The sequence below is a fragment of the Brachyhypopomus gauderio genome, chromosome 16, assembly GCF_052324685.1.
Source record: "Brachyhypopomus gauderio isolate BG-103 chromosome 16, BGAUD_0.2, whole genome shotgun sequence".
NCBI lineage: Eukaryota > Metazoa > Chordata > Actinopteri > Gymnotiformes > Hypopomidae > Brachyhypopomus > Brachyhypopomus gauderio.
This window is the reverse complement of record NC_135226.1, coordinates 16,374,154-16,446,242: the sequence shown is the minus strand read 5'-3', so window position 1 is coordinate 16,446,242 and position 72,089 is coordinate 16,374,154. Positions and strand designations below refer to the sequence as shown.

General features: G+C 38.6%; 9 protein-coding genes across 9 annotated transcripts; 1 reads left to right on the top strand and 8 right to left on the bottom strand.

The window, feature by feature from the left end:
* Positions 1-1,896: 1,896 nt before the first annotated feature.
* LOC143478030 (olfactory receptor 52D1-like) lies at positions 1,897-2,832 on the bottom strand. Its single transcript, XM_076976949.1, has one exon. It carries the CDS (start codon positions 2,824-2,826, stop codon positions 1,897-1,899), a length of 930 nt encoding a protein of 309 aa, XP_076833064.1. The 5' UTR covers positions 2,827-2,832.
* A 5,685-nt stretch (positions 2,833-8,517) lies between these two features.
* Positions 8,518-9,447, bottom strand: LOC143477374 (olfactory receptor 10J4-like). The gene has a single exon (XM_076975956.1). The coding sequence runs from the start codon at positions 9,445-9,447 to the stop codon at positions 8,518-8,520; it is 930 nt and encodes a 309-aa protein (XP_076832071.1).
* A 9,227-nt stretch (positions 9,448-18,674) lies between these two features.
* LOC143477373 (olfactory receptor 4B13-like) lies at positions 18,675-19,601 on the top strand. The gene has a single exon (XM_076975955.1). It carries the CDS (start codon positions 18,675-18,677, stop codon positions 19,599-19,601), a length of 927 nt encoding a protein of 308 aa, XP_076832070.1.
* A 2,982-nt stretch (positions 19,602-22,583) lies between these two features.
* or60a1 (odorant receptor, family 60, subfamily A, member 1) lies at positions 22,584-23,715 on the bottom strand. Its single transcript, XM_076975954.1, has 2 exons — positions 23,709-23,715; positions 22,584-23,581 (listed from the first exon to the last, which is right to left on the bottom strand). The coding sequence occupies exons 1-2, from the start codon at positions 23,713-23,715 to the stop codon at positions 22,584-22,586; spliced, it is 1,005 nt and encodes a 334-aa protein (XP_076832069.1).
* Positions 23,716-27,023: 3,308 nt separating this feature from the next.
* On the bottom strand, positions 27,024-28,007 carry or55e1 (odorant receptor, family 55, subfamily E, member 1). Its single transcript, XM_076975953.1, has one exon. It carries the CDS (start codon positions 28,005-28,007, stop codon positions 27,024-27,026), a length of 984 nt encoding a protein of 327 aa, XP_076832068.1.
* Positions 28,008-32,325: 4,318 nt separating this feature from the next.
* LOC143477369 (olfactory receptor 52K1-like) lies at positions 32,326-34,100 on the bottom strand. Its single transcript, XM_076975952.1, has 2 exons — positions 34,043-34,100; positions 32,326-32,981 (listed from the first exon to the last, which is right to left on the bottom strand). Exons 1-2 carry the CDS (start codon positions 34,098-34,100, stop codon positions 32,326-32,328), a joined length of 714 nt encoding a protein of 237 aa, XP_076832067.1.
* A 5,394-nt stretch (positions 34,101-39,494) lies between these two features.
* Positions 39,495-40,436, bottom strand: LOC143477368 (olfactory receptor 52K1). The gene has a single exon (XM_076975951.1). The coding sequence runs from the start codon at positions 40,434-40,436 to the stop codon at positions 39,495-39,497; it is 942 nt and encodes a 313-aa protein (XP_076832066.1).
* Positions 40,437-61,452: 21,016 nt separating this feature from the next.
* On the bottom strand, positions 61,453-62,397 carry LOC143477367 (olfactory receptor 52K1-like). The gene has a single exon (XM_076975950.1). It carries the CDS (start codon positions 62,395-62,397, stop codon positions 61,453-61,455), a length of 945 nt encoding a protein of 314 aa, XP_076832065.1.
* A 7,803-nt stretch (positions 62,398-70,200) lies between these two features.
* Positions 70,201-71,148, bottom strand: LOC143478028 (olfactory receptor 52K1-like). Its single transcript, XM_076976947.1, has one exon. It carries the CDS (start codon positions 71,146-71,148, stop codon positions 70,201-70,203), a length of 948 nt encoding a protein of 315 aa, XP_076833062.1.
* Positions 71,149-72,089: the final 941 nt, after the last annotated feature.

Below are 72,089 nucleotides of genomic sequence, written 5' to 3'. Positions count from 1 at the left end.
GCCCCTCCCCTTGGGTGTGTGTGTATCCGTAGTCTATGTCTGGCTATATCCATGTATGTATTTTCTTTTGGTTGTGGTCCAATGTGTGTGTGTTCATCCGACTCACCTGTGGCTCGTCTCGTCAAAACTTCTCATTTATTTCAAGGTATATGACGTCAAAGTTATGTTCCGTGCTCGTATTTGTCAGAGTCTATCTATCTGTTTTGTTGAACTACTGCAGTTTGTCAGCACTCTATGGCCTACCTTGCTTTGCATGTGTGTGATTGTTATGTTTCTAATGAATCTTAATCTTACTCGTTTTGCCTATTAGAGTCTACTGTATATGTGCCATGCCTTGTAGATGTCTCTGATCTATAAGTGTGTTGTCTGTCTCTGTCCTCCTCTCCTGAGGAGATGACCCCTGATCTCTCTAATAAAAACTTGTCCTCTCTGCATTTGTGTCCGTCCAGTACTTGATGTGAGGCGAGAACGTTACATGTGCTCATCTAGGATGTTCATATATAGTGTTTTTATGTGTGTTTTATGTTCTAATATACAGTGACACCACAAAATTGTTAAATGATGTACTGTTCCTACAGTTATAAATATGTGCCACGGAACAGCTCTGGACCCCTCCCTTTGGGCGTGTGTTCATGTTGTCTGCGTTGGGTTAGAACCATGTTTGTATTTCCGTAGGTGTGGTTGTGTGTGTGCGTGTGTCGTCGGTCTCACCTGTGGCTTGTCTCATGATCACTGGGGATTGTGTAGTTCATCTATTTAATGTGCGTTCGTGCAATGTCTCATGCTCGTCTTTGTCATAAGTCCTTGGCAGTTCTGTGTCTGACGCTTAGTAGTGTTTGTTTATCGCTGTACGCTATTTGTGCTGATCGTTAAGCGTTTCAATAATTGTGTGTATGTGCAACACACTTGCCTCGTCGTGCCTGCCTCCCCATCGTTACAATATGATTGGGATTGTGGTACAAATTAATTTAAGCTATTAAATATTTTCAGTATTCAGAGGCAGCAAGATGCACATTTCCTTTTTGAAAGTAGGACACTCACAGTATGTCCTTTGCTGTTCCTTTGGGAAAAAGTAGCAAACTACTTGTGCTCAAATGTGATATGACTTTTATTCTAAAGAAAACATAAAATGCAGAAAGTCATGTTTGAGTAGCCTGTGTGTTTTCTGTTTTCTAAAAGCACATGCAGTAAGTTTTGAAGGCTTATACCACTGCCCAAATGGACTGCGGTCATGATCCATGAGAATCTGCCAGGAGCATGAGGTTCTCAGTACTAAAGCTATTGGTAAGGTTATGTTATGCACATTATTGAAGGACATTAAAAGGTTCAAAGGTGGGGAGCCGGGAGACAAAAAGGTTTCAAACAGGCCTGACAACATTAACAGAATAACTATGTCATGGAAGGGTGTTTTTACTTAACCAATGACATCTGTTTTTTAAAATGGTTTGTTTGGAGATTCCTTCAAAATGGAGTATCTTCACAATTTAATAGAGACCTGTTAATAGGTGCTACTACAAGGTCTTTTGCACAGTATAGCACACAGTACTCAAGCTACTTCCGGAGAGCCAGCTCAAGGTATACTCGAATACATGGCTGCATAAGGTCCCCGCACCACCACTGGTGCCCCCAAGAGCACCAAAATATCATGATGTGCCTATTTGTCAATATAAGAATTTGGTGCCGAGATGGTCAGAGGTGTCAATTCCAGGTTCAGAAAGTAAAAGTCCTCACCAGGATTTTGCTCAAGCTTGCTAGATTTTCTAATTAGTGCAATCCAGGTAAAATTTGTGTAATCAAAACAATCCAGGAAGCCTGAGCAAAATCCTGGTGAGGAGTTCTACTTTCTGAACCTGGAATTGACACCTCTGGAGAGGGTAGTGTGGGGATATGTCCATGTTATGCAACAGCATTGTTACTGGAGATTAATCCAATTACTTTCTTTCGGATTTTGGTCAGTTTTAGTCCATATATAATGGGATTTAAAATTGGAGGTATATAAAGAAATTCTAGGGCCAAAAAATTGCGCACACGTTGAGGGAAAGATGCTGAACCATATCTGCTGTAAAGCGCATCAAACAACGATGCAACTATCATATTGAACAGTACAAGCAGGTGTGGCATGCATGTTTGCATAAATTTGTACCTACCTTCTATTGATTTTCTGCATTTTTCAATCAACTGAATATATGAAACCGAGATAAATACTGCATGCCCCAAATATATGATAATAACTACATATCCAATCACATTATTGACTGTTATAGAGTAACAAGCCAGTTTAACCACTGCCCAGTTTTCACAATATGGCTTGCCAATATTTGATCCACACAGAGTGAGTCTTGATGTTAACAACACTAGAATACCCATGGAAGACAATGGCGCAAGCCAGCAAAAAATAATACATTTTACAATTTTGATATTTGTCATTTCTGAGTAGTACTCCAGAGGCCTACATATTGCCACATACCTGTCATATGCCATAACTGTTAAAATTGAACAGTCACATAAAACAGATGAATAAATAACAAATATTTGAAACATACATCCTGAATATGAAATTGATGGAATTTGGGACAGTAAGTCATACATGAATTTAGGATAGAAGCCAGCAGTGCCATACAGCGAATTTACACACAAGTTACATAAAAATATATACATGGGTTCATGAAGCCCCTTATCTGAGGCAATGCAAACAATTATAGTGATATTACACAGCAAAATAAAATGATAACACAAGGCAGTCAAAGACAAAAGCATATATCTGCTTTCCATTGTTTCATCTAATTGTGCTAGAGTAAACATTAATATGCTGGAAACATTCTCCATTGAGGATAGTATCTGTAATGGAAAACAGGTAATAAAGGTTAATTACGAGTAGTCTCATTTAATTTAAGCCGGTGCTTCACATCTGGTTTTAAGACAGGATCTGTCTATGAGCTTGTAGCTATGATTTGGTTTCAGAACAATCTGTTCCTTTACATAAACATATATGTGTTTACGTCTCTGAAATGCACACTGTAAATCAACGTAAAAATAATTACGTTTTTACATTGTATAATAGAAAGGTTTGGCAATCACATTTTATCTAAATTATGTCTAGTTTTATTTTCTGCAGCACAATCAGAAATGTCTTAACAATAAAAAGCAGCTGGTATACAGAATTGTTTTAAATAGGGAATAAAGGATTCTGAGCATGCTGTTTTTCTCTGATGCACAGACAGAGCTCTGACTGCAACTACAAACAGAGGACACCAGCCCCATTAGGAATGATGATTCCTAACCGTAATGATGTTGAATAAATCTTTAGAGAGAAAGTTATTACATATTGCCTTAACAAGATGTCAGTCTGATTAACAAACTCAAGAATTTCAAACTAACAATTACTAGTACATAATGTATAAATAAAAAAATATCACATATTTAAGAAAAATAAGAAAATGTATTATACCATCTTCTCATATCACCTTCACATGTGTGTGTACAGTGAAACTATGTTTGCAGTGTTTATTTATATACCATTGGAATCATGCTAATTACTAGGAGAAAGCTCATTTGGATTACTGTACTCCCAGAAGAAAACTAGGTGATATTTTTATAAATAGATAAATATAGAAAATAGAGATAATCTAGCTTGTTTTTTTTACAAAATGTAAGTAAAGAGTAAAAATAATTTCATTTTCCATCATGTATTTTTGGGTTTGAGCAAGTTTTGTGTCATGAATTTCGATCAATATATCATAAAAACTATAGGGCATACTGTCCATAGTTAACTTGTTCAGGGACAAATTCCTGTAGGAATGTCTGTAACACAAATATTCAATCTTGATGCATGAATTGAAAAAAATAAAAATACATTTTTTGCAAAGTTTTTATATCACGTTATTGAGTTGTAACTACAACATGTTTAGTCATAGGCTAACCTCCAACACTCTGCAGTGTCACATGCTTTTGAAATTATCATCACAAACTTGACATGTTTTGTCTGCTGTTTGACTTGAATTTACTCTTACAGTATATATTTTTTTCAATTATCATTCAATTCTAGACTTGGTTAAAAACAATCATGTAATTCTTTATAAACTACTTTTTGTTATTCAGCCTACTAAATGTTAGTATTAGGAAACATGAATGATGTTGCTGCTGGTCAAGTTTGTTCCAACAGTTGTGACCTCCTTTATGGGGGTCACCCATACCATGGGCTTGTGTGGTCTGTCACCCAGGGTTCTCTGTCTGTTCATGTCCATTGTCCAGCATGAAAAGCACTACCCTGTTTTTTGTATATGCTGTGTAAGACACTTGTAGAATATACCTCTGGATCAAAGCGTTTTGCTAGGTTTCAGGCACCTTGCTTAAGGGTTCACGTGTTAGGATGTGAACATGTGTGTCCCATGTAAGTCTCCGCTGACCTTTCCTGGCCTAAAGAGAACATGGCTACACTCAACCACCTGCTGCGATATGAGCCCTTGGATCCACCTGCCACCTTTGCACATGCTCAAGTCTCCTTCTGTGAGGCTCTGTGTGTCATTTTGTCTGTGTCTCTCAATCTCTCAATTGGCCTCTTTTTGCATCCCTGTACCAGGTTATGAACCTACAGTGTCTAGGGAGAAAGCCAGAGCCATGAAAAATGTGTAATCAGAAAAAATGGGAAGAACAAAGCAGGAGATGGGAGTACAAGGCAGACTACACAAAATTGGCTCACCATCATTTAATGTGTTGTTGTATGTGGTAGTCCAGAGATGCATCTCTGATTATGCACAGTCTCAGAGTATACAGCTGCTTACAAAGGGGGTGGTTCATTAATAAATAAAACAAAAATCATTCTCACCCTACCTAGCTCCTAAATATAAATAAAATATCAGCTAACATAGTTTGCCCTATCAAAAGAAAAATAAAGTGTTTGTCACATGCCCCTTACCTGCTATGTCTAAGCACTGTGAAATGTATGAGCAGGTCCAAAATATGAAAGAAGAACAAACATATGTCTGGGCATAAGATTCTACTTGAATGTCTGTAACAAAACTTTGATCACAATTATTTTAATAACATTTTCTTTCAAGATTGTTCTGTCAAATGTTACTTTTATTGACTAACTAAATGCTGTTTGTCACACAAAAAAAATTGTTCTTTATAAAACACGTTATTTAATGCCCTTAACACATTGGATGGAGTTTTTTAAACTGTATTTCCAGTTATATATATTGTCACGCCCGGAGCGTGGCGAAGGACGAGACAGAACTCTTTGCTTTGACGGACGCAACATTTAATGAATTCACAAATAGCGCAGATAGCACACGTAAAACAGGTCAACACACACAGGCTCTGTTTGAAATAGCCTACTACATACTGGATACTGCATACTGGACTCTGTATATACTGGATACTGCTTACTGGTCCTCGTAGTAGTATGCAGTACAGTTTCCAGTATGCAACAAAAGCAAAGCATACTACGGGGTCACGTGAACGTAGCGTTGCATGATGGGATGCAGTACACCACGAAGATAGCTCTGTTCGCGTACTGGAATATTTTGCGGAAGTAGTAGGTCATCCAGGTATGTTTCGCATACTGGAAAATTTCATTTTGGTCACATACTGCATACTGATTTGGGGCTCGATCAGTACGCCAGTAGTATGTAGTAGGCTATTTCGAACAGAGCCATAGACACGTATGACTCAGACAACGATGAGCACAGGACACTGCGCGAACGCACATTAAGTAGACAAACCACATAAACCCCACATGATGACGAGACGAGCCACAGGTGAGACGAATCAGCACAAGACGTTACCGCACCCATGGAGATCCACTGACGCAGACGAGTAGACGCAGACGACGTAAACACATGCCCAAAAGGAGGGGTCGGGGACCTCAACGTGACATATATATATATATATATATACACTGCTCAAAAAAATAAAGGGAACCCTCAAATAACACATCCTAGATCTGAATGAATGAAATATTCTCATTGAATACTTTGTTCTGTACAAAGTTGAATGTGCTGACAACAAAATCACACAAAAATCATCAATGGAAATCAAATTTATTAACCAATGGAGGCCTGGATTTGGAGCCACACACAAAATTAAAGTGGAAAAACACACTACAGGCTGATCCAACTTTGATGTAATGTCCTTAAAACAAGTCAAAATGAGGCTCAGTATTGTGTGTGGCCTCCGCGGCATGTTCCTGATGAGGTGGCGGATGGTCTCCTGAGGGATCTCCTCCCAGACCTGGACTAAAGCATCCGCCAACTCCTGGACAGTCTGTGGTGCAACGTGACGTTGGTGGATGGAGCGAGACATGATGTCCCAGATGTGCTCAATCGGATTCAGGACTGGGGAACGGGTGGGCCAGTCCAAAGCTTCAATGCCTTCATCTTGCAGGAACTGCTGACACACTCCAGCCACATGAGGTCTAGCATTGTCCTGCATTAGGAGGAACCCAGGGCCAACCGCACCAGCATATGGTCTCACAAGGGCTCTGAGGATCTCATCTCGGTACCTAATGGCAGTCAGGCTACCTCTGGTAAGCACATGGAGGGCTGTGCGGCCCTCCAAAGAAATGCCACCCCACACCATTACTGACCCACTGCCAAACCGGTCATGCTGAAGGATGTTGCAGGCAGCAGATCGCTCTCCATGGCGTCTCCAGACCCTGTCACGTCTGTCATATGTGCTCAGTGTGAACCTGCTTTCATCTGTGAAGAGCACAAGGCGCCAGTGGCGAATTTGCCAATCCTGGTGTTCTCTGGCAAATGCCAAGCGTCCTGCACGGTGTTGGGCTGTGAGCACAACCCCCATCTGTGGATGTCGGGCCCTCATACCCTCCTCATGGAGTCGGTTTCTAACAGTTTGTGCAGACACATGCACATTTGTGGCCTGCTGGAGGTCATTTTGCAGGGCTCTGGCAGTGCTCCTGTTCCTTCTTGCACCAAGGCGGAGGTAGCAGTCCTGCTGCTGGGTTGTTGCCCTCCTACGGCTTCCTCCACATCTCCTGGTGTACTGGCCTGTCTCCTGGTAGCGCTTCCAGCCACTGGACACTATGCTGACAGACACAGCAAACCTTCTTGTAACCGCTCGTATTGATGTGCCATCCTGGATGAGCTGCACTACCTGAGCCACTTGTGTGGGTTGTAGAGTCCGTCTCATGCTACCATGAGTGTGAAAGGACCACCAAGATTCAAAAGTGACCAAAACATCAGCCAGAAAGCATAGGTACTGAGAAGTGGTTTGTGGTCCCCACCTGAAGAACCACTCCTTTATAGGGGAGGTCTTGCTAATTGCCTCTCATTTCTACCTGTTGTCTACTCCATTTGCACAACAGCAGGTGAAATTGATTCACAATCAGTGTTGCTTCCTAACTGAACAGGGGTGAGTTTCCCAAAACGTTCGTAGCGCTAAGTACTTCTTAACCTCATACGTTTCATACGAGGTTACGAAGTACTTAGCGCTAAGAATGTTTCGGGAAACCCACCCCAGGTTGGTTTCACAGAAGTGTGGTTGACTTGGAGTTATATTGTGTTGTTTAAGTGTTCCCTTTATTTTTTTGAGCAGTATATATATATATATATATATATATATATATATATATATATATATATATATATATATATATGATGAGAGAGATATTAAAAATTATTGTGCATTCCAGAGAAACAGGATGTTTCGTATGTATATATGACAATAAAAGGCAGACGATACACAGTGGATACACAGTGGAACCTCGGTTAACGACCACAATCCATTCCGAAAAGTTGGTCGCTACCCGAAATGTTCACTATCCCAAACAATTTTCCTTATAAGAAATACAGGAAATAATTGGTTCCCAGCTTGTTTACTTGCTAATATAGAAAAGTTACAGGCTATATAGGTTTTTTATTGATTTTTTATGAGAACAGTTATACAGTACAAATGGAGTTAAATAAACATAAAATATTAAAGAAAGCATTTAATTTAGTAAACATAAATATCTTTCCATCAGATACAAGTTCATGCAGATATATCTAACTGTTTAGATTATTTTAAAGGATTTTGTATTGTGAAAAATGTAAAAATGTAAATGTAAATGCTTGGGACTGGAAATGCTTCAGGAAACATTTAACCTATGGAACACTTACCCATAGGAATTATATTACTTTCATTTTCTTTAGCCATTTTGTTAAGCCTGAGTTGCATCTATTCAAGCAATGTTTATATTTCATTTTGTACATTTCAAACCCAGTATTTTACAACATTAAACAGAGCATTGTTTAGGTAAGATATTTCACTTATATCCAACAGGTGAAATCCACATTTTACATTCATAGAAAGATAAGGTACTATTTTTCCACATAAATTGCTATAATAAATGAAATATACAATGCTTTACAATTTAGAGTAACTGCAGTTTTTTAGAACAAAAAAAGTTTTATGTTTTTGTGCCTTGTTCATGAATTCAAATACCTGGATAAGAGCATGTTCCTGATGTTACATCTGTGCTAATATGGAGATTTGGTTTTTATTCCATCAGATACAAGTTCATGCAGATATATCTAACTCTTTAGATGATTTCAAATGATTTTGTATTTTTCTGCGAATGTCTGGAAAATTAAGTCCATAAACTAGGGGGTTTAAAAGAGGTGGTATAATCAGAAACTCTAGTGACAGAATAACATCCACTGCTGGATGTAAATTTTCAAAACGGGTAAAAGTCATTTCACAGAAAATGGTAATTGAGTAGTTAACAAGAGTCACCAAGTGAGGAAGGCAAGTGTGATAAGCTTTGCTCTTCAACTCTTTTGAGCATTTCTGACAAATTATAAGAATCTTAATATAGGAATACATAATGAAACTCAGGGGGATCAAAACTGTTGTTAATAGCACTACAAAGCCATAAATGTTGTCAAGAGTAGCAGTTTCACAAGAGAGTTTAGCAATAATCCAGTTATTACAGTACAGTTTTTTTAAGTTACCGCCACACAGTCTTAACCTTGCAGTAAAAATTATACCAGTCCCAATTGAAATCACTGGATATATCCAGGATAAAGTTATCATAACTAGAAGTAATTTGGGTGTCATAATGCTGTGGTATTGTAAAGGTTTACTTATTGCGACAAATCTGTCATAAGCCATTAATGTTAAGATTGTAAATTCATACGATGCATAAGTGTAAATAACAAAGGTCTGTATGTGACATTCAGGACGAGAGATTGTATGTGAATATGACAATAAATCAGTTAATAGTCTTGGAAAGAAGCCAGCAGTGCCATAAAGAGAATTGATTGACAAACATGAAATCAAAAGGTACATAGGCTGGTGCAAAGAACGTTCCAGAAATATGACCAGAATGACAATGAAGTTGAACAGTAAGATTGAACAATATAAAATCAAACCCAGAAGAAAGTAAATATATCGAAAAAACCCCAGATTTTCAAACATGGAGAAATTAAGGATGGTTACATTTTCCATTGTACTTTAGATGATGAATAAACATAAACACTGATATCATTGTCCTGTACAGAAAAGAATAAAGTTCACAAAATGTATTGGTTAGAGTTCATTATCAGATTAAACCTTTGTAACAATAGGCATATTGTGTACATTATCATTATCCTTATTCTCATCAGTATTAAAAATGCAGCAAAAACCTTTTATAATATTCAAACACAATCTTTGTAACACACCTCCCTCCAAATTATATGTAGAACCATTAGCATACCTACTGTTCTTTTCTAGAATAGCTGTAGCAAGGTGACCTGCAAGGAAAAATGGGAATACTGAGTACTTTATATAGCACTTCTTTACACTGAGGATTTCTGTCCCCTTTGACTGTAGTTTTGAGCAATTATGACAGCCCTGATAATTAGCCATTTGCTGCCTATGTATTTGTAGACAGTTCTAGATTTCAATAATTTATGTTTTAGGTGTTAGAACTGACAAGAAAAAAGATAAGCTTAAGTAAACAGAAACCGTAAAATTCACAATAAAATTTCCCTATGGATAAAAGCATATGTATATATACATATATATACACACACACACAACCCGGATTCCAAAAAAGTTGGGACACTAAACAAATTGTGAATAAAAACTGAATGCAATGATGTGGAGGTGCCAACATCTAATATTTTATTCAGAATAGAACACAAATCACAGATCAAAAGTTTAATGAAAAAAATACTATGGCAGAAAGTTGTAAAGTTTCTTATCAAGGAGCTTACATTTGGTGCAACTCTTAAACAATGTAAATATTACAGTGGCTTAGTAATAGCTACTCAACTTCATCACTATGGAAATAAGACAACTTGTGTTCCAGATCCATTCAGGATTTTTATTTTTTCCATACATTATTATACACTATATAGCCCTGGATTTTCAGGCCGCAGCCCAATTGCGTTCTTGAGGCTTGTCAGTAAGCAGTAGTCATGGTGCCCTGGCTGGACTTTCAATTACTTTCAATTCTGCAGTGACTTATGGAGGGTAACTGACACCTACTCTATGCCTACTCCAGAGGTAGGAACACGTTACATTTACTCCGTTACATTTACTCAAGTAGCTTTGTACTTGTGAGAGTAGTTTTAATATGAAAGATTTCTACTTTTACTTGAGTAAATATGTGGTGAGAAATGAAGCCGGTCAGTCACGTGAACGCATATGCAAACTTTCTCCACCAGTAGCAAGAAAGTATGGTGACAGAAAAACCTACCGAGCATCCCCAACCTCACATACTGCCAATGTTTACATTACAAATGTGTAAAAAGGACAGTCATATAATGCAATGTCAGTTGTGTCTGCCAAAACGTGTGGACATTTCAGCCTACAAGAACTCGACGTCAAATTTGAGGAAGCACGTTGCGATAAGTTTGCTATATATATAATATTGACTTCTTTGTGTAATGCTATATCTCTGTATATCAACTTTTGTATGATGTAATTATTAAATGTATTGCAGTGCAATACTAAAACCAGTTTGAACTCTGTGAGTGTAAACACTAGCAATATATGATGATTAAGTTGAACCAAAGTTTGCTACAAATTGATTCAGTGGGCGTCAAGTTGTAGCTACACGTATTGGCTGACAGTCTCCTCAGTTAGTGCCTTTGTGCAACACAAAGTTACACAGGACTAATAATTAGTAACAAACAAAAATACATATTATTTATAATAAACAGTACAGTACTCTGTACGAGACAGTACTCTGCATTTACTCACTACTTGAGTAGTTTATAATCAAAGTACTTTTTACTTTTACTCAAATACATTTTTGGATGCATACTTTTACTTGAGCGAAATCTAGTTCAAGAAAACAGTACTTTTACTTGAGTAAAATTGTTGAATACTCTACCCACCTCTGGCCTATTCTATGAAGGTACTTTTACGGGTAGGCCTCACCACTAACCCCAATAAATACCACCTGGAGCTAGCAGTAGCACAATAGCTTACTAGTCCACCTGAGATGTGAAGAAAAGAAAATGTGAGGTGTATCATGTCCTCAGGAAGGAGCTGAGTAGAACACCATGATTTGTCATAAATCCTGCCAAGCAACAATATGCAACGGTGAGGCAGTAGCCACTCACCATGAAGATCTCCACTACTACCTCACCAAATGCCTCTTTGCCTTCATCACTGAAAATGACCCTCACCAATATATGGCACAGGCCAAAGACACTAAACCATGGGTCTGGCTGAGATGAGATGGCTGGCTCTTGGCACCAGGATAACAGTAGTGTCCTCTGAATGCACTGTCTGTGGGCAAGAACCCCTGGCATACAAGGTTCAGGTCAAAGTGTAACATGGTGGGTACGCAAACGTACACATAAGGTGAAAACAGAGAGAGAGGTGGACCTTGAGCTGATAAAATGACTGGAGTCACCAATCAGCAAGAGAGGGGGAGAGACAGACACCAGCAGTGACAAACACCAAACACAAAATAATCAACACGGAAGAAAAATGAGCTTGACCGTAAAAGCACGGGAGATAAAGAATAAAGCAAACACAAAATGAAAACTCAACACGTAGCAAAATAAAACTCGACCATAAAAACACAGGAGATAATACCAAAGATGAACTAAACAACTAAACAACTAAAGATGCTAGGGGAAGTAACTGGCTGGCTGGCAAACGCCACAAACAACAACAAACCCTTCCCAAAACAATAGTGTAACGGATAGGAATGTAACAGGGGGAGGAAAACTTGAGAAGGACTAGGGAGAGATGCAGGAGATAGTGACTCGCATAAGTGACAGAGGTACAAAAGAGAAAGAGAGAGGGAGGTGGTGAGACACCCCGCAACACAACAAAATGACATAGAGCGAGAGAAGGGCTGAAAGCGCAACGGCATGAGACCAAAATTATTCAGCAGTGATCTGTCACAGCTCACGTCCTTAAGTAGGAGGGAGAACATGTGTGACAGATCACTGCTGATTGCGCTGACTCTGCCTAGTTCCGACTCGTGAGCCCACTCCTGTGGTGACCAGAGGAGCCGCATCCGAGCCAGCCCTGACACACAAAGAGGGATTGAGTGTGAGGGAGAGGCTCATAAATCTTACCCTAAACCGTAGAGGATGATTCACACCGCCGAAACACCATACAGGAAGACCAAAACAAATGTCTTGGTACTAGTGGCAGTGCCAATAATAATTATGTTCAAATCAGCTACATGAGTAGCAATAGCATTTGGTGTTACTGACTTTAGGATAATGATGGACACTGCTCATAGAAATGGATTAAAGATAAAACATTCTGATACTTTTGCAGTTATACACAATTTATGCTAGAGGGACAACATGAACAAATGAGAACTTATTGGTATAAAAAAGGCCACCAGCGGAAGTATTGTAATAATTCAAAACGTTCTTCAAAATTCACCAAGGCTATCTGAACAGACACAAACTGAAGCTTTTGAAATGGCCCTCACAGTCCTGTGGCCTTCATACCATTGACAGTTTGTGAATAGACAAACTGTGTAAGCAAGACAACATGAAAATATCTCAGAATTCTATTCTTTCTGCAAAGAAAGATATCCAAATACAAGAAATGAAAGACATTTAGCTAGAAACATTTCTGGCAAAGAGGTTTTTACTGAATACTATTGCTGTAACGTCCGTTTTTCCACAGGCTACATGATTTTTACTTATTTACTTTGTATGACAGGGCAACTGTGTGTTAGAATCTCAAACATGTTGGGATGTATCAGCTATCAACATATCGTATATGTCAGATGTAGAGAGTAACGGTTATATATGTGAACTATTTCAGAACCACTTTGAGTCATTACTCCTCACAATACCTCACATATACCATGGGTCATGTTGTATTAAAACTGATTCTGCAGACATTAGGGCTTTGAACAATCATGAATGATAGGTGAAAGTTCCTTTTTTAGATGCTGCATTCAACTTCATCCTGAAAGTATTCTGTGATTAATATCAAAGCTTCAAAACAGAGTTACCTCATAGTGTTCACTATGTCCCAAAATGATGTAATTCAGTCTTGATAAACATGTTTGCGCCAGGTCATTGTGTTCCTCTCTGGTCTCTGGTTATATCTTTTTTGCTCCCAGACGGGTAGTTTGTCCACCGTAGCTCTCCGTGGACGGAATTGTACAGACCCTTAGATAATAATGGATTACAACAATAAAAAAAATAATTAGTCCCAATGGTGAACCACTTCAGCATTTAAATATATTTGAGTTTTTCTAACTTTAATTGTTTAATCTTTTTAATATTAATACAGCAAACAGGTTCAATGCCACATAATACAACAATACAACAAATCAAATAATGTCAAAATAACAACAAGTAAAATAATAACATTATCTAATAAATTGTTGGGCATGGTTTTGGCCTTGTGCTGTCATTTTGAGTCTAAAGTCACTATAAGAAATTTTCTGGATTTAAGGAACAATTTGTGAATAGAAAGATCAAGTATAATTTGTCCTTTCCAATATTGCCAAAATCTTTCATATTCAGGATGAAGTTCCAGCCATTAGATATAGGCATACTCCACTATGCACACACTAGAGTGAGCATTGCTGGCAAGGGTTTTCAAAATAAAATTTTTGTGATGAGTCATTTTAAATAAAACCTTTTCAGCTAGTCACTGTTGGGGATTGATTGGATTTTAGCTAAGCACATATCTACAACATAATTTAGGGATTGGCATGTTGGAACTCTCATTGCTGGCACCTTAACTGTAGGTCTAAGTGTAGAGTTTTAAAGGTATCATTTTCCTGGTTCAGACTGTGTAATCGGTTAGTAAATGCCACACATCTGAATGAAGACCATGGCTGAAACGCACAACACAGCACAATACTTTCTAGACAAGTGGATCTACTAAATGCTAAAATGTTTAAGGAATCTGCTTGTATTATAAAATTTTCAGCAATCAAAGCTTTTAATTTATATGCAGGCCCTGTCACTTTTTATACATAAATAATTTGATCAATATTATTTAAGTATAAAAAAATATTGTAATAATCCAATATTAAAATGTTTCTCTTGAGATTAGGTGTAGGGCTAGGTTTAGGTTTACTGTTACAATTATGGTTAGATTTTAGGAATAAGGTTTAGAATTAAAATTTAAAACCTTTTTGTGCACTGGCACGCTGGTTACCCAGAGAATTTTTCCCTGTCACTGAATTTGCCAAATATTGTGCCTGCATGTATGTCCAAATGAGTGATTGTATGTATGTGTGTCTGTGTGTGTGTAAATTTGCAGACTCAAGTTGGAAACTACTTGGGATAAGGGATAAGTCAAAGTAAAAGGTCTAAGATTAGGAATGGAAATTGGTGTTCGGTTTAATGACCGGGTGTCAGTTAATCTGCATTTGGAAACGGACAGTGGTTAGGTTTTCAGATTAAGGAGAGAAGTGGTTAGATTTTAAGGCCACAGACAAAATATGATTGGGTTTAGGCCTCAGGAGACATGGTAGGTTCCCATCAAGGAAAGAGAAATGGATGGAGGTTTAGGGCTAAAGGAGGAGGATACAAAATAGTGTCCAAGTGGGAAGGCCTTGGACTGCAATGGACTGTACAGAAGGCCTTAGGATTTGACCTGCCTATGGTAAAGGGAATGAGATTTGCTCACTGAGAAACTGTCCAGTGTATTCTCTTGTGATGTTTCACAGCACTGATAAACATGTTTGTTACATATCTCAGGTCTAGATTGAACACCTTAAGCCAATTGTCCTTGGAGAAAACTGTCCCTGTGTCCCTATAGAGGGTCAGGTATCAGTCCTTCAGCAAGTTTGGGGATTGCTCATAATTAGGTCCCACTGGTCACAATAGCCACTTTAACCTAAACTGTTCCCTATATTGTTACTTTGGACTTCAAATGTATATGATATATAAAAAGGATTGAACAGAAATGACCCTATAACACTGTTCTGTAATAACACCACAATGTTCATTCATTCAATCTTTCATTCATTCATAGTGCATAGAAGAACACTAAGGACTATTAGTTGCTCAATATTAACTATTGCTCATTGCAGTCAACTATTAGAGACCTGCTATGGCAACAGACCATTCAAATCAACAGGAGACTTAACATAAACATGTCTATAATTGCTGTCATTAGTCCACTATCCGTTATTATTTCCCTGAGTCCGGTTGCTCATTAACTTTGAAGCACCTTAAAAACAATGGGAATCCTCTGTGGCCAAAGCGCAAGAAGGATAGAGTGGTTAGCTTGATAAAACCTTAGGGAAGTGGTTCTAATACAAACTGCCCATTAGTTTATAATAATTATTCTCATGAGAAATACTGCCTGAGTCAAATTCAAAATGTGGTTTCATAGGCCTGAAACATAACACTGAAGCATCTGCTAACAGTAAATTGTGATGTAATTACATATAATTGTTACTTTCTAAAATTATATTAAAAACAGAAAAATAAGATTATAATTTTCAGTCAATATTTGAGATAATTTCAAATCAATATATAATGTTTTGGCTTTTATTTTTGCACTTGTCACTAACAAGCAATATTAAGAGTCTGTTTCATTACACACTATTACTTTAATTACACAGTTTAACTGTCTCTATGTTTTATCCTCCATTTAAAGTGCTCATCATATGTTGGCCATGTGTTGGACACAAAAAAGAGGTAGAATTTGTTTTAGGAGTTACATATAAATTGTCCATCAATCCAGTAGTTCAATTAAATTGAGCTGGTTTCAAATTTATCTCATGAATCTACATTCACTACGGTGGAATTAATAGGCAAATGATTTCTTAATTTAATTTAAATTAAAATAATTTATTAGTAATTTCAATAAAAAGAAAGCAAATATATATATATATCACCTCAATTTTAGAGTTAGACATGTCATCACCAGTATACTTCAAGTAATTTTTTGTAACAGGTTAAAAATGGATTAATATCATGCTGTAGGCCTTATTACATATAAATCTATGTACAACAACAACTCAAATCCAACCTAAATTTAGTATAAATGGTTTGATGAATTTGTTTTATGGTCATCAGAATTTGTTGTTCTAAAAATGCTTTGGTTTTGGATATATAATACCCAATTCACTGTAATTCACAATCACTGTGTTAGACTGACACGTAGGCCTACAATATATTTTATGCCACATAGAACACAGCTAACATAACCATGCTGGAAGCTTATAAATGTGCCTATGTACTTGTTGTGACTGTTATTAGAAAAAAGTAAAACTAAAACATTTCAGACATAACGTTTATTTATTATCTTTTATTCTTGACATTATCTAAACTAGCCTTGTTTTTACACCAACACAAGAGGGTAAGAAATATTAAATAATATTTGAGGAAGCAAATTAAGGTGAGGTGTTTTCTGTGATGTGTTAAAAATATAAAAAGAGGACATAACAGTGCTGGATGAAGAATGGGACCTGGGCCATGGCAGCAAAGAACAGGGGTGATTTATCATCAACCACATAGCATGCGCTACCCGGCACCAAAGTAGGGTCAAAAGCTGCCTCACAATTCAATTAGGTCAATGTCTGTAGCAAGGACTGTGACAGGCCACTTAAACAGGGAGCGGGGAGAGATTGGGTGCTGCAGTTAGAGCTAGACCAGAGTCCTCCAGCAAGTGTAACGTAATGTATAGCGCCACCATAACTGAAGACCTGGTATGGAACATAGAACAAAACAGAGGCAGAAAGGAGAAACATGGCCACACATATACAATTGGGTATTTTGTGTTATTTTGAAACATTTTGATTAGTTCTTTTTAAACAGTTTTATCTACTTATGTTTTGTTTGTTTCACTTATTTATTTGGAAACTTTGTATTTTATTGTTAATTTGTGACAAAATAGTTGGTTTATATAAAAAGAACAGTCTATTTTTACAATGTAGAGGTCTGGTGGTGTGCCTGGGGTTGCAATTGGGAAAGGGATGATGGTGGAACCCCAAAAAAAATCCTGCTTAGTGCCACCAAATGAGTGTAGAAGCACTCTGTCCAGGAACACTGACCACAGGACTCACAACAATGACTAGAGGAAAATATTGTAGGTCACTAATATGCTTCTAAAATCCTGACACTTACGTGAATGAGATTTTCAGATTTTCAAGATTTTCAGATTGATTAAGATTAATTTAAGATATATTTATTTTTTATAAAGGACCTCAGAAGCAATAAAGAGGAAACAAATATATACAATTCTTAGACTTATCCAAGTCGTACTAGATATGATGATTTCAATACAATTGGAGATTCATCACTATATTAGAGAACATCATAGTTCTTTCTCTTTTAATGGCTGTGATGTGAGGGGAAGGCAGGATGACCAATCAGTACAACTCAAATTCTTGCTGACAGTTGAACTCATAGTTTTTTCCCCTCATAGGAGCCTTAGTGACAATGTTAAGTAATGGCAAAATGGTAAATGAAATCTCTGGACACAATGCTAAGCAACACCTGCCACTGATGATTCCCGTCTCTTTCCCACCCCATAAATTCAGGTGATTCCCAGTTGCTGCAAGGCAACAGAACAACCTAATGCCAAATATAGGATCTGTTGAGCTATATGATTTTTTACTTTCATTTGAATCATGTGAATTGTTTTTGCTGATTTGTTATTGATTTTTGAAGGCCATATTGAACTGTTTTAATTGCCTTTCAGTTGTTCTTAGTCTTTAATTCATATTCTTCAATGATAATTTGATTGTTAATGTGTCATTTCCAAGTTTCCAAGTTTTAAAATACTTTTTTCTCATGGATTGTCTTATTATCTATCATTGTAGATTTTCAGTTTTAGCAGAAAGTTTCAGGAATAAGCTTCAGTTGTCTTTCTTTGATAATTACTACCATTACTTCTATGTCTGATCAAGAGATTACTAATTTCATGATAAAAAATATATATATATATACCTGTAGGAATGCAATTGCTATCTTTCAAGAACACACATTACATTAAAAAAATATAATCAATGTTTGATATTTAGCTGTGGATGTATTTGCTTAAAATACATAATATTAGTTATTATCATGTTATTTTATAGTCCAGAACTTCTACTATTCATAAACTTTATTTAAAAAAATTACAAAGGGCGTCTGTTTGAAAGAAGGTATACATAAGAGCAGCAAATGGACTATTCTCTAATTGAAACTCTCGAGTATCTTCTTCGACTAGCAGTTATTGCACAGCGTTTCACAAAGTATCTTACTGTGTCAGCACATTCATTCTCTTCTTTAAAAGAGTTCATGGGTAACTCCACACATTTTACTACTATTATACTTGCTGGCTACATTGATGTCGGATACTTTAACTATCTTTATTTCACAATTCTACTACTACTGTATATAACAGTCATATTAGCAAATTCATTATTGATTGGAGTCATTTGTGTGGAGAGGTCACTGCATGAACCCATGTATATTTTTCTTTGTAGTTTGTCTATAAATGAATTATATGGAAGTGCTGCATTTTTCCCTTCTATTTTGACCAATATGCTTTCCAAGACTCATGAAGTTAAAATAATTTATTGTTATGTACAAATATTTTCTCTGTACACATATGCTTCTGTGGAATTTGGCAATTTAGCAATTATGTCTTATGACAGGTATACAGCTATATGTTATCCTTTACTGTATAGGAGCAAAATGAGTCACAATAGGGTGTTTATGTTGATTGCTCTAGTATGGCTGATATCTTTTGTCAAGTTCTCTGGCAATCTCTTATTGAATTTGCGGTCCGAGTTGTGTGGAAATGTCATAGAGAAAGTATGGTGTGACAACTATATGCTTGTAAAGCTTGCATGCTCAGACACCACAGTGAATAACATTTATGGTATCACCGGTTCTATCATAACTATTATAATTCCCGTAATGCTAATTTCATATTCTTATTTAAAAATTATGAAAGCCTGTTTAGAGTCCTCTGCAGGTGCTACTCAAAAGGTCATGGCTACCTGTACACCACACCTTGTTTCACTGCTGAATTTCTCTCTTGGCTGTTCATTCGAGATCTTCTCGAGTAGGTTTGATAAGTTATACATGCCTCCTGTGCTACGTGTGATTATTTCAGTCTACTTTATAATTTGTCCACCACTACTAAACCCTATTATGTATGGCATAAGGCTGTCTAAGATTAATGCTGTATGTAAGAAAAAAATATTTTCTATAAAGTAAAAGCATCTGAATCAGTCTTCTAGATTTTTTTCTAGAATTGCTTCATGATCCATTGCATTTTTTTTTCTAACTGATTAAGAAAGTATGTTAAAATAACTTCTTGTGCTTGTGCCCTTTATGAAATCTTTAAGAAGAATGTTTGTTGTACTAAATCATTTGCTGTTATTAAAACTCATACATTTCAGATGTCTGTTCTGCTTTTTCTCTGTGTACAATAAAACTTTTTAAAGGTCAGCAATGTACTAAACTGATTAATGTTTTCAATAGACTATTACTTTAGATATTATTTTCAAGTGATATAATGTAATAAACATTTTATACTGTTTTAGGACTTCTTGTGGTGCATCACTGTGTGCAAAACATGTTTGGAAAACAATAAAAATATATTTAAAAATAAATAAATAAACATTTTATACATTTTTGCTTTAAAGAAACCTCAATGAACATGAGGAACTGGGTTATGTGTTTAATAATAGACTTTATTAATAATAATAATTTTTGCAACAGAAAATCCATATCCTACATATCCTGTAAATGAATTAGTAAATGTTTATTTTTATGTTACAGGCATAGAATATACTGTAGATTAGCTCTTTATATAAAAGATTGCCATGAAATATATACATGCAAATTAAATATATGCATTCAAATTTGCTTCAATCTCATCTATACATTTTGGAATTTTCCCTAGTTTTAACATACCTGCTAAAATATCAAAGAGGCCCCAACTACAGTCTAGAACTCTCAGTATAGACAGAATGGATGACTGAAATGTTACTACAGACATAAAACATCTAGTTATTGTTTATTTCAGTATATTAAATACTAACTCCGTATGTTGATGCAGACACTGTGGGTAGTTCTGCCACTGCTCTTCCCAAGCAACATATCTAATATTTCAAATAGAAATGATAATACCTCAACCAATGTACTTATACAGGTTGTGCAGAGTAAAATGTAAGTGTAAAAAAGTGTAAGCTTCATATGTGTTACCATGTTGTCTACTGCAAAAAATAGAAGCATGATACAAATTCAGCCTGAAGTCCTAGTACTGAAATTCGAATTAGGTTTCTTAGCAGATAGCAGTCTTTTCATACTGGAAATGCTTGTTCAAGCAGAGCATCAATAAGACAATAGGAATGTGTAAAGTATATTTTTTAATGTATTTGTCTTACTCTAAATGGTACTTTATTGCAAAAATGTATTGATTACATTGAGGCCCAGCTCCCTTAAGCCCACCTGAGCCACTAGAGGGAGGCAGAGAATCACTAATCCTTTTTGGCCTTAGTGATAACTGGTAATGTCTGTGCCTGGATTCATCTATGCATTGATGGGGATTTCTTAAGATTGTTCTATGTTCAGAATTCTCCTTTTAAAGTGCAAAGTCATCAATTCAGCAAAAACAATTCAGCTTCTCTCTTACATTAGAGTTTCTCTCTTGCATTCTCTGTAGAACTACTAGCCCAGATTGCAGTTAATTTCTTAGTTTAAGGACGTTGTGCCACTGGTAAGATTCTGCACACCCAGGCAAGCTTTTCATTTTCATAAGTTTTAATTTTATACATTCAAAGCTAATGGTTTAGGTGACTGCTTATGTTCCCAAGTAGCATCTTGGGAACTGCATACTGAAACCACATACTAGCCTCAATCTTTACTAGTAGTAAAATAACATTGGCAAAAACTGTTGCAAGGTAAGTCACAAAAGTGACAAAGAAGACTCCATATTGAATGGCCCAGGAGGTCAATAAGCCATCTAAATGAGAGTTGAAATGCAGCATATTTATTGACCCTGAAAGACATACAGTATACCATATAAAATTTCCATCATTGTGAGTATTATAATTACATCAGTAGAATTTATAATACAGTTGATTTAAAAAAACAAATTTTATACATTCTAAGCTAATTGTTTAGGTGACTGCATGCTTAGGTGCACCAAATAGTATCTTGGGAACTGCAATCTGTGTCAAATAATTTCAAATAATTTAGTTTTTTGAATCATTAAATTCATAAATGACTGTAAAAGAAATTGAATATCAAATAACTATATTATACTAAAAGACCATTCAACACATACCAATATATGAAATTAAACAAGCAATTCTGTATTCCTTTTCTGGTGAAAAAAGCTTAAATAGTATGTTTCATAAACATTTTATTTTTGATTTTGACAGACACTTTGCGCAGTTTGGGTTTAGGGTTCAAATCAATTGTAATTTTAATATTGGACTGCATATATTGGACTGCATATGATTCCAAAGAAAACACGTTGATGCTTAAACATTTTTAGACTATCCAGAAAATCCAGAATCCATAAAAGAAAGCAGTGTACATGGCATAACAGACATGGTTATGGTTTAATATTGCGGAAGGAAGAGAACCTTTTACACATTCTCTGGCCTTAGGGTGTTTTAGTTTTATTTTTCAGATTATTAGAGGATGAATGTTCATAAATCAATTATATTAAATAGTGACTTTAGTGACTTTCATGGCATCTAGTGAAAAACTTTGTTTCAGAAGGAAACTACTTAGTACGTAAATAAACTGCATTTATTTAATAAGTTTGCATCCATTTAATGCCCATTATAAGTGTATATTTTAATGTACAAGTATATACAGAACATTTATGTACTCACATCAGAATGAACATGTATTGATATATTTGAATTACTAAGATCATGTTTATACTGAGCTTTGCTGAATATGCCATAAAAAGAAGGTGAAGACTGCTTCCTTCATCTGTTTCCTTGTACGTTTCTAGACATTTTAAAAATGTTGTAGAAAAATAATATCAACAGTAACAATATAACATTTCTGGATTCTTGCGCACAGACAGAACAAGAGATATAACAGAGAGTGAAAGTAGAAATACACACGTCTAAGCGTAATACTGTCAACCCAACACCCAAGAACTGTAAAGTTATATAATCCATCCCTGATTATGAAAACCAGTATGAAAGGACAATCTCAAAATAGATGTTCCTAACAAATAAAAGCTGTTTTGTTAATGTTGTCTTTTGTTTTCCGACGGAATTCAGTAAATTCAAATGCAAAAACCTTGCTTTGTAAAATTTTTCTGAGACTTTTGCTAATCCTCTCAGTTCTTATCCCATATATAACTGGATGCAAGAGAGGTGGAATCAGAATAAAATGTATGGACATGAAAACATTTAGCTCTTTTGACATATAATTATTAAATCGATTGTATATTACAGAGAAAAGGCTGGCTGTTGAAAAATTTATAAATGTGATTAAGTGGGGGGCGCATGTTCTTAAAGCCTTTTGCTTGGCATTTGCTGATGCTTTTAAACTAACAAGTAATATTCTTACATAAGACAGAATTACCAGTAACAATGGAACACCAAGGAATATAACTACTCCAGCCAAACCATACAGGTCTCCAGGTACACTCCTAACACAAGAGAGATTAACTATCGCTAAATTATCACAAAACAGCTTGTTTATAGTATATCTACAAAGAGGCAGTGTTGAAGTTAGGTGAAGCTGCACAGCTAAAAAGCAAAACGGAAAAATATACGCTATGCCCAGAAGCATCCTAATTGTAGCTGGTGTCATAATGTTGTGATATTGCAGTGGTTTACAAATAGAGACATATCTGTCATATGCCATGACCATTAAAATTGCATATGCACAGATTGCATAAAAATTGATAAAGAACACTTGTAGCAGACAGTTGTAATAGGAGATGTATTGGATTTCATTAAGAAGGTTGACCATGATGTTAGGCAGAACAGCTGAGGTTCCAATCAGTCCATTAATTGCTAGGTTGAATAAAAATATGTACATAGGCTTATGGAGACTTGTGTCAAAGTAGATTACTAGTAGTAAAATAACATTGGCAAAAACTGTTGCAAGGTAAGTCACAAAAGTGACAAAGAAGACTCCATAATTGAATGGCCCTGGAGGTCCATAAGCCATAAAAATGAGAGTAACGTTGAAATGCAGCATATTTATTGACCCTGAAAGACATACAGTATACCATATAAAATTTCCATCATTGTGAGTATAATTACATCAGTAGAATTTACTACTTACTATAATAAAATAGATGGAAAAAAACTGACCAAATGAGAAAAATTACATTACCAATCATACCTGTTTGACCATGTTATCACAATGCCTCGGTTTTTGGAGCTATTGACTAGGTGGACTTTTATATAGCTCATCTTAAACTGTGAAACATTTCTCCATGGAAGACCAAGCAAGAGTTTCCTCTCTGGAATTAATTAATTTTTTTTTTAAGGTTATACTCAAAGATCTAGAGGTCATGCTGTAGTTAGAAAAAAGTCAGTTTCTGCCTTTTAATATCAGATGATATATTTAGGCTATTGTTGAAAATAATGTGCTGAAGCCATTTGTCTTTTTTGGGAGTTCTGTTAGGATGCCATTACAGTAATCAACCATTCTAGAGATAAAAGCATGGATGGTAAAAAGCTAGGCCTGGTTTTGTCAGGAAATCTCTGATCTTGTTGAAGTTCTTATAATAATAACAACAACAACAATAAGAAGAAGAAATTATATTTATATAGTGCTTTTCAGAACCCAAAGACGCTTACAATAAGTACAAAAGACATTATCAGACATATAACGCAGAACACACACATAATATAGAACATCAGCACACAACATAACCAAGACATAAGCAGAAATAAATTAATTCAGTTTTTCAAGAATAAATTCCAATTTCAATGAAAAAAACACAATACTGAACTTAAAATATCTATTCAGGTCAGATATATGCCTTGTGACACTATCTCCAGTTTTTGCATAACGAATGAACTAACACGTTGGGCAGAATACCTACCACTAGGTGGCGGTAAGTAACCATTTATGAAGATGCTCAAAAACCTCCTTCTGAGTGAGTATCTAATGGAACAAGTTTTTTATTATGAATCAGTCTATCAAAGGAAAAAATATCTTATTTATTTTTTTATATTATATATTATGCTTAACACTGCATGATTTTTGAAGAAATAAAAAAACCATTTTAACTTGTATTAAAACAATTAAAAATAAGTTGTTAACCTATTTTGAGCTCATAGGAGTTCTTACATTTTTCTATGCATTTCTTCTATTTTATCGATCTCAAACAATTTAATTTCTTAATTGTAAATAATAAATCCAACATAATTTCAAACATACCTGCTGGTAGAATGACTTTTCACTGCAAGGCATGTATATTTATATTAGAACATTTTATGTAGTAAGTAAGTAAGTAAGTAATTAAAATTCATTTATATAGCACTTCTCACAGGCACAAGCCACAAAGTGCTTTACAACGGAAAATAAAATAAAATAACAAAAAAATAACAAAAAATAAAAACACACACTATAAAACAGAGGTCAACGGCTGCAACCTCCACCACTAATTAAACGCGTGCGTAAAAAGGAAAGTCTTTAGCTGTTTTTTAAAAGTATCCACAGAGTCAGCTGATCTTAAATGTGGAGGAAGTGTGTTCCACAGTTTTGGAGCAACCACCTTAAACGCTCGGTCTCCACGAGTCTTTAGACGTGAGCGTGGCACAGACAGTAAACTCAGGTTGTTTGCCCTGAATTGCCCTGAGTTAAACGTTTGACTAAGCCTTTTGGGAGCAATGATCAATACATCAGTCTTGTTGTCATTTAGCTGTAGGAAGTTATTTGAGGTCCATTCTCTGATATACATTTGCAATTCAAAGAGCTCAAATAATATAAATGTAAAAGAAAAAAGAACATTGCAGACTTAAAAGCTGCAAATGAAACCAAAATAAATTGTGAAATCAAATTCTAAATATTTTGAAAATTAAAAAGTTGAAAGGGCAGTGCTACAAGCTATGAAAGTGGATTAAGTAACCTGAATGCCTATTCAAACAAAGTTTTTGGTACAAATTTATAAACAACTGGTTCTATTTAAGAACAGCACAATAATGAGACATCATCAGGTGAGAGCATCTGCAAAAATGTCTGAATTTCTTGTAAACAATTTTAATTGATTTTGTCCCAACTATATTGTCTTTTCTGACGTCTAATTAATAGAGTCCTACAGTCTGTTTAGCATTAAGAACTCCCATTAGACATTCAATTTAATACCTCAAATAAAACCAACAAAAATCTAGCTGCATCTCCAAGAATATTCTTTTGTATGATTTACTTGCTTTGAAAATACACAAGTTCCCTGAAGAGTGAATATCAGGTTTCTAGATTTTATACACAGGGAAAGGAATTAATCCCAGTGATCGGCACTACACTGAAGTGTTGGACAGGATTAGGGCCACTGGGGCTTAACGTAAATCACACACCAAATATCTGCTTTCTTTTAAGATTGTGTCTGCATTTCTTATTAGTCATACTATATTTAACATTTCACACATGGATATTGAGGTTCTACAGGTTTTCATAATCCACATTTATAACCAAAAAATAATAAGACTAATTAACAGAGTTATGGGTTCTGGTCTTTGACCTCTAATTAATATTCTACAGAAGTAGATATGTGCAAGTTTCATTGGATGGGGGAAAACAAACACATAAGCACACCAACTTAACCCTGATATGAAGACATGAATATTGATGAATATTTAAATGTATTCTCTGACATAAGAGCAGCACATGAGCAGCATGTGAGTCTTGATTCTTAGAGCCAAACATTTTCTTTTACAAGCACACAAACCAGTTACAAAGATTAGTTCACTTCCTTGAGGCATGTGTCAGTGCTGGTTGTCCATTGCTCCTTTAGTAAAGTTTTTGTGAGTTGTACATCCCCAGGTTCACACCAACAGTTTCTGGGGAATGGTGTTTAATTTATGCACTGTAGATGCCATTTCAATCAATCAATCAAAATTCATTTATATAGCGCTTTTTACAACAGCTGTTGTCACAAAACAGCTTTACAAGTGTCCGAGTCCAAACCCCCAGTGAGCAAGCCAAAGGCGACAGTGGCAAAGAAAAACTCCCTAAGAGCATGAGGAAGAAACCTTGAGAGGAACCAAGACTCAGGGGGGGAACCCATCCTCCTCTGGCTGACGCCAGTCACCATAACAACAATTAAAGAGAATTTAATTAACTCTGATTTACTGCATAGGCATACATCACATTTTGAAGCTTCAGATGAAGCTCCTTTATTTTAGATGTCATGAACAGTACTTTAAACTGTACTTTAGATATCAGTAGTTTAGATTTTAGTTGTCACAGCCATTTTGGATTAACCCTCCTTTTTCTTACATTACTGGAATCAAATTAAGACTACCAGATTGCATTAAGGACATCAAAGACAAACTGTACTGAAGCAATTTTTAAAAACTATAGCAGCATAAAATTCCGCAACTTTTATTTATGCATGGCTGAAAAACATCCAGCATACCCTGATTAAAATCATTAAAGCAGATGACGGCACAGATTAAAGTACCAGTATTGCAATGCAAATCAGTATTTTAAAGTTGAAACCTTTACTGCAACCACCCTATTTACACGTATTTTAAACATTTTTAATAATGCTTTCTTTATCTCTTTCGTTCGGACCCCATAGATGATTGGATTAATGCATGCAGGAAAAACTATATATGTAATTCCCAGAAAGGTGTTGACACCCACTGGAATTGGGATGCTGAGATTATGCGAGAGAAAAGTGACACTTCCTACAAAATAAAAGCACATCATGACAATCAGGTGAGTGCCACAGGTATGAAGTGCTTTTGATCTCTGCTCACCTGCTGCTGCTCTCAGCACCACATGCAGAATTTTTACATATGAGAAGAAAATGGCAGATATATCGATTCCGACAAAACAAACAATGACAGCAAGACCCATTGCATTATTCTTTACGGTTGAATTACAGGCTAAGCTAACAAGAGCCATGTGGTCACAGTAGCAGTGATAAATAATATTGGACCCACAGAAAGACAAAGATGTAACCAAGCCAACTAGAACTGACATTATTGTGCCACTCCTGATCAATGTGAAAAGCAGAAGTTTTACAAACATTGATGAGTTCATGACTGCAGTATATCGAAGTGGACTGCAGATAGCTACAGTTCGATCCAGAGCCATTGCTAAAAGAATGGTAGACTCTATAGACGAAAAGAAGTGAATAAAAAACATTTGTATCAAACAACCAACCAAAGATATTTCATTTAAGTCAAAAAGGAAACTGAGCAGCATAGCTGGAACAATTGCAGTAGGAACAATGATATCAACAATAGCTAATGCACATGCTAACATGTACATTGGGCTATGAAGACTTTTTGTATTTTTAATGACAAAAAGCATTAAAGAATTTCCAACCACAACTAAAATATAACTCAGGAAAAATGGTAAGAAAAGTAGTTTCCTGTATTGAAAGATCTCTGGAAATCCAACAAAAATGAACATCGTGTGTGAAAAATTTGCTCCTTGAAATTCCTCTGTCATGTCACTGTGAAGTAGTCCATTAGAGCTAATATTAGATCAGCAGAATAGCTTTCAAATGGTATTTCTTTCTTTTGAGAACATATTAAACATGTCATCACTGTAGAGAGTAACACTGAAATCCGATTTCAATAGCTGCACTCAATTATCACAAATACTTCAGCAAGCTATTATTCTGATGCGTTAGTTTTAGTTTAGTGTTTAGCTTATTCTGTTTAAGTAGCCAATTAATCATATTTATATTATACTTCTTAAACATTTGTGCATTCATACAATCATGTATATCTATTATTTCAGATACTTTACAACAATTTAGTACACCCATTTTAGTCATTGTAATTTCAAAATCACATTGTTTACATGTATGTATGCATATATGTAAGCATGCATGTACCTGTCTGAGGTTTTCTGTTGCTCTTTCTTCTTGGTTTGCTTCATGGAAAATAATGGCCACCAAAACTAACTCTGCACACAACCATGTAAACATATATAATGATCCCTTAGGAATGAAGAAAAAAAAAGCCATAGCCCACTGTCACTGAAGTCAGAGTGTAACAGTAATTCTTTGCATTTATAAATATTTATGCTTTGTGTTAAAAACTCAAAAGCATTTTAGGTCACATAGTTTAGATGTTATATTTCTTAATTATATATTTTTTAATGTAATTATAAAAAAGGATGCTAAAGCAAGATGACTATGAAAGTACTTAGATAGTAAATAATGTTATGAATAATAAATACTTTAATTATGGTATGCAAATAGCAAAAATATTCATTAATATTGTTAGTTAATGTGATATATCCTTTTTTATAGGGCAGCATATTAACTGCAGTTCTAATTGGTAAGCTGAAGTACTTTGATTAGATATTCCCTTGAACATAGGTGCTATGTCAGTGATAACAAAGTGTTTGTTCCAACCATGCATCACCTCTGGGTTCACTAATTAATTATTATCTTTGTTAAGGAGGCGTTCTCATTAATGAAATCAGACAATGTTAAACATATCTGCAAACATTATTTCCCAGGTTGATTTCTAGGGCCCTAGACAATGTTTAGGCACATGCTGTTAATTACCCAGGGTCTAACAACATAGTGAGCAGTGTAAGAATAATTATCATTTTTAAAATTTGCATTTGTTTGTCAAGATACATTCATGTCGTGAGCAAGGAAGTGGGAAGGAGAGAGGGCGCTGCACAAATGTAACATTTATTGACCTAGATGCACAAAGATAGAAACAGCAGATGCTCAGTTGTTTTCATTTAGTCTGGATTTGCTTAACATTCACACTGACATACCATAGAACTAAAAGATATCAAATAATATCAGAGTTGCAGTCTCGTCAAGTTTGGACAGATTTTATAACCTACAATTTGCAGCAATAACTATATAATCCCAACCCACTTTTAAAACAATGCTCTACAGTGGGTTAAATTTGCTTGTGGTATTTATGTACATCTGGTGGTATATTTATACATAAAGGAGTTATACACTACCTGGAATTCTTTCACATTTTGTGATACACTATATTGCCAAATGTATTCACTCACCTTGATTCACATATGAGTTTAAGTGACATCCCATTCCTAATCCATAGTGTTCAATATGACATTGGTCCACCTTTTGCAGCTACAACAGCTTCAACTCTTCGAGGAAGGCTGTCCACAAGGTTTATGAGTGTGTTTATGGGGATTTTTGACCATTCTTCTAGAAGTGCATTTGTGAAGTCACATACTGATGTTGGATGAGAAGGCCTGGCTCTCAGTCTTCGCTCTAATTAATCCCAAAGGTGTTTAGGTGGGTTGAGATCAGGACTCTGTGCAGGCCAGTCAAGTTCATCCACACCAGACTCTAGCATCCATATCATTATGGACCTTGTGCACTGGTGCACAGTCTTGTTGGATGAGGAAGGGGCCAGATCCAAACTCTTCTCACAAAGTTGGGAGCATGGAATTGTCCATAATGTCTTGGTATGATGAAACATTCAGAGTTCCTTTCACTGAAACTAAGGGGCCAAGCCCAGCTCCTGAAAAGCAATGCCACACCATAATCCCCCCTCCACCAAACTTTACACTTGGCACAATACAGTCAGACAAGTACCTTTCTCCTGAAAACCGCTAAACCCAGACTCATCCATCAGATCGCCAGATGGAGAAGCACGATTCATCACTCCAGAGAACATGCCTGCACTGCTCTAGAGTCCAGTGGCAGTGTGCTTTACACCACTGCATCCGACGCTTTGCACTTTGTGATGTATGGCTTGGATGCAGCTGCTCGACCATGGAAACCCATTCCATGAAGCTCTCTGAGCACTGTTTTTGAGCTAATCTGAAGGCCACATGAATATATGCAGATATTAAAATATGAAATCACTTTCTAAATTCCACAAGTAAATAAAAGACTGGCAAGCAGCCAGAGCGATGACGTGGATGCCTGTGCCTGTGTTTGTGTCTGTCCCAGAGACCGTGGCTGTGTTCGAAATAGTCTACTACATACTACTGGCATACTGATCGAGCCCCAAATCAGTATGTCGTATGCAGTATGTGACCAAAATGAAAATTTCCAGTACGCGAAACATACCCGGATGACCTACTACTTCCGCAAAATATTCCAGTACGCGAACAGAGCTATCTTCGTGGTGTACTGCATCCCATCATGCAACGCTACGATCACGTGACCCCGTAGTGTGCTTTGCTTTTGTCGCATACTGGAAACTGTACTGCATACTACTACGAGGACCAGTATGCAGTATCCAGTATACACTGAGTCCAGTATGCAGTATCCAGTATGTAGTAGTCTATTTCGAACGGACTGGACGACATGAGTGAAAAGTGAAGCCTCCGTGTGTCAGCTGCCCTCTAGTGGCTGGCTGCAGTACAACTTTTAACCCCTCCCATTCCCATGTAAGTGAACGGGCCAGACGAGAAACTTTGAATTTTTATTACACGTAAAATAAGTTTTTTGAGCAATTATATTTTGTCAATTCTATAAGACCCCATTGCGTTAGTATCTCTCCCAGTGTTTTTCTCTACGATAAACAGATTTTATAGAAGTAATTAAGCGTTATTTAAAGGAGTGTGGAGATAAGGTGATTGACAGTTAATAGCTGCGTTGGTTGACATCTAATACCAGATGCTCAAATGTGAACGCGCTCAACAGCAAAACTCTCGACAGCAAAACTCTCGACAGCAGTATTAAAACCTTTTACCTTTGTTTATTTTGTAAAACGTCAAAAGTGTCTATACTGGTGGGCGTATCCTAACGAATGGAGATACGGTCTCTGGCGGAGATACTGTCCTGCCTACCAGTTCTAATGCGCATGCTCTGGCTCCAATTTTCAAGATGGCAGCGTCCGTGCAGCCATCTTGGTGGCTTCAAAAACTCACAATGGGAGTCAAACCTAGTAACAGTACTTACAAGAAATGTTATGCACCCACACATCTCATACATGCACTACTGCTCACATTGCACTTTCTAACCCTCTTAATACCCCCTACCACTGTGTCCTAAAGAACTGCACTAAACTTTTCAATAACCAGCCATAAGCTATTATATTGCACTACTGTTCATACATGTTGCTACACTGGTAGCCTACGGTTATCCCTTCCTAATCCTCCATCTCTTTTGACCACTTCACTACACTTGTATTGCACTATTGTCTACTCTGTACAGTTATTTTATTAAAGGGGAATTTCAGACTGTTTAATTTGAAATTGTACTTGTAAATCAGAAAATTAAATTGAGAAAAGCTAATAAAATTACCTATAACAAATTTGAGTATTTTAATTAGTTTATTCAACATAATAAATATTACATAATTACAAATATTTGTAATTTTAAAAATCAGTTGTAGCCGAGTTAGTTTGGCTTTGGGGGAAAAATATTTTAACTGGCATTAAAGCAAAATCTAAGATTTTAACTAAATCAAATATAATTTGAGAAAAGCTAAAAAAAATTAAGATGTAACTACCATGGTTAGACCCTCCCCCAGCTGTCATTCATGTATGTTTTGTTTAATTAGCCATGTGCGTGTTCTAGTCCCTTTTGTGTGCGTTATGTCCTTACGTGTTGGTTTAGTTTTTGGTGGAAAATGGAAAAAGAAAATGAGAAACATAAAAATGTGCAGAACTCATTGTCCCCATGACTGTGACAGCCAACCAATGCTATAATACAGCTATAAGGACTTAAAATGAATATTAATTGCAACAATAATAACCATATAAAACCATCAGTGTTTATTATTAATGATACTTTTAATTGTAAGGGGTCTATAAACATTCTGTTGTTGAATAACACTTCATTGCTATAGTCTTCATCACTGGCTTACTGTGGTAACATTTTCACATTACTCAAGAGTTTTAAAAAATGTTCTCTTATTTTTTTTGTTCTTACTCCATAAATAATGGGGTTGAAGCAGCTTGGAAAAAGTATATACATTGTACTCAGAAAAATCCGGTTGTTAGACAAGAAGTTATTTCTTATTCTGTATGACAAAAAAGCAATCAAGGCAAACGTTAAATTAACTGTCATAACAATTATGTGCGTAAAATAAGTGTTAATAGCCTTCCACTGGAATTTCCCAGATTTTGTAACAGAAGTAAATATAACTACATAAGATGCTGTAATGAAAATAAAATCTACAGTCGTTATTAAAAAAGTAGCAATAAGTCCTGCTACGTTGTTGACAGAAGTATCTCCACATGCCAGTTGAACCAATGCCATGTGTTCACAAAAACAATGATCTATCTCATTAGTTATACAAAATTTCAACTTTCCAGCCAAAGCAACTAATATGACAATCACAAGTCCATTTCTAATAACAGGCACAGTAATGAACTTTTTAAAGTTGGTGATTTCCATATATGTATGAAAATTAAGTTGTCTGCATATGGCAAAGAACCGATCCAAGGCCATCCACACCAGCAGAGTAGACTGGAATCCACCCAGATATTGAATAGAAAACATTTGTATTAAGCAGCCTGCATAAATAGATCTGTAATCTATTTATAATCAGTAACTAGGAACATTACATTGGAAAAATTTATTTTTCATTTGTCAAATTTGTAACGCAGGCTTATGCATGCATCATACTTATCAAATCTAAACAAAATTTTGCAGTGATTAATTTTACAACAAAACCTACATATAAAGAAATGCATCTAATCTATAGTACATTGTGCAAAGTTAATATACAAAATATACATTGCTCTCTTTAGAACAACAGAGGTTTAGAAATGTCAAAATCCAGCCTATAATGCGGGCTATTTGTCTTCTTTGTTTTCCTAATGCTTCATAAAACCTTAATGTCTTTGTCTCTATATACAGGTGGCTGTCATCTCATGAGATTTTGTATTCCCACAAGCTTTTGAAGCTGCAGTAAGTGATGGAAATGGGAGAGCATTTCATCTCTACTCATCCTCCATCACAAATAATTTCTACTGTAGCTACAGTCTGTCAGGTTTCCCTCAAAAAGGTATGTAAGGATAGGTTTGGTGTTTTGATATAATAATGAATGTGTGGTTAAGCAATTGTGTATTTCTTAGTGCCCTGACCTAGGATATTCCTTTAATTCTCCCGTCACAGTAATCAGGACCATGCAGTTCAATAAAACTGTACTTTATTTTAAACATCTGAATGCCACAAGAAAGACATCACAAATAATTCAAAGAAATAAGAAAATAAACATGACATCATTCATTTATTGAACAAAAGTGCACATGTACTATAAGTGATGTTTATTTACTCAATCAGCAGCTATTAGGCAGGTTTGTAAAATTACTGTAGAGGAAAAAATATACCCAGATGAGAGAAAATATGCTTCTTTCAGATCTCACCCCTTTGTCTCTATAGAGATTATTAATCGTCTACTGTCTGTCAACCCCTGGTGAGGCAACCATCAGAATCCCTGAGAAGTGTGATGATTGCCCACCTTTGCATGCCCAGCACCTCTGTCCTTTGTTTGTATAACCTTTGAAGTCTTAACCCTAAGGTGACGACTATCAACTACCCAACCCAATGTAGATTGCCCAAGTGCCCTCACCTTCATCCCACAGTGACCCCTCCTTAAACTCCTCTTCTTCCTCACCTTCATCCCCCATTTACCCCCCTTAAAGAAGTTTACTCTTTGTCACTGATAAAACCTAGTGTTTGTGGCTGTTATCCTCTCTGCTCCTGAGAGATGTTTGTATTTTGTCACTGATAAAACCTAGCGTTTGTGGCTGTTTTTGTTTGGTTTATGGTTTGTCACTGTTAAAACCTAGTGTTTGTGGCTGTTATCCTCTGTTTCTGAGAGAAGTTTGTTTTTGCCGCTGATAAAACCTAGCGTTTGTGGCTGTTTTTGTTTTGTTTGTGGTTTGTCACTGGTAAAACCCAGCATTTTGTGGCTGTTTTTGTTTTGGTTGTTTGTCACTAGTCGCCTCACCATGTTCTCAAATGGCCAGAATGCTCAGTCAAATGGTAATTGTTACTGGAAACCACTTTAACTATAGGAAAAGCACACTAGTTAAGGGTGGGACTGAAATACCCCAGTGGTCTGACTCTGAATTTGAAATAGTAATTGGCAATATAGTCAAAAAACATGTAAATGAGCAAAAAAGGTCAGAGTACTTTTCTTGCAAAGGTTTTCCTACTGAGAATGAATGGTCTGTTACTGATTGCAAGACAGCTTTGGGCTATGGTATCAAACATGACTCAGTGAATTAATGTCTTTTTGTTCTAAAACAATAGTGGGGGTATAAACTTGGGCACCTTGAGGAAAAGCTAGAGGAAGCTGCGGGAAAAATCCTAGAACTAACTAGCGAGTGTAAAAAGCATAAAACATCTGCACTAAATGCCCAAAGAAAATGTAAAAAGCTCCAGCAATCACTGACCAAGGTTGAACAGTTACATGCTAACCTCAAACCTAAGCGCCAGTGTCGACCTCTAGCCATTGCTCCTCCTCCAGGTCTGCCATGCTACACAGAGGATGAAAATCCTCCAATGTTGGCTAGGTTGTATTCGGACTTAGATGTGTTCCACTCAGATGGATCAGAATCCTCACTCTGATGAGAATTCTGAACCTGCTAGCAATACTGTACTTCAGATGAGACCAATTACAATCAGGTCTGCTGAGGTCCTTAATAAGGGTGGTGAAGTCAAGGAGACAAGGGTCCAGATTGGCCACATCCCTTTGGATGCAGCTACACTGGACAGATTGTCTAAAGAATTTAAACATCCGAGGGAAATGGGTCTTTCATTGACCTTATGGAAAAGAAGAGAAACCTGTATTCATTTCATCCTAATGATGCTGTAGCAATAGCAAGCCAGGTCCTTAACATTTCTAACACTAGGAAACTTGATAATAAAATATCAGATGATTTAGGTGATAATGGTCAGGATATTAATAGAGGGTGGAAAGTTTTTACAGAATGGATTAGCCATAAATGTCAAGACAACTGACTGGGTGCAGATAACCAACTGTAAGCAAAGGAAGGGTGAATCAGCTATAGAGTATTGTGAGCGGTTTGAAAGAGTCTTCCTTCGTCATTGTGGCATTGAGTCTTACAGTAATGACAGTATTGATTGCACTGCTGAGGGTCCACATTTTGGACAGCTGTTCCAAATTGGCGTAAAGTTAAGTGGAGCCATGGCCTGGCTCTAGATCAAGGACAGATTGGACCTTGATCTAGAGCCAGGCCATGTTTCTGCCTCTATACATGCATGGCATTTCACCAGAACAATTGTCCATGCTGATCAAAGCATTGCAAGGATGTACACAGGTGTCAACTTCTCCTTCTGCCCCAGCTTTAAACTAATTTTCCCTGCCACTTCTGCCCATACACAGAGTCTTTTTGTTGATGTTCAAATGAGGGAACAGGATTTTTCATTTATTGTAGATACAGGAGCTCAGGTCACTACTTTGTCTGAAACTGTCTGCTTAAATAGATGTGAAGGCTCTTGATTTTTGCTAGCAAGGGACACAAGGCCAGTCATTACAAAGCTCAGTTGTGTTGTCCTGGTGTGCAATATTTGGGACAGTGGGTTACCCAGGGTTCTAGAGAAATTTTGCCTGCAAGAAATTCTGCAATCAATGCAATGTTGCTACCAACCACAGTGCATAAATTGTGAGCTTTCTTAGGCCTCTGCAACTACTGCAGACCCTGGATAGATTCTTATGCTGCGATTTCACAACCACTATACAATCTGCTTAAATTTAATCCTGGGCAACACGATACACAGACAACACAACCACTGCTTTAGTAAATTTGTAAATTTAAATTTACAAATAGTAAATTTAAATTTACAAATAGTAGATTTAGTAAATTTGAAATTTTGCCACGGGTGAGACCATGGCAGCAAGCCCACCTCGTCAACCTCTGGGTATCATGCCTGCCCCCCAGGATCCTAAATGTAAAAGGACTGTGTGTGTATGTGTGTATGTATGTGTGGAGGGTGGGTGGGTGGGAATGCGTCCAAAGGAAATGGTCCTCTGGAAGAGGAGAGTGTGGCTCATTGGGCACCGAGCTTCACTACACCCCCCCACAACCCCCTCCGCTCGAGGCAGGGAGTGGTCAACCCGGGGAGACTAGGGGGACATCCCACTCCGTCACCGCATCCAAGCCCAGACCCCCACCACCCCCACCGCCGAGAGTAGCCGGTCTGGACATCCACATACACCTAAACACATATTCTCTCTCACACACGTATACACCCACACACATTCATCCCATATGTACACCCATACACATTCATCCCATGTATACATCTCCACACACATATACACCCACACACCTTGTCCTATATGCACATCACACCCATGTAGGCACCCACAACCATACCAATTGCACAATAATCATACAACAATAGACATCGACAGGGTGAAGATGTGCTGGTCTGAGTCTGGAACCCAGCACCTCCGGCCCACCCCAGATCCCCCCAACAGCCACTGCCCCACCCCCACCACCCAGGCACCTCTGAGCCCCAAGACCCAGACCCGACACAAGGCCGACCGACCCACTCCACCCAGCGGCGTGCCCCCCCGCGCGAGCAGGGCCCCAGCACGGGGTTGGGCGGTCCCAGGCCCCAGGCTCTGGGTCCCACCACCTAGCCCCGCAGAGGAGGCCAGCCCCCCCACTAAGGGCCAGCACCTGCTCCCCCCACCCCCCCGCCCCACCAGCCAGGGCAAACACACAAACATCCCAGGTCAGCAGCCCTGGTCCTCCAGCCCAGAAAGTGGCCGGCACGAGCAGTCCCCCCAGAGTCGATCCCCAGCCACCAACTAGGCCACCCGGGAGCTGATGCCCCAGCCAACCACCCCAACTAGCTAATGGAACTGATCAGTGGGAACCAAAGAGAATTAAATTCCTCTAACTGGTCTTTAGAGGAAGTAGACATTCTCTCCAGACAGATGTGATCGAGTAATAAATTTTTGTAATGAGTAATATACAGGTCCTTTTTTGCTTTCCAATTAATGAGAATGGTTTTCTTGGCGATGCATAGAGCAGTAAGAACTGTGTGTGATGTGTTTGCCTCCATAGCCAATTCACTGACGTCTCCTAGGAGGATGCACAGTCTGGGTGAAGTTGGAATACAGCATTTAAACCACGTGGACAAGTCTACACATACCTTCTGCCAGTATTCCTGAACAGGCCTACAGTCCCATATAGCATGCATATAGTTATCGGTTACATTGCCTGTACAGTGGGTGCATGTGTTTGTGCTAGGCCCATTTGGAACATCCTTTGTCCTGTATAGTGTGTTCTATGAAGGACTTTGTATTGTATAAGTTGTAAGTTGGGGTTTTTACTTATTATGAAAATATTTGTACATATATCTGTCCAAAAGTGTTGATCTGGATTAATAGAGAGATCTCGTTCCCATTTGGCTATCGGAAGAGAGATTGAGTCATCAAATTTTAACAATAATTTATATAGTTTTGATAATAATTTAGGAGTACATCGATTAAAAAATTCAGTTAACCATGCTGATATTTCTAAATACAGTTGATTGCAGTTGAATCTCTGTTGAATGATTGCAATATTTTGCAATTAAATTTTTTAAATTTTTAATCCTTTTAATTAAGGATTTAATTTTTAATTTTTACAATATTTTGAGCAAAACTGTGCTCTTCGCCTGCTAATTGAACCTTCACACTCGTACTGGTGCAATGTGTAATTAATTAAGATTGGCCACCAGGCTGGTCCAATTTACCCATAAAACCTCCCACACTAAAATGACAGGTGTTTCAGATTCGTTGTTCATCGCCTGTAGTTCCACTCATAGCAACAGACAAACAGACAGCTAAATAGACATATACCTTCATTAATCCCAGTGGGAAATTAAATTATTGCTGTAGCCCCAAGGTGCAAAATCTATAGAATGTAAACTCATTAAGCATTTAAAACCTACTACAAAGATGCTTCATGCAGAGTAGTTGCAACTTGCACCTTTTAAAGCCTAATAAATTAGATCATTACAAACATCTGTGCAATAGTGACCTCTGGAGGTGATGAATGGAATTCCCAGGGGCAGACCTGACAATAGGCTTTGATCCAATTAATTTCCATTGTGGGGAATTGTGGAATGGCCGACATCATTCAAACAGCACAGAAAAGCAGCATCAGGGTTTGTAATGATTTAGGAGCTGCTTCTTCAGACATTCCAGCAAGGTGTTTATCATTTTAGTTATCATTTATCATTTAGTTTTGTTTTTTTGAAGTGATTGTCAAGCATTTGTCCTAAATTCTCCATCAACATCCACAAGCCACATAAAATGTCCTGCTTGCATTTAAAACTAATCATCATTTACCTTGGAAGGCTGCCATACATGTGTACGCACTGTGACCGTTCTAGCTTGAAGTAGAACTTAAACTGAACTGAAACTGTAGGAAATGTAAGAAAGATACATTTCTAACTTTTATCGATTTCACCTATTAATATTGAACTGGGATGCACAAATGTCACAAAAACAACAACATAAACAACAATGAACTGCCTGAAAGGTTTATTTTTTTTTTTTCTTTTCAGCATTGCTCAACATTTGTATAATGTCTGCTACTTCTAAATGAAAACCATCGGTATAATAATTGTATTTTGCACCATAACATTTAATATGAGAAATACACTGGATGCTGTTAAACAGGACTTATCAGATTTATAAATGAAGCAAGCATTATTCAATATGAAATCATGATATTGTAATAAAATGTATTCAGAGGTTGTTAAAATAAAAGCAGTCAGAATTTCCAACATGTTACTAGAATTACTTCTTCATGCCACAACACTGCTTCTCTTTGCTTACAAGTAGAGTAGGTTTACAATTTCATAATGTGATAATATAATAAAAAGAAGAAAGCACTCTGTGTTTAACTTTAACTTGTATTAGGGTGCCTAAACATCACTTGAGAAATACAATCACAAAAATATATAAATGTCATTCTTTCATTTTAAAATAAACTTTTAATGTAAGTTTCAAAATGTGATTAAAAAGAACAATGGTTATGGTCACGGTATGGTCACGATAAAATATTTATGTTTTTCATGAATTTTAGAAACTGTTCTCTTATTTCTTTTGTCCTTACTCCATAAATAATTGGGTTAAAACAGCTTGGAAAAAGTATGTACAATGTACTCAGAAAAATTCGGCTTCCTGAAGAGAAGTCATTTCTTATTCTGTATGACAAAAAAGCAATCAAAACACATGACAAACTAACTATTATGACAAAGATATGTGTAACACAAGTGTTAATAGCTTTTAAATTAGACTTTCCAGATTTCCTTACAGAAGTAAATATCATTACATAGGATGTTGCAACAAAAACAAAATCTACAGTTGGTATCAGAAAAACAGCTGTAAGTCCTATTATGTTGTTAATAGAAATATCTCCACAGGCCAGCTGGACCAATGCCATGTGTTCACAAAAACAGTGATGTATTTCATTTGTCCCACAGAAAGACAATCTTCCAGCCAAATAGACAATTAAAACATCTAAACTTAAATTTCTAATAAGTGGTGCAATGACAAATTTAAGGAAATTAGGGACTTCCATATATTTGTGATAATAAAGAGGTCTGCATATGGCAAAGAACCGATCCAATGCCATCCACAACAGAATAGTAGACTGAAATGAACCAATATAATGAATGCAAAACATTTGTATTAAACAGCCTGTAAGAGAAATCGAGTCCCAGTTAAAAAGAAAGCTGAGTAGCATATTGGGTATAATAAATATTGGAGAACACAAGTCAAGCACAGCCAGTAGGCCTATTAGTACATGCATAGGAGAGTGCAGTGTTTTCTGAGATATAATTAAATATATGAGAGTGGAGTTTGAGACAGTAGATAATAAAAACATCAGGAAATGTGGAATGAAAAGAAGAGGCCTCCATTCCCCCAAAGTATAGAAAATGAATTTGAAAGTTGTGAATGAAATATTTCCTGCAGTAAGATTCTGCATGCTGCAGGTATAAAACCATGTAGTAATTTTAATGTAGCTATTGTCAAAACAAGTCTACAACTATGAGACTGGTTAATTCAGTGCTGCCACTAGTCACAGGTGGATTTCAAGTACTATTATTTATTTAAGTAGAAAATACATTTGTGTATAGTTCAACAGCAAGACCAATACCGGTATACATTTAATATTACTATTCTTGTTATATGCCACCCTTTATAAATGCGTAGCTTTATTTATGTTCAGTACTTATAATGGTAAATTAACTCAAATATCTAAAATATTTCTCTTTGGACCACAATGTATTGCTGGTACACCTGTTTACTGCTGGTACATCTACTGCTGGTACACCTGTTTCATGCATCCTAACCTGATAACATTTTCACGTCACTGCATCTATATACACCCTGTTGTGCTCTCTTGAGGTTATGTTGTATTCTTACTGGCATCTGCAGAATCAGTCGGAGACCAACATGGGAGAGTGAGTTGATCTCCACTCATTCGCCACTTCTCATATACACATACTGTAATTCATGACCATCAGAGTCGTCTTCCCCATTGTTTAGGTCTACAATGTAAAATGATGTTGTACAGCTAGAAATCTTGTATTTAAATTATGTATTTTTTATATTCTGGCCATGTCACTCTGAAGCACAACAGGTTCCCAACTAAGCAAAGTGCAACATTACAAGCATGAGCATTTTTTTCATTTTGCAGTGCATATATTTTCTGTGGATACCTCACACACTGGAACAAGGAAACACCCATGTGGTCTCTACTCCAGACCTTCATGCAGAGATGAAGAGATGCAGATAAGGATCCCATGCAGTCAGGGTCCTGGAACCTGAATGGGACTTAGTGGGGTAGGCTGCATAACCTGGTTAGCCAGCTGGCATGTGTGACATGCAACAATACAAGACCTTACCAAAGGCTTTGTTCGTGCTAACATACAAAACTGTATATTGGCAAACAGAGCCTGATCTTAGACTAAACGGTTACTGGTGGGGCTAACCCAAAGCCGGAGTGGCTAATCGGGAGATTCGGGAGGATTCCCGATGGGCCGGTTCATGTTAATCTCTAGTTTGGGCCGATTGGGAGGGAAAAATAATTTTGGGCCGGATTTGGTCATAAAACTCCCGGGCTGAAAAAGTGTCCCACTCTGGCCCTGGGCTAACCTGTCTAGTCAACCTATACTTCTTATTGACGTTAGCACTGGTTTGGGCACCGTAGACCATTGTACACTGAGTAATTGATTAATAGGGCAGTCATGGCCTAGTGGTTCGGGAACTGGTCTTGTGACTGGAGGGTCGTGGGTTCGATTCCCAGACCTGAGGCCATGACTGAGGTGCCCCTGAGCAAGGCCCTTAACCCTCAATTGCTCATTTGTATAAAAAATGAGATAAAAATGTAAGTCGCTCTGGATAAAGGCGTCTGCCAAATGCCATAAATGTAAGTGTAATTGTAAAAGAGACTGGGGCAGCCTAACTGGTACTGCTTTGAACTATAGGGGTTGGACAATGAAACTGAAGCACCTTGTTTTAGACCACAATAATTTATTAGTATGATGTAGGGCCTCCTTTTCTGGCCAATACAGCATCATTTCATCTTGGGAATGATATATACAAGTCCTGCACAGCGGTCAGAGGGATTTTAAGCAGGATAGTGGCCAGGTCACTACATCAGGTCACTACATGATGCTGGTGGAGGAAAACGTTTCCTCACTCGCTCCTCCAAAACACCCCAAAGTGGCTCAGTAATATTTAGATCTGGTGACTGTGCAGGCCATGGGAGATGTTCAACTTCACTTTCATGGTCATCAAACCAATCTTTCACCAGTCTTGCTGTGTGTATTGGTGCGTTGTCATCCTGATACACAGCACCACCTTCAGTATACAATGTTTGATCCATTGGATGCACATGGTCCTCCAGAATGGTTCAGTAGTCCTTGGCTGTGACGCTCCCATCTAGCAGAAGTATTGGACCAAGGGAATGCCCAAATCATCACTGATCCACCCCTATGCTTCATTCTGGTGCCCGCTCGAATCATGTTAGTAGAGAGAGTTTTGGTTAATTTTTTCACAGTGCAAATATTTTTTACACTCACCACGGCGCAGCAACACTTCCGCTCTTGTAAGGGGTTGGAAATTTTAAATAAAATTATTTTTAATTGGCCGACCGCTTGGGGGACGCCCCTCTGGTGGACGCGCGAGGTGCAGCGCGACCGGTCGACCGCTTAGGGGCAGCACTTTTCTTCTGCATTTAATACTTTACAGCCTTTTTTATTAGCTGAGAAACTTTTATATTCTTTTAGATTAGAGTATGGGCTGATATGTTGGATTATGAACTTCTTGACCAAGAGGTCACAGAGGGTACTTGTAAATGGAACCCTCTCAGACATTATGTATACTTCTAGTGGTTCACCTCAAGGGTGCGTATTGTCCCCGTTACTATTCATCCTATACACTGATATCTGTAGAAGTGGTCATGAAAATCAGTACATTATAAAATTTGCAGATGATACAGTTCTATTGTCTCTGCTCTCTGGTGAAAATCAGGATCATGGTCCAGCTTTGCAGGAGTTTATAGATTGGTGTGAACGTTCATACCTAGTGATGAATGTCTCGAAAACCAAGGAGATGATTATTGATTTTTCCAAGTTGCCACCTGTGAATTCTGATACCTATATAAACGGACGAGCAGTAGAGAAAGTTAGCACTTACAAATACTTGGGGACAATTCTTGATGATAAATTAAAATTCGAAGACAACACAGAGACTATTTTAAAAAAAGGTCAGCAACGTATGTATTTTCTTAGGAAGCTTAAGTCCTTTTCCGTTGATACATCTGTGTTGTTTACATTTTATTGTTCTTTTATTAAGAGTGTTGTTTCATTTTCTTTTATCTGTTGGTTCCAGTCTCTGAGCTTAAAAAATAGGAAACGGTTGCAGTATTTAGTATCTACATGTTCAAAAATTGTCGGACTCCCACTTAGACCTTTGAGTGCATTGCACAAACAGCTAACACTGAAGAAAGGTCGGTCTATTATTAATGATCCTTCACATGCTCTTCATCATGAGTTTGAACTTTTGCCTCATGGCCATAGGTATCGTTGTCTTAGATGTCGGACTGTTCGGTGGAGAGTGACCTTTGTTCCTGAAGCCATTAGATTACTAAATGAACACTGATATTTATCTTTGGATATTAGACTCCTTGCTTGTGATTGGTATTCATGTTTGTTTGTCTTGTGATGTCTTGTGATGTTGTGCCCAATAATAATTGCCCCCTTGGGGATAAATAAAGTGATTCAATTCAATTCACATCTGGCAGACGCGCGAGGTGCAGCACGACTGGTCGTCCGCTTAGTGGCAGCACTACCGGTGGACGCGCGAGGTGCAGCTCGACCTGTATCCCGCTTGGAGGCAGTGCGACTGGCAGGTCTCGCGGCAACCATCCTCCCAGGTCCGCGGCTCTCTCCAGGATTGCTGTAGGGGCTTGCCGCCCCATATGCCTGTCGGCGCCCCTTCGCCCTCTCTAGGAACCCCCCGTAGGAGGCCCCTCTGGTGCCAGGCCAGCCTCCCCTGGCTCTGGTATCGGGGGTGGTGTCCATTGCCGGCTCTTCCTCCTCGGCTACGCTTCAGTCCATGAACCGAGCTGGGGTCTCACACTGCGAGTGCTCCATGGGCTCCTCCTCACTGGAATCCCCGCTCTCCGACACGGGCGGACTGTTCGGTCCGCTCCCACCCCCTGTATAAACGGTCGGGAGCGAACTCACGGACCGGAGACTTTCCCCCTCACTCTCCTCGCCCCGCTTTTCGTATCCCGACGGGTCTGAGTACCACGACGGAGGGGGGCTGACCACCTCCTTCTCCTCTTCATCAGAGTGCTCAATGTTCTCTGACCACTCCGACGGCGGAGGGCTGGTGTCTTCCTTCTCCTCTTCATCAGAGTGCTCAGTGTTCTCTGACCACTCCGACGGTGGAGGGCTGGTGTCCTCCGTCTCCTCGCCGTAGTACACAGTCGGCACGGAGTAGACGGAAGGTGAGTAGCCGGCTCCACCCTCCTTCTCTTCCTCCTCCGAGTCCTCACTCCCGGACTCGTCCTCTGGAGGGTTAGTGCTCACCATCCCCGCGTAAATGACCAGCGGGTCCTCCGTACCCTCTCCGGTTTTAGCCAGGGGGTTGGTTTCGCGCGTCATAGCGCGTCATGGCATGATTCTCCCCTTCCCCGAAACACAACCGCCCACAGCCCCGGGTGGCGGCTCTAGGGACGCGGTGGAGTGTTGTTCCTCCTATATACGCACCGCGGACTGACGGAGGTGTTCGGCCATCTCAGCGTCTTCCGTACTCCGAGCGGCACAGAGCATGTAAGCGCAGATGGGGCTCTGCATCATCTCCTGCTCGGAGACGGGGGCTTCAGGACGCCGGACTGGAGAAGAGCCATGGTGACGTCAGCTCTTTCTCCTTCCCTTAGGCGCCCTGGTGGCGTATCCAGGCATACCTTCTTTTATTCGGCTCGTCTTTCTGTAACGTCCGGGAGTAGGAGGCAGGTACCAAGACGATTACGGTGAAACATATAACATTTAATGTAAACGACCAGTGTAAGCTCCGTGCGTAGTCAGAGTAGCGCACACACACTCATACAGACACGTAGCTTTAGACAAAGACGAGCACACGACACTGCGCGAACGCACTTTAAATAGGTGAATTACACAGACCTACGTGACCTCGAGACAAGGCACAGGTGTAACAAACGAACACGCTCACAAACAACCCACACCCACGGAAGCACGGATGTAATTTGGGGGGGGGGGGGGTAACCCCCATTTTTTACGGTTAAAACCAAATATTTAAATAGCGACGAATCCATGTCCCCCCCACTTTTGAAATCAAAATTACGTCCATGCACGGAAGTACAAACATGGACATAACTGCACGCAGACGACGACATGACACACCCACAGGGAAGGGTCCGGAGCTGTTCCGTAACAGTTTTATTTTTATTATGGTGTGATTTGGGGGGTTTTTTTTAATAAACTTCATATGGGTTTGGAATCAAATCAGCTTAAAGTACTAAATAATGGCACTAGACCAGCAGGGGGCACGCCGTAAGGAGAGATCGGTCCAGGCTATAAAACTGGCAGTGAGGAAGTATTCTTCAGAACGCCAGTTTGCACACGCTGATTTCTGTGTCCGTCTCTCTTTTAAGGTACGAAAAATATGGTTTTATTCCACTTTTGCCTTTTCTCTACATGGTTTTAAAATGTATTATGTATCTTTGGTTAGATGCAGTGTATGATTCTCACGTAGCTGGAAACACGTGTGAGTGCAGCACACCATTAGCTGGCTCAGACAATGAGTTCTTAATGAATGAATGAATGGAGGCTATTGGTTGGGTTAAGCTCAAGTTAAAACAATCATTGGCTACCTTAACGTAAATACTTGTAATAGAACATTTCTGGTGCACTTTTGTACTGCTTGAGATAAGTAGTACTTATTAAATGCTGAATGAAGTTTATTATTGGGTTGTATGTGGGGTTAAGGGGTTTATAGTTATTGGCTTCTCTGATATTTGTCCTTTCTGATTATGGGTTATGTTGCGTAAGTGCTTGTAGGAGTTATTTATTTATTTTCTTGATTATGGTCCTTCTTAAGTTTTGGGTTTGTCTAATTGATTTCATTAGTGATGTTGGTTTAAGGTTGTTTCTTTGCTTATGCTTATTATTATTATTATTATTATTATTATTATTATTATTATTATTATTATTATGTGTTTGTTTGTATTTGACTGTTAATCTTGTTTAAATGTCTGATTTAAGATTATGCATTTTTTCTAATAATAACTGTTATTAAGGGTTTCTATTTGTTGATATTTGTATAAATAAAGAACGCCAGTTTGCACACGTTGACTTCTGTGTCCGTCTCTCTTTTAAGGGAAACAGGACGTTTGTACCGTGCCGCAGGTTGCGCCTAGGCCTGAGGCCGGTAACAATTGGGGGCTCGTCCCGGATGCTGCCTGGGTCATGGAACTGCATTGAACGGCACTGAAGGTATGGGTTGTCTAGAGTAGCAGCTGTATCCAGAGAAAATGGCATCCTCAGAACCACGGCAAGAGCTTTTGTGGGAGATATACAAGAGGCTTCCACTGCTTAATTGAAATGAAATGAAATGTGCCATATTTTGTCAATTGTGGTTTTTACACCCCAATCGAAATTTGTCTTCCGCTTTTAACCCATCTGTGCAGTCAGAACACACACACACACACACACACACTAGTGGTTACTAGGGGGCTGTGGATCACACGTGCCCAGAGCGGTGGGCAGCCCTAGCCCGGCGCCCGGGGAGCAGTTGTGGTTAGGTGCCTTGCTCAAGGGCACTTCAGTCATGGCCTGTCTGGGAATCGAACCCACGACCCTCCGGTCACAAGATCAGTTCGCTAACCGCCAGGCCATGAATTCAACTCAGCTCTACAAACTGGCAGCGTCGTTTGAAGAAAATCCTGAATTGCGTAAATGCTCTGAATCACAACTCTTTTATTACATCATAGACTATTTGAAAGGTGAAAGACTCTTAGGGTTAGAAGATGAAGGAATGGCTTTCTTGCTATCCCTGCAGGATGAGAACTAATGGGAAGTAGAGACGAGAGTACACAGTCTAACCCTTTATCTCAGGGACTGAACTCCGTCACAACCAACAGAATGGATCATTCGGTTCCCTCTCAAGTAGAATCTAGTTCTACAGATAATGTTAATACAGACATTGGGGGGATGGGAAATGTACAGGTACAGGTCACCACTCAAGTGGTTAAAATCAGTGATGTTGCAGCTTTCTTACATAGGAGAGAGTTTAAAATTCAAGGGGGCCAATTCTCTGACTCGGGGTCCGAGATTCCATTCACACAATTGTGTAAGCAAATTGATGAGGCAGTGCGTGATGGGTTCACAGACTCAGAGGTCATAAGAGCTGTACTTAAAGTAACCAAAGGTGGTAATTTTAAAGAGTTGTTAACTAATAAAGATGATCTAACTGTTGCAGAGCTTAAAACATTACTTCGTAATCATATTAGAGATAAAAGTAGTACAGAACCTTTCCAAGAATGAAGAATGCAAAACAGCAGGATAAAGAGACACCACAGCAGTTTGTGTATCGTTTAATGAATTTAAGACAACGTGTACTCTTGGCATCTAGTCATAATGATAATGATTTTAATTATGATAAGGGGTTGGTACTGGGGGTATTTGTACATTCTCTTTATTAGGGGCTAAATGAGAGAAGTAGTGAAATTAGGTGTAATTTGAAGCCCTTACTTGGTGATCCTAAGGTTAAAGATGGTGTAATTTTGGATCAGGTCACTAGATTAGCCACTGAGGAAGCAGAGAGAATGAAGCGGTTGGCTGTCTTAACAAAGCCAAAGGCAGCCATAATGAGCGCTACACAGCATCCAGGGGTGCAGGAGCAACAACCCACATTGACCAAATCAGCAGTAGAAGCCAATCAGGCTGTTATTCAACAACTTGCTGCCCTAACGCAGAATGTGGATAAGTTGGTGAAGTCTGGCCATACAGAATTTCCTTGGGTCAGTACAGCCCCGCCGAATACTATCCAGTTCCCCCCTGCAGTCACTAACCAGTATCCAACAACCAGTGCCCAGTATGGCTCTTCTGCTCCTACCCGGTTTGTACCTCAAGACACTATTCTGTATGCGTCATCAAACACCTTGTTCAGACCACCCACTAGCAGTCAGCGGCAGAAGGTCAAGGGGAAATGTCGTATGTGCATTCAGCAAGGACCAGAGCAGTGTCGACATTGTTTCCGATGTGGTCAAGTAGGACATCGTGCTGCGGGCTGCAGAAGTTGGTCAGGAAACGAGGCGAAGTCACTGGGGAGGGATGCCCTGTGACTCAACCATCTTATTTGTCCCCCCTCTAAGTGAAAGTGGCTGCTGTTGGTCAACCAACAGAGAGTATTGAGGGAGTCGGCAGTAGTGGATGGCGACGCGCTCAAGTGATTGGAGGTAAGTGTCTAGTGTCTTCCAAATTAATGGAGTTCAGACAAGAATGCTGTTGGATACCGGGGCCCAAGTGAGTATCTTTGGGAGGGAGTGGGTTAAATCACTCAAGTCAAGTCATTGGATGTTTTACTTGATGAACCTTTGTACGTGACTGCTGCTAATGGTTCCCATATCCCCTTTGACGGCTGGATCGAGGCAGACTTGGAGATTGTGAGCAGAGGCCAAGGCAAGTGGTCCATCCAAGTTCCATTTTTGGTCTCAGAGTTGTCTTGACCGTCCCCTGTTGGGGATAAATGTGATTGGAGAACTAATAAAGGGAAATGGAGGAGCTACTGACCCCCTGAGTTTAAGTGCCCTGGTGAGTGAGATACTGAGCTTAGATGAACAAGCTGCAAAGATTGTTGCCTCAGCCACCCAGAAATCTTGGAACGAGAACATGTCACGTTGCTGCACAGTGAAGGTGGGCAAGCGAGGTGTGGTGATCCAGCCTGAGCAAATACAGCCCGTGAGGTGCAGAGTGAGAGCATGGCCAAAAGGTGGAGTGATGTGCTTTGAACCAATGGTAGAGGGAAGATTGCCTGGAGGGTTGGAGGTATGGCCAGTGGTTATCTATGTACCAGCAGGAGCCACCAAGGTTGTGGAAATCCCTGTGCAGAATGTGACCAAACACAGTGTGTATCTACCGCAACATACCGCATTGGGTTTGGTGGAAGAAGTGGGGGCAGTTTTACCTGCCCAAGGCCACCAGCATTCTGAACCACAGAGTACCCAGGTCAGTACTGTCCAGGTGAATTCCACCTTCACAAACCACACAAACGCTCCTGCTGACCAAAGGTGGCATCTGCCTGTGGACTTGTCACATCTAGAAGAAGAAGAGCAGGTTGTAGTCAGACAAATGCTGTATGAGGAGTCTGATGTGTTCTTCAGAAATGACAGAGACATTGGTTATGCTCCATCTCTGAAGTTAAAAATCCATCTGAAGGATGATATTCCGGTGCAAAAGAGTTACAACGCCATCCCAAGGTCATTGTACAACGAGGTGAAGGGGTATGTACAGACCTTGCTGGAGAGGGGCTGGATTACAAAGTCAACTTCCTCTTACTCCTCACCAGTGGTCTGTGTCCGGAAGAAAGATTCCAGCTTAAGGCTGTGTGTGGACTTTAGAGGACTGAATCGCAAGACTGTGCCAGAGAGGCATCCCTTGCCTCGCATTCAGGACCTGTTGGATAATCTTGGTGGACATTCATGGTTCTCCATCTTAGACCAAGGGTCGACTTACCACCAGGGGTTTGTAGATGAGAAGTCTCAACATTGCACTGCTTTTAGTACCCCATGGGGCCTATATCAGTGGGTCCAGATACCGTTCGGGCTCAGTAATGCACCAGCAGCGTTCCAAAGGTGTATGGAGGTTGCCCTGGATTACATGATGAATGCTGCTCCCCATACCTGGATGATGTCCATTTTCTGACCATGTGACCAATCTGAAGCAGATCCTGGGAAGGTTGAGGGCCTGTGGAATCAAGTTGAGACCCACAAAGTGTGAACTGTTTCAGCGGCAAGTGCGGTATGTGGGCCGGCTGGTGTCAGGAGAGGGAGTGCAGATTGACCCCAAAGATCTGGAGGCAGTCAGACAGTTGGGAGACAGAAGGCCAGCCACAGTGGGAGAGGTGAGAGCACTTCTTGGGTTCCTGAGTTACTACCGGTCGTTCATCCAAGATTTCTCCAGGCTAGCCTAGCCACTGTTTGAGCTGCTCCAGGGTTTTCGGGAATTGGGGAAGGCATTAACACCAAAGTCAGTCAAAAGTAAAACTAATTCTCAATTACCTTTGAGGACTCCAGTACAGTGGACAGCTGAACACAGTGAAGTGGTACAAGCAATTGTAAAAAGGTTAATATCTCCTCCTGTGCTTGCGTATCCTGATTTCAATTTACCGTTTATTCTTCACATGGATGCATCAAATTAGGGTCTAGGAGCAGTGTTGTACCAACAACAACAAGATCAGTTGCAAGTGATGGCATATGGGTCCAGAACACTCAGGACAGCTGAAAAAAACTACCATCTGCATTCAGGCAAGCTTGAGTTCTTAGCTTTGAAATGGGCTATTTGTGACAAATTTCGAGACTACTTGTATTATGCTCCAAATTTCACAGTCTACACAGATAACAACCCACTCACCTACATCTTGAGCACAGCTCGACTTAATGCTGTGGGACATCGCTGGGTCGGAGAGCTGGCAGACTTCTATTTTTACATCAAGTATCGTCCTGGTAAAGTTAATGTTGATGCAGACACATTGTCCCGGTACCCAGTTTCTCTGCCAGGAGAGATGGCAGAATTCACAGAAAGTCTGTCTCCAGAGGAGGTAACTGCTGTGTGGCAAGAGAACAAGGGCATGGAAGAAGATGAGGTGCCTTGGGTAGCAGCTTTGCAGATGACCTCTGTAGCTAAGGTAGAACCAACAGGGGTAATGGTCATTAGCCCACAAGACATGGAACAAGCACAGAAGGGTGATGAGGTAATCCAGGAAGTGTTGAAGCTGAGAGAAACTGGATGGACCACAAAATAATCTGAGAAGAAGAAAATGTCCCGAGAGGTCCGAAGGCTGGTGAGGGAATGGAGTAGGCTTGTTGTGGAACAAGGAGTGTTGTACCGGCAATCAGGGTCCAAGAAACAGCTTGTTGTCTCAAGTCAGTTCAAGTCCACCATCCTTCAGCAGCTACATGATAACATGGGTCACATTGGAGCGGATAAAGTTATTCATTTGGTATGAGAACAGTTCTACTGGCTGTATATGCAGCAAGAGGTGGAGGATTATGTGATAAGAAAATGTGCATGTATCCAACAGAAGTCTCCCACAGTACCTGAGAAAGCACCAATGGGGTCAATTTCAACCAGTGCCCCATTTGAGTTGGTGGCAGTGGACTATCTGCACCTAGAGAAGAGTACTGGCTCCATTTTATTTGCTGTACGGCAGGTCTCCATGACTCCCAGTAGACCTTTTGTTCAATCTGAGGTCTGTTGATAACACCAGCAGACAGGAATTTGCACAAAAATGGGCTACAAGGATGCAAGAAGCCTACAAGATTGCATCAGATCACAGTAAGAAATCTTCTGCAAAAGGAAAAAAATACTATGATCAAGGGGTGAGAGGAATAGCCCTTCAGCCAGGTGACAGAGTTCTGGTCCGGAACCTATCCAAGAGAGGAGGACCAGGCAAGCTCCGTAGCTACTGGGAAGACAGGATCCATCGAGTGGTCAGTAGAGTGGGGAATGCTGTGTGTCCTGTCTACAAAGTCAAAGCCGAACAAGGTGACAAGAAAATTCAAGTGCTGCATAGAAATTTGGGTAACACTTTACAATATGGTTCCTTAATTAATGTTTAAATACTTATTAACTAAGCAATAGGTAATGGAGAATTATCGTCATAGTTTTACCTGAATTACTCTTCACTATAATAAACTACTATGTTAGGTCACATGTAAGTAATTAATAAGTAGTCTTCATCAATTTTCGTAACTACTTACTTTCAGTTCCTTAATTAATGTATTAGCTAAGCAACAAGTAATAGAGAATTATCATCATAGTTTTCATTAATTACTCTTCACTTCACTGTTAGTTCACATATAAGTAATGAATATGTTGTCTTTATCTATTTTTGTAACTACTCACTTAATCAGTCCTTCATTAATGCTTATGTACTTGTCACTCCAGCGTGTCTTTGTGTGCATGTGCGCTGGTTTGGGTATTATTGTTGAGATATGTAAGTGTGTGTCCTGTACATGTCCTTCATCAGTTGTTGTTCGACCTTTGTCATGAGTGTTGTGTTGTTCATTTTCATCACTGCTTTAAACGCTGCTCCCATCTCGGTATCCTGCCTGCTCGCAACGTCACAGTAAGTAACTTCAGAATAAGTAATCACGTATTTACTTAACAGTGGTGAGTATCCTGAAACGTTCTTAGCGCTAAGTAACCTCGTATGAAACGTACGAGGTTACGAAGTACTTAGCGCTAAGAACATTTCGGGAAACCCACCCCAGTACGGTTACCTTAACACTAAGTACTCCTCATTGTAATGACCTGTAATTACAATGAGGAAGTGTTATAGTGTGCAGTGTATAATAGTAAAGTGTAGCCTGTATGTAAGGATGCGTTTAAAGCAGTGACGAAAACTAACAACACAACACTCATGACAATGTCAACAATAATACATAACGTGTGCAACGAGACTAGAGATAGGTGAGAGAACTTACAAAGGCGATTGTCTAGACATCGCTAGACATTCAAACAGGGGCGTACCCAAACCAGCGCACATGCACACAAAGACTACTTATTAATGAAGGACTGATTAAGTGAGTAGTTACAAAAATAGATGAAGACAACTTATTAATTACTTATATGTGAACTAACAGTGAAGTGAAGAGTAATTAATGAAAAATATGATGATAATTCTCTATTACTTGTTGCTTAGCTAATACATTAATTAAGGAACCGAAAGTAAGTAGTTACGAAAATTGATGAAGACTACTTATTAATTACTTACATGTGACCTAACATAGTAGTTTATTATAGTGAAGAGTAATTAAGGTAAAACTATGACGACAATTCTCCATTATCTATTGCTTAGTTAATAAGTACTTAAACATTAATTAAGGAACCGTATTGTAAAGTGTTACCGAAATTTGTTGTTACTGGTGAATGACTTGGCTTTGGAACAATCTCAGCCACAGGAATCTGCAAAAAGAAAGAACAAGTCAGTAAGGAAACAGTTACCATCCAGTGAACCTGATGACAGTGAGGAGTCGGAGGAAGAGGTTACCTACAACTTCAGCCCTCGTTGGGGGAGCGAACGGGAGTCAAGGATGAACTCAACCCTGGGTTACAGTTTACAAGTGAAGAAATTGTTGATATTGAAGTAGACCAGCAAGAGTCAGGTGGTAAGAACCAAGCAGAGGTGTTGAACCTGTTTTGAGACGGTCATCACGGATAACCAAACCAAAAGAGCTCTTTACTTATGTGCACCCAGATCAGCCTGTATAACAACGGTGGCAGCCAGGGGCTTTGGCAGTAGTTAGTGATCCTAGGTATATGTACCAATACCCATTACCAGTCAATTGGGGTATTTAGGATGGGTCATAGGAAAGATGGCAAACGTAATTCGGTACAAATTCATTAAAGGGCTGAATCTAGCCCTGGTTCACACTGTTCCGCAGACATTTTAAACATCTGGGGCTTATGCAAAACGAACAGGCATTAAAACGACAGGCTTAAAAAGGTTCATTTCTTCCAATTGCTTGCGCCCCACCTGCTATACCCATGCGCACCACACTTTGAGAAACGCTGCTATAACCCAATTATGCACAATACCTGAGAAAAGGACAGTAAGCAATACCTATATCAAACACCTGAGGAAAGAGACGATAAAGCACAGTAGATGAATGCATAATAAATAAAATGTATATGTGCAAGAACAATGTATACACAATGTATATATACAGTAGATAGTTTTAATAAGTGCAATAACACTGATCACTTCACCACTGCATTTTGCCATTTTACACATACTTTGCCAATTTATTCTTATATGTTTATGGATGTGTATATTTAATAGATCTATTTAACATATATTTTATTTTTATGTATGGAATCGGGCAACTGTAGCATCTGCAATTTCCCCTCGGGGATCAATAAAGTATTCTGATTTTGATTCTGATACCGTGGCTCTTGATACATCACAAAGACTTGCTATCTTGGTCACAGATGCACCAGCAAGATGTGCACCAATAATTTGTTCTCTTTTGAACCCTTGTATGTCATCCATATTGTGTACATTGCAATATTTTGAGCAAAACTGTGCTCTTAGCCTGCCAATTTAACCTTCACACTCTGCTTGTACTGGTGCAATGTGCAATTAATGAAGATTTGCCACCAGGCTGGTCCAATTTACCCATGAAACCTCCTAAAATGACAGGTGTTTCAGTTTCGTTGTCCAACCCCTGTAGTTCCACTCATTTAAGTAACATAATACAGGAAGATGATAAAATCCTGCACCTAACATCTGAAGTCATGCAAAAGGCTTTGCTAGGATGTATTAACCAACCAACCACTATGATCTAATAATACCCTACTACTATGCTCATGACCCATCATCTCAACTACCCAGTACTACTAAGAAACTACTGCCATGATGAGATAGATTTCACACACCCTATGCACACACTAGTTGCTTGAACAGAACACAGCAGCAGCTACAATCTGATACTGGCTCGACAAGGATCCAAAAGCAAAGCGCACTATGTTCATGGTCCATTGCCTCAAAGTACTCAGACCACCACACAAACCTGGACTGACCTTCAAAACAAAGTGACAAAGACACACACAATACCTTTCAAGCTTTTCATTGGGGTCATCAGGAAGGCACCTCCCTTCGTTGGTGTTTCGATGAAACAGACAAACAAACAGACAGCTAAATAAATATATACCTTCATTAATCCCAGTGGGAAATTAAATTATTGTTGTAGCTCCAAGGGGCAAAATCTATAGAATGTAAACTCATTAAGCAGCTTCATGCAGAGTAGTTGCAACTTGCACCTTATAAAGCCTAATAAATTAGATCATTACAAACATCTGTGCAATGGTGACCTCTGGAGGTGATGAATGGAATTGCCAGAAGCAGATCTGACAATAGGCTTTGATCCAATTAATTTCCATTGTGGGGAATTGTGGAATGGCCGACATCATCAGTGATGGCTAAGTTACCTTGAAAAAGTAATCCGATTACTGATTACTGATTACTCCTTTTAAAAGTAACTTAGTTAGATTACAAGTTACTTTAGTAGTTATATTCAATGCAAAATCATTCAGCAGCAAAATTAATTTTTCCAATACTCACTTTATTGGAAGTGCATTTTTAACAGTAACAATGTATTGAAGCAGGTTCGGTAACCGAGGCAGAAACTGCTTAATCCAAAAATCCCGAGGAGGGAAACTTTATTGATAACGCAACCCTGGCGCACACAGACCCCCCCCCCCCCCCCCCCCCCATATGTCACTTAAAGGGCAAGACTCGCCGTGAGGAGTAGTAGTCGCTACAGTATCTCCTGACATTACGTTTGTTTAGCTGCGCGGTATTATTTGTAAATTTATTTGTAAACGTAATACAAGCGAACTGTTCAGTCAGACAGTTTGTGAAACGAAATACCATTACAATTTAAGCATTTTAAAGTAGGCGACGTTAGTCAAAATTTCAGCACTTTTCAAACGTGAAACACAAAGCAACATTAAAATTCTTCATGTAGGTTCCGGTTCCGCCGCCGCACGACATGGCAGCGTAATTTGGCTCTCCTCCTGACATTCCAGTAAAACAACCCCAAAAACACAACGAATATAAAAACCGAAGTGAATTTCTAAGATAATGCAAAAAGGGGTTGCAACAAGGCGAAGGACAAATATGTTGACGACCGACACAACCCAGAATTTTGCTGAACAGCGAAGCCGAAGCGGTTCTCCCGAGCAAGAACAACATGGCGGGCCAGAACAAGAGGTCAGCCTGCTTAGCATTCTAAACGAGCTGAAAGATTTCAGACGGGACAACCGGCAACAGCTTGCAGACATAAAGCAAGAATTGAACAAAACGAACGCCAGATTAGAGGTGGGGATTAGAGGTGGGGAAATTATGAGAAAGAACTGGATATGCTTCATAAACTATGAACAACCAAAATCTTAAAGTAATTTCTTTTAATGTAAACGGGCTGCTAAACCCAGTGAAGAGAAGTAAGATTTTAACAAAAATGAAAAAGGAAAAAGCACATATTGCACATACTGCACATACACAAAAGCACATACTGCAGGAAACACACCTGGATTCTAGTGAACATGAAAAACTTAAAAGGATAGGTTTCTCAAAAATTTATTATTCATCTTATAAATCAGGCCATAGGAGAGGGGTTGCAATTTTATTTTCTAATAAAATACCATTTGAACAAATATCTGAAATAAAAGATAAAGAGGGAAGGTATGTCATGGTTTCAGGAAAAGTAGAGGGCATTCTAATAACTATATTGAACGTTTATGCACCACCTGGTAGTGATTTTACATTTTATAGGAAAATGTTTGACCTTATGGCAAAAGCAGAAGGTATTGTAATTTGTGGGGGAGATTGGAATATACGTTTGAATCCAAGATTGGACTCGACAAAAGATAACTCAAGGAATGCATTACATAAAAAAATGTCTATACTTATGACAGAATTGGGTATAATAGATATCTGGAGGGACCTGAACCCAACAGGACGTGACTACACATATTACTCCCCGCCCCACAATGTTTACTCAAGGATTGATTACTTCTTTTTATTTAAAAGAGACCGACACAGAATACGTCATAATGATATAGGTATAATTGATTTGTCAGATCACGCACCAATTTCATTGAGTATCCAAATTAATAGAACTATGGGAAATACACTGTGGAGGCTTAACTCAAGCATTTTAAATAATCAGCATTTCAAAACACAAATGGCTGAAGAAATAAAAATGTTTTTTCAACAGAATGACAATGGGGAAGTGGGTTCAGAGATAGTGTGGGACACTTTAAAGGCAGTCATGAGAGGCAAAATAATAGCCCACTGTGCTTATCAAAAGAAAATAAGACAATCCAGACTGTTGGACTTAAATAAAGAATTAAAAGAGCTGGAAATGAAAAACAAAGCAAAACAAAACCCGAATCTAATTTCAAAAATAAAGATGATTAGGAACAAATTAAACGCAATATATACGCAAGAAATAGAAAAAAAGATGTTATTTACAAAACAAAAATATTATGAGTCAGGGTCAAAGGCTACCAAATTATTAGCAAGAAGATTACAAAAACAGGAATCAGAAAATATGATCTATAAAATTAGAGAAGAAGATTCTAAAATATTAATATATGACAGAGATGGGATACAAAAAGCCTTTAAAAATTACTATGGAGAACTGTATTCTCAACCACACACAGAGAATGACCCGCAAATAGATAGTTTCCTGGGATCCCTCCATTTACCTACCCTGTCGGAAGAAGAAAAATTGGAATTGACAGCAGAGATAACGGAAGATGAACTGCAGAAGGCCATTTCAAGGTTGAAGGCCAATAAGTCTCCGGGCCCGGACGGTTTTCCATCCGAATGGTATAGGATTTTTAGATCTGAATTAATACCGAATCTCCTTCAAACTTGTAATACAGCACTGTTGGAAGGTAGAATACCACCTTCATGGAGGGAGGCTATCATTTCAGTCATTCCCAAGGAAGGAAAGGATAAAACAGATTGTGCATCATATAGACCTATTTCGGTTCTCAACGTGGACTATAAGCTATATACGGCAATCCTGGCCAGAAGAGTAGAAAAGATCCTGCCCAAACTCATACACAATGATCAAACAGGGTTTGTCCCACAAAGACAAACCCATGATAACATTAGACGTACATTGCACATAGTGAACCATATTCAGCAACGTAAAATAAAAGCCTGTCTAGTGAGTCTGGATGCTGAAAAGGCTTTTGACTCTGTAAATTGGTCCTTTTTATATAGCATTCTCAAAAGATTTGGATTTCATGACCAATTTATTAAGGGAATTCAGACTTTATATGATAAACCAAAAGCACAAATTAAAATAAACGGATATCTCTCTGACTCTATTACATTACAACGGGGAACAAGACAGGGATGCCCAATCTCGCCTCTACTCTTTGCCCTATACATAGAACCACTCGCTCAATGGATACGTCAAACAGAAAAAATTAAAGGTGTGTCTATACATGGGGAGCAACACAAGATTGCACTTTATGCAGATGATGTTCTGATGTACATGGAGGAACCATCAAACTCGTTTCTTGAATTGATGGACCTACTGGAACGTTTTGGGAAATATGCTGGATACAAACTAAATGTACAGAAGACTCAAATATTGGTTTTTAACTATACGCCCTCCAAGAAGATCTTGGACAAGTTTAGCCTCAAATGGAACCAGAACACAATAAAATATCTCGGCATAAATATACCAAAGGACATTTTTACCTTAACAGAGACAAATTATGACCCCCTTTTAACAAAAATTAAAGCTGACATACAGAGATGGAACTCCATATCCTTCCTAAATCTTAGTCACAGAATAGACACAGTAAAAATGAATATCCTCCCAAGATTTCTCTTCTTATTCCAGGCTCTTCCATTAGAAATAATCCCAAAACAATTTTCAGAATGGAATAAAATGATATCTAGATTCATATGTCAGGGGAAGAGACCCAGGATTAGGTTCAAAACATTACAACTTTTGAAGGAGAAAGGTGGAATGGCTCTCCCAAATCTTACAGATTATTTCTACACAGCCCAAATCAAATACTTGATCTGCTTATGTAACCCAGATTATCAAGCTAGATGGAAAGATATTGAATTGTCAATAATCAAAGATCCACCAATGCAAGCAATATTAGCAGAAAATGATTGGAAAATATATGAGGATAAAATCCAAAATCCCTGGATGAAATCTGAATTACAAATTTGGAGTACAGTTAAAGAGGAATACAAATTATGTGAAAAACTTAGAATATTTAGATGGTGTGCCTATGATAAGGATTTTAAGCCTAATAAAATGGATAATAGATTTAAATATTGGTTAACTAAAGGGATAACGACATACTATTCATTAACAGAAAAGGGCCAGTTGCACGATTTCCAGACATTGACAGAAAAATACGGATTAGAAAAACAAGATTTTTTCAGATATCTCCAGATATGCCATTATTTTGATCATAAAATAAAACTGAAAACTCCAGACATGAACGAACCTATGATACAAATAATGGTTGATGCATATTCATCTAGACTGTGTAAAGGCATAATTTCTAGATTGTACAAGGGCTTTACAATGGTAAAATCTCATTCTACACAATATATTAAAAATAAATGGGAGAAAGAAGGCAACTTTGTTATTTCAGAAGAAGAATGGCACAAAGTTTGTGAATCTCAATGGAAACATACCAACTCATATATATGGCGTGAATTTGGATGGAAATGTCTAGTACGTTTCTTTACTACTCCACAACAAAAGGCACATTTTACTGGGAATGCAACATGCTGGAGACAATGTGGGAATCGGATGGCTAATCATTGGCATATATTCTGGGAATGTACCGTGATACAGGACTATTGGCTAGCTGTTCATAAAGCATTGATGGAAATATTTAATATGGAAATACCATTTCAATTTGAGATTCTATACCTGGGAAATTGGATGTGGGAAAGGCCTGAAAAACATTTGTTTGGGGTTCTGATCTCTGCTTGTAAAAAAAATATAACAAGGTCTTGGTATACACCTGATCCCCCCTTAATAGATAACTGGATTGATCTAGTGAACGAAATTTATATCTTAGAAAAAATTACCTCTTCACTCCGTTTACAAATGAAAAGATTCTGCAAGTTATGGCTAAAATGGGTAACTTATGTAAAGCCCTTACGACCACATTTAGTTGAAATAACTAGTGAGTAGACATCAGTGTTTGTTCATATTAATTATGTAATTAGAAGTTTTTTCCCATGCTCGAGTATTAAGGTAAAATTATCACCTGCCAGACATGTGACTGATTATTTGTTTGTATGTATGTATGCACGTGTATATGTATGTATGTGAATGTATGTGTATGCATGTATATATATATATATATATATATATATATATATATATATATATATATATATATTTTGGGTGTGCTTATTTTTATTTTATTTTTTTTTGTTTTCCATAATCTTATAAATGCACAAAATGTTCTAAGTGACAACATTGACTTTGATGATGTATACTAAGATAACATATGTTTGTCACAAAATAAAGAATTGAAAAAAAAAAAAAAATTCTTCATGTAAATGTCCCTTCCCCTGTTTTTGAGGGGTGTTTCTTTATACTACCACAGATCGTTACGGGAGAACACTGCAAAAAAAATGACGTGTAAAACGTGCTCGCGCTCTCACAGGGTCGCGCGCAGCATGCGAGTCGTGCGCTACGGTTAGACGCAAAAGTAGAACTGAGCCAAGAAGAAAGCAAAAATATATATTTTTACTAGGGAAAATAAAAATAGTAACGCACCGTTATTTGGATAAGTAACTTTAATCTGATTACTGGACTGGAAATAGTAGCGCGTTATATTACTCGTTACCGAAAAAAGTGGTAAGATTAGAGTAACGCGTTACTGACATCACTGGACATCATTCAAACAGCACAGAAAAGCAGCATCAGGGTTTGTAATGATTTAGGACCTGCTTCTTCAGACATTCCAGCAAGGTGTTTATCATTTTAGTTATACTAAAACTAATCATCATTTAACTTGGAAGGCTGCCATAATTGTGTATATACTGTGATTGTTCTAGCTTGAAGTAGAACTTAAACTGAAACTGTAAAGAAAGATACATTTGCACAAATGTCACAAAAACAACATAAACAATGAACTGCCTGAAAGGTTTATTTATTTTTTTATTTTCAGCATTGCTTATAAGTAGAATTCAACATTTGTATAATGTCTGCTACTTCTAAATGAAAACCATTGGTATAATAATTGTATTTTGCACCATAACATTTAATAATGTGAGAAATACACTGGATGCTGTTAAACAGGACTTTTTATAAATCAGATTTATAAATGAAGCAAGCATTATTCAATATGAAATCATGATATTGTAATAAAAAGTATTCAGAGGTTGTTAAAATAAAAGCAGTCAGAAGATCCAACATGTAACTAGAATTACTTCTTCATGCCACAACACTGCTTCTCTTTGCTTACAAGTGTCGTAGGTTTACAATTTCATAATGTGATAACATAATAAAAAGAAGAAAGCACTCTGTGTTTAACTTTAACTTGTATTTAGGGTGCCTAAACATCATTTGAGAAATACAATCACAAAAATATATAAATGTCATTCTTTCATTTTAAAATAAACTTTTGATGCAAGTTTCAAAATGTGATTGAAAGGAACAATGGTTATGGTCACGGTGATAAAATATTTATATTTTTAATGAATTTTAGAAACTGTTCTCTTATTTCTTTTGTCCTTACTCCATAAATAATTGGGTTAAAACAGCTTGGAAAAAGTATGTACAATGTACTCAGAAAAATTCTGCTTCCTGAAGAGAACTCATTTCTTATTCTGTATGACAAAAAAGCAATTAAAACACATGACAAACTAACTATTATGACAAAGATATGTGTAACACAAGTGTTAATAGCTTTTAAATGAGACTTTCCAGATTTCATTACAGAAGTAAATATCATTACATAGGATGTTGCAATGAAAACAAAATCTACAGTTGGTATCAGAAAAACAGCTGTAAGTCCTATTATGTTGTTAATAGAAATATCTCCACAGCCCAGCTGGACCAATGCCATGTGTTCACAAAAACAGTGATGTATTTCATTTGTCCCACAGAAAGACAATCTTCCAGCCAAAGCGACAATTAAAACAACTAAACTTAAATTTCTAATAAGTGGTGCAATGACAAATTTAAGGAAATTAGGGACTTCCATATGTTTGTGATAATAAAGAGGTCTGCATATGGCAAAGAACCGATCCAATGCCATCCACAACAGAAGAGTAGACTGAAATGAACAAATATAATGAATGCAAAACATTTGTATTAAACAGCCTGTAAGAGAAATCGAGTCCCAGTTAAAAAGAAAGCTGAGTAGCATATTGGGTATAATAAATATTGGAGAACACAAGTCAAGCAAAGCCAGTAGGCCTATTAGTACATGCATAGGAGAGTGCAATGTTTTCTGAGATATAATTAAATATATAAGAGTGGAGTTTGAGACAGTAGATAATAAAAACATCAGGAAATGTGGAATGAAAAGAAGAGGCCTCCATTCCCCCAAAGTATAGAAAATGAATTTGAAAGTTGTGAATGAAATATTTCCTGCAGTAAGATTCTGCATGCTGAACAAAGCAAGATGGTAGTCAGGTACAAAATCATGTAGTAATTTTAATGTAGCTATTGTCAAAACAAGTCTACAACTATGAGACTGGTTAATTCAGTGCTGCCACTAGTCACAGGTGGATTTCAAGTACTACTATTTATTTAAGTAGAAAATACATTTGTGTATAGTTCAACAGCAAGACCAATACCGGTATACATTTAATATTACAGCAGCACTATTCTTGTTATATGCCACCATTTATAAATGCATAGCTTTATTTATGTTCAGTACTTATAATGGTAAAGTAACTCAAATATCTAAAATATTTTCTGTTGTATTAAGCCTTAATGCACTTCTGAAAAAATGATCAATGGCTATTTGGTAGAATTACCTCTTGCATTCCTAGCAGTCCTAAGATGTGTCGCTATAGTACCTGTGATTTACATTAAAACTCAACATTGTATCAAATACATATACTACACTCTGAATCTATGAGAAAATGGTCAGTCAAGGCATACATTTTTCTCTTTAGACCACAATGTATTGCTGGTACACCTGTTTACTGCTGGTACATCTACTGCTGGTACACCTGTTTCATGCATCCTAACCTGATAACATTTTCACGTTACTGCATCTATATACACCCTGTTGTGCTCTCTTGAGGTTATGTTGTATTCCTACTGGCATCTGCAGAATCAGTCGGAGACCAACATGGGAGAGTGAGTTGATCTCCAATCATTCGCCACTTCTCATATACACGTACTGTAATTCACCGCCATCTTCCCCATTGTTTAGGTCTACAATGTAAAATGATGTACAGCTAGGAATCTTGTATTAAAATTATGTATTTTTTATACTCTGGCCATGTCACTCTGAAGCACAACAGGTTCCCAACTAAGCAAAGTGCAACATTGCAAGATCTGCATGAGCATTGTTTTCATTTTGCAGTGCATATATTTTCTGTGGATACCTCACACACTGGAACAAGGAAGCACCCCTGTGGTCTCTACTCCAGACCTTCATGCAGAGATGAAGAGATGCAGATAAGGATCCCATGCAGGCAGGGTCCAGGGGCTCACTCATTACCTGAATGGAACTTAGTGGGGTAGGCTGCATAACCTGCATGGTTGGCCAGTTGGCATGTGTGACATGCAACAATTCAAGACCTTACCAAAGGCTTTGTTCGTGCTAACATACAAAACTGTATATCGGCAAACAACGCCTGATCTTAGACTAAACTGTTACTGATGAGGGTAACCCGTCTAGTCAACCTATACTTCTTATTGATGTTAGCACTGGTTTGGGCACCGTAGACCATTGTACACTGATAAATTGTCTAAGAGACTGGGGCGGCCTAACTGGTACTGCTTTGAACTATAGGGGTTGGACAATGAAACTGAAACACCTTGTTTTAGACCACAATAATTTATTAGTATGATGTAGGGCCTCCTTTTCTGGCCAATACAGCATCAATTCATTTTGGGAATGTCATATACAAGTCCTGCACAGCGGTCAGATGGATTTTAAGCCATTCTTCTTGCAGGATAGTGGCCTGGTCACTACATGGTGCTGGTGGAGGAAATCGTTTCTTGAATGCTCCTCCAAAACTCCCCAAAGTGGCTCAATATTATTTAGATCTGGTGACTGTGCAGGCCATGGGAGATGTTCAACTTCACTTTCATGTTCATCAAACCAATCTTTCACCAGTCTTGCTGTGTGTATTGGTGCATTGTCATCCTGATACACAGCACCACCTTCAGTATACAATGTTTGAACCATTGAATGCACATGGTCCTCCAGAATGGTTCAGTAGTCCTTGGCTGTGACGCTCCCATCTAGCACAAGTATTGGGCCAAGGGGATGCCATGATATGGCAGCCCAAACCATCACTGATCCACCCCCATGTTTCACTCTGGTCATGCAACAGTATGGGTGGTACACTTCTTTGGGGCTTCTCCACACTGTACTGATTTCCCAACATGCAGAAAAGTAAAGGTGGACTCATCAGAGAACACCACATTTCACATTGTCCACAGCCCAAGATTTGTGCTCCTTGCGACATTGAAACCAACGTCTGGCATTGGCACGAATGACCAAAGATTTGGCTATAGCAGCCCAGCCGTGTATATTGACCCTGTGGAACTCCCAACGGACAGTGTTGGTGGAAACAGGAGAATTGAGGTGCACATTTAATTTTGCCGTGATATGGGCAGCCGTGGTTATATGTTTTTTGGATACAATCCGGGTTAGCACCTGAACATCCCTTTCAGACAGCTTCCTCTTGCGTCCATAGTTAATCCTGTTGGATGTGGTTCATCCTTCTTGGTGGTAAGCTGACATTACCCTGGATATTCTGGTGCACAAGCGCGAGTGCGCATGCAGCCCGTTACAGTTGCTCGTCTGCTTTCTTCTGCTCTTATTTTTTCTTTATTTATTATTCATTTAAACTATGTATGCTTAGTTGGCAACTTTGTGAAGCTGTGCCCTCTCGAATCATGTTAGTAGGGAGTGTTTTGGTTTATTTTTTCGCCATGGAAATACTTTTTTCACTCACCGTGGCGCAGCAACATGTCCGCTCTGTGTACAGCCGGGACCAGCTGCACTGAAGCCGGCCGACATTGCGGACTTTACAACACAAATCCCGGCAGAGTTAAGGAGGCGAACACACAGGGGATGCAGAAGTGGAACTAACCAGCGCACAGCTAAAGCGAGAGCGAGACGACGGCGAATTATGGAGAAAAAAAGCATATAAGCTGCACGTCCTCCGATGATATGGGCAACATGAGATTGCTGGTGAATAAAATGGACGAACTTGCAGCATTAAAAAGGAGTCAGCGGGAGTACCGAGAATGTAGCTTAATGTGCTTTACGGAGACATGGCTACACCAGGACATTCCCGATAACATCGTTTCCGTGGAGGGATTTCAGACTGTTCGTGCCGACCGGTGCAGCGCAGCGAGTGAGAAAAGGAAGGAGGGAGGTCTCACCATACTTATTAATAACCGCTGGTGTGACACTGGTCACATAACCATCAAGGATAGGATCTGTTGCCCCAATTTTGAACTGCTTGCTGTAAGACTTCGACCATATTACTATACCGCGGGAGTTCTCACAGGTCATGGTGGCTGTTTATATTCCCCCCTCTTCAAACCCGACGTCAGCGTGTGATGTGATGCTATCCACTCATCTATAGCAAGTCTCCAAGTCCACCACCCAAATGCCTTATAGTCATTTCAGGCGATTTTAATCACATCACTTTGGCGAAGGCACTACCGAACTTATTTCAGTATGTGGACTGTCCCACCAGAGAGGAGCGAACACTGGATCTGCTGTACTGCAATGTTAAAGATGCATACAGCTGCTCCCCCCTCTGGGTAGATCTGACCACAACCTGGTACACCTCAGCCCCTGGTATGTGCCTATTGTTAAGAGCCAACCTGTGACCACGAGGACAGTGAGGAGATGGTCAGAGGTGACTCATGAGGTACTGCAGGCCTGCTTCGAGACTACAGACTACCTGGCACTCTGTGAGCCGCACGGAGAGGACATCGACGGGCTTAGTGAGTGCATAATGGACTACATCAACTTCTGTGTGGACTCCATTGTCCCAACCAGGACTGTAAATTGTTACCCAAACAACAAACCATGAGTAACAAAGGACATTAAGTCCCTCCTTAACGACAAGAAGAGGGCATTCAGAATTGCAGCCAAAGAGGTGAGAACAATCCAAGGGAAGCTAAAGACCACAATCAGAGTGGGAAAAGACAATTACAGGAGAAAGTTGAAATGTAAACTCCAGCAGAACAACATCAGGGAGGTTTGGAGTGGAATGAGGACCATCACTGTTTTCAGGTCCAAAGACAGAGTAGTTGAGGGCAGTGAAGACAGGGCCAATGAACTAAACCAGTTAACAAGTTTGATACTACAGGCTCTGCCATCCCTTATCCTGACTCTACTTCTGGCTGTTCCCTGCAGCCCACTCCACTCACCCTCCCTCCCTCCAATCCTTGATTGCCTGCCCACCCTCCTGTGATAGCCCAGCTCACACCTCCACAAACCATCCCCACAGTGACCCTCACTGCTGACCAGGTGAGGAGACAGCTCAATAGACTCCACTCAAATAAGGCTGTGGGTTCCGATGGCGTCCCCCCCAGGGTGCTTAAAGCCTGCACCACCCAGCTGTGTTGAGTCCTGCAGTATGTCTTCAACGTGAGCCCAAGTCTCCAGCGCGTCCCTGTGTTGTGAAAGACGTCATGTACCTGCTCGACCGAGTCTACGCTCACCTGGAAAAGCCAACCAGCACAGCAAGCATCATGTTTTTTCTCTTCTCTAGTGCATTTAATACCATCTGGGCTGCTCTTCTGGGTGAAAAGCTGATGACGATGCATGTAGACACCCCCCTCGTGTCCTGGATTACAGACTATCTGACCGGCAGACCTCAGTACGTGCGCCTGCAGCACACTGTGTCGGATAGTGTGATAAGCAACACCGAGGCACCACAGGGAACTGTCCTCTCCTTCCTCTTCACCCTCTATACCACAGATTTCAGCTATCGGACTGAGACCTGCCACCTTCAGCAATTTTCTGACGACTCAGCAAAAGTAGGATGCATCAGCAAAGGTGATGAGGATGAGTACAGGGCTGAACCGTCTACAGCTTAATACAACAAAGATGAAGGAGCTGGTGGTGGATCTAAGACGGAACAAGGCACCCATGACCCCTGTGTCCATCAGTGGGGTCATTGTGGACACTGTTGAGTACTACAAATATCCTGGAGTGTACATATACAATAAACTGGAGAGGGGTAAAAAACACCGAAACTCTACAGAAAGGGCCAAAGTCGTCTCTACTTTTTGAGGCGTCTTGAGTTCCTTCAACATCTGCAGGACAATGCTTAGGATTTTTTATGAGTCTGTGGTGGGGAGTGCTATCCTTTATGCTGTTGCATGTGTAGCCTGGCGGCCATCACTTTGCTCACTCCGTCCGCTACTATTTGGCAGATAGATAACGTTTACTACGCCACCTGGGGCCCCACCCCCCAGGACTCTAATTTAACAATGGTTGTAATGAACAATGAATACACAGTTACTTTGATCACTACCAGTAGCAAATATTTAACAGGACTGGATAAAATACATAATCATAAAACCAAGTCACAAGACTACAGTCTTCACAAAAGGACAATAGTGCCATCCATGCAACAACCGGAGCACCAATTAAGGCTCCTCAGGTCTCATCAAACCTGCTGGCTGGCCGCTCTGCCGTCCGACAACACAGGACACCTGACTGGGAGAGGTGCAATAAAGGCAATAAAAGTTAAGGGCTGGCTGGTTCGCTCTACACACCAACAAAATTAGAATTAGCACAATCACACATCAAACCCGTGTACACCCGCAATCCAAAATCATTAAGAAAACATTTCTTAGCAGAGCATAACACGATATTACCTCCCAGCCGCCCACCAACACTGCCAATTACGGCTACAGCCCAGCTCACCTCACCAACTCAGAGGCCTATCGCTAGTCGCCATGCAGCTTACGATCAGCCAGCAGATCCGATGGACTCACGGCAACACTTGCTACCTAACTGGTCAGTTATATATATATATATATATATATATATATATATATATATATATATATATATATATATATAAAAAACACACAATAAATCATTCACAATAAAATAACCCCACTAGATCATATAAAAAGCATAACTTCTAACATCCCACACACACACACAAACATACCAAACCAAGAAAAAGAAAAAAAAAAAAAAACAAACAAACAGAGCACTAATGTCAAACCTGTTAGGCAAAAACAGCAACGGCAATTAAGTTGGACGCCGGTTCACCCAGGCTCTCAACCTAATGAGTAAAAACAAAGATTAAAATATTACCCAATAGTCCCCCATAGAAACAACTTTTCCCTAAATACCTGTCCCACCAAGCCAACACTACTACCAAAAACACCTTGCACATACCTGTACTGGTCCAAAGTTTGAGCACAACAGTAAACTCTTTGCAAGTCACCAGAGCATCAACGCAGGGCACACCAAAATGTTGCACCACATCATCTGACTTGGGTCTGTCTTTATACATACCCCCCTAATAATTAGTTGTCATTTTAAAATGGGCTGCAGCTGAGATTAGCTCACTACCGTAATAGATGGAATAAAAGCACCCCCCTGCCCAATGGGACTTAAAAGAAGATGCCGTTTCTCAGCCCAAAATATTCGGCTGGTTACACATGCTGGAGCAGTAGGCTGAAGGTGGCAGATGCCAACAGCTAACAGAACAATTTGATCCGTAAGGCCGGTGATATTGTGGGCGTAGAGCTGGACTTGCTGACTACAGTGACAGAGAGGAGGATGCCGTCCAAGCTAAAGTCCATCATGGACAATGTCTCCCACCCGCTGTTCCACACACTGTCAAGACAAAGGAGCACATTCAGCCAAAGACTCATTCCACTCAAAAGCACCACAGAGCGCCACAGGAGGTCATTCCTACCTGTGGCCATCAAACTCTACAACTCCTCACTTCATGTGTAAATAAAATGTATATGTGCAAGAACAACGTATATACAACGTATATACAGTAGATAGTTTTAATATGTGCAATAATCACTGATCACTTCGCCACTGCATTTTGCCACTTTACACGTACTTTGCCACTTTATTCTGGAGTATGTTTATGGATGTGTATATACATATAGATTTAATAGATAATAGATTTAACATATATTAAATTTTTATATATTTTATTTTTATGTATGGAATCGGGCAACTCTAGTATCTGCAATTTCCCCTCAGGTATCAAAAAAGTAGCAAGATGTGCATCAACAATTTGTCCTCTTAAACTCTGGTATGTCATTCATAATGTGTGCATTGCAATATTTTGAGCAAAACTGTGCTCTTACCCTGCTAATTGAACCTTCACACTCTGCTCGTACTGGTGCAATTAATGAAGATTGACTGCCAGGCTGGTCCAATTTAGCCATGAAACTCCCACACTAAAATGACAGGTGTTTCAGTTTCATTGTCCAACCCCTGTAGTTCCACTCATATCAACAGACAAACAGACAGACAGCTAAATAGATATATACCTTCATTAATCCCAGTGAGAAATTAAATTATTGCTGTAGCCCCAAGGTGCAAAATCTATAGAATGTAAACTCATTAAGCATTTACAACCTACTACAAAGATGCTTCATGCAGAGTAGTTGCAACTTGCACCATATAAAGCCTAATAAATTAGATCATTACAAACATCTGTGCAATAGTGACCTCTGGAGGTGATGAATGGAATTCCCAGGGGCAGACCTGACAATAGGCTTTGATCCAATGAATTTCCATTGTGAGGAATTGTGGAATGTCCAACATCATTCTAACAGCACTGAAAAGCAGAAAATTGTATTTTGCACCATAGCATTTAATATGAGATATACACTGGAGGCTGTTAAACAGGACTTATCAGATTTAGAAATGCAGCAAGCATTATTCAATATGAAATCATGATATTGTAATAAAAAGTATTCAGAGGGTGTTAAAATAAAAGCAGTCAGAAGTTCCAACATGTTACTTCTTCATGCCACAACACTGCTTCTCTTTGCTTACAAGTGTCGTAGGTTTACAATTTCATAATGTGGTAATATAGTAAAAAGAAGAAAGCACTTTGTGTGTAACTTTAACTTGTATTAGGGTGCCTAAACATCACTTGAGAAATACAGTCACAAAAAATAAATAAATGTCATTCTTTCATTTTAAAATAAACATTTGATGTAAGTTTCAAAATGTGATTGAAAGGAACAACAATGGTTATGGTCACTGTGATAAAATATTTATATTTTTCATGAATTTTAGAAACTGTTCTCTTATTTCTTTTGTCCTTACTCCATAAATAATTGGATTAAAACAGCTTGGAAAAAGTATGTACAATGTACTAAGAAAAATTCGGCTTCCTGAAGAAAACTCATTTCTTATTCTGTATGACAAAAAAGCAATTAAAGCACACGACAAACTAACTGAGATGACGATTATATGTGTAACACAAGTATTAATAGCCTTTAAATTAGACTTTCGAGATTTCATTACTGAAGCAAATATCATTACATAGGATACTGCAATGAAAATACAATCTACAGTTGGTATCAGAAAAGCAGCTGTAAGTCCTATTAAGTTGTTAATAGAAATATCTCCACATGCCAGCTGGACCAATGCCATGTGTTCACAAAAACAGTGATTTATTTCATTTGTCCCACAGAAAGACAATTTTGCCGCCAAAAAGACAAATGCCGTAACTAAAGAAAAATTTCTAATAAGTGGTGCAATGACAAATTTAAGGAAATTGGGGACTTCCATATGTTTGTGATAATAAAGAGGTCTGCATATGGCAAAGAACCGATCCAATGCCATCCACAACAGAAGAGTAGACTGAAATGAACCAATATAATGAATGCAAAACATTTGTATTAAACAGCCTGTAAGAGAAATCGAGTTCCAATTAAAAAGAAAGTCGAGTAGCATATTGGGTATAATAAATATTGGAAAACACAAGTCAAGCACAGCCAGTAGGCCTATTAGTACATGCATAGGAGTGTGCAATGTTTTCTGAGATATAATTAAATATATGAGAGTGGAGTTTGAGACGGTAGATAATAAAAGCATAAAGAAATATGGAATGAAAAGAAGAGGCCTCCATTCCCCCAAAGTATAGAAACCACTGAATTTGAAAGTTGTGAATGAAATATTTCCTGCAGTATGTGTCTGCATTCCGATCAGTGTTTTAGTGTAATTTGGAACAAAACTACTGCAGGAGTTGTTTCATTACAGTAATAGTAGTTCCATAGTAGTCAAAACAAATCTACCACTAAGATATTTGTTCCTTTACAGCTGCTACTAGCCCACAGATGATGGATTTCAAATATTCTATTATTATTATTAGTAGTAGTATAAAGTTTATGGTAAAGTTTCATTATTCGTTTTACATATGGCAGTTTAAATACATATATGAGAAATTTTACTTATAAAGGTAAAGTAACCCAAATATTTAAAAAACATATTTTTTGATTGCTTAGACTCAGTGCACTTCTAAATTTTAGCAATAATTTTGCATATATGGTGAAATAATAAAGAAATATGAACAACCTGTAAGATGCCTAGCAGTTTTGTTCTAAATCACTTTACAACAACTGTTTACAATAAAGCAGAAACTTTACCAAATGTATATACTGCTCTCTGAATTATAAAAACTATCAACTGAAGCATAAATTGTTTTCTCTGGAATATAGAAATTCAATGACATTCAAATTCCATCCTGACCATGGGCCCAGTCTTGACCTCTCTGCCTTTATATACACCCTGCTGCAGTCTCATGAGGCTATATTTTATTCCTACAGGTTTTTGATTGTGTCTGTTTATTTGCTCTCCAATTCAATTTCCCACTGTGCACTGTATTTACCACAATGTACTGTAATGTACATTTGTCAGGTCTACTTCCAACGTCTAATTGAGGTGTTTAACCAATAAACTTTCATATATTTTAAGTAAATGATCTACGTTTTGTATCTCAGTGGCTTGCTGACATTTATCCTTTGTGGTGAAGCTTTTAAAAATAATTAATTAACAAAAATATGAGAAACGTATTCACTTATCTAATGGTCTGACAGCAGTGTTAATTTTGACAGCAATTTTTTATTTCGTTTTAGTCTTAG

Bases quoted from the DNA above. Each gene is read 5' to 3' on its own strand.
- LOC143478030 (XM_076976949.1), bottom strand. From the start codon at position 2,826: ATGGAGAATGTTTCCAGCATATTAATGTTTACTCTAGCACAATTAGAT.
- LOC143477374 (XM_076975956.1), bottom strand. From the start codon at position 9,447: ATGGAAAATGTAACCATCCTTAATTTCTCCATGTTTGAAAATCTGGGG.
- LOC143477373 (XM_076975955.1), top strand. From the start codon at position 18,675: ATGGGTAACTCCACACATTTTACTACTATTATACTTGCTGGCTACATT.
- or55e1 (XM_076975953.1), bottom strand. From the start codon at position 28,007: ATGACAGAGGAATTTCAAGGAGCAAATTTTTCACACACGATGTTCATT.
- LOC143477369 (XM_076975952.1), bottom strand. From the start codon at position 34,100: ATGGGGGATGAAGGTGAGGAAGAAGAGGAGTTTAAGGAGGGGTCACTG. The intron at 32,982-34,042 runs GTGAGGGCACTT...CTATTTATGCAG, and splicing joins GGGGTCACTGTGGGATGAAG to GCTGCTTAATACAAATGTTT.
- LOC143477368 (XM_076975951.1), bottom strand. From the start codon at position 40,436: ATGCAGAATCTTACTGCAGGAAATATTTCATTCACAACTTTCAAATTC.
- LOC143477367 (XM_076975950.1), bottom strand. From the start codon at position 62,397: ATGCAGAATCTTACTGCAGGAAATATTTCATTCACAACTTTCAAATTC.
- LOC143478028 (XM_076976947.1), bottom strand. From the start codon at position 71,148: ATGCAGACACATACTGCAGGAAATATTTCATTCACAACTTTCAAATTC.